We start from the raw sequence: 72089 nt of genomic DNA on the forward strand, positions 1-72089 counted from the left end.
TGTGTAGTTGTTATTGGCAAGGCTATTTGCCACATAGTATGTTACTCAGAGGAAATGGAATTGGAAGTCATTCAGTACCAGAATTATAAACCTTACGTTTTCTGTCTGAAAAAGATAAAATATACTCTAAATTGTTGCCCTGAAAACATGAGATGAAATTCCTCCTCTTCCCCTGCCCCTCCTAACACTCAGAGGATTCTCTTTCTCTCTTTTAAGCACTGACTGTGAAAACTTTACCATGGCAAATCTTACCATGGTAAACTACTCCCTGGGAATTTTCTTGAGTTTTATTTTTAAGATAAACTTTTTGTTGAAGTTGAAAATACACAGGGAAAGAACAACAAATCATAAATATAGACATACACAAACGATTTTAAACACATCTGTGCAGCTCCACCAACATCTAGGCATAGAGCATGTGTTTTAGGGAGCTTCTTTATGCAAACCCAGTAATTATTCTCACAGTTTTCCCTAGTGCTAACCTCTCTCCTGATTTCCAGTGCCATAGTAGTTTTTCCTGTTTGGATATTTTATATAGAATGGAATCATAACAGAGGTATTACTCTGTGTCTGGCTTCTTTCACTCAACATCTTGATTTGTGAAATTAGTTCTTGTTTCACTGATAAAATGTTTTCTATTTTTTGAACAAGTGTACAATTTATTCATTCTATTGTTGATGGATACTTGCATTGGGTCCACATTGTGGCTTTTAAGTATAGCACTATTATGGCTATCTTGTAATGTTACTTGCTGCTAATATTTACCGAGTTCCTTTTACAGTGGAAATGTGGGATCATATATTGTGCATATATTCAGCTCTAGTAGACAGTGACAATTTTAAAAAATAACTTTTTAGTTACCCTCTCACAAGCAGCGTGCAAAAATTTCAGTTACTCCACATCTTTGACAATATTTGGTATGGCCAGTTTTAAAATTTTAGTTATTTTTGCTGGAGTATTGTGATATCTTATTGAGATTTTTATCTGTATTTCTATGAGGACAAATATGTGTAATTAAATTTTTATTTATTTATTGACCACGTGGGTAGCACTACCTCTTTTGTTGAGTGCATTGTTAGGTCACTTTTATTTATTTTTTTTTTTAGTGTGTTGTCTGTCTTTTCTTTGACAATCACAAATTGCAATTCATCATCAATATGTTACAAATACCTTTTGTCACTCTTTGGGTTGCTTTTTACTCTCAAGTGTGTCTTCTGATATATTTGATAAATCGGTTTTAGTGGAGTCTAATTTATCAACCATTTCTGTTATGGTTAGTACTTTTTGTTGCCTTGTAAAAAGATACTTACGTGGGGCACCTGAGTGGCTCAATGGGTTAAAGACTCTGCCTTCAGCTCAGGTCGTGATCCCAGGGTCCTGGGATCGAGCCCCACATCAGGCTCTCTGCTCAGTGGGGAGCCTGCTTCCTCCTCTCTCTGTCTCTGCCTGCCTCTTTGCCTACTTGTCTGTCAAATAAATAAATAAAATCTTAAAAAAAAAAAAGATACGTACTATAAATCTTTAAAGTATATACCTATGTTGTAATCTAGAATCTTTATTGTTTGCCTTTAATTTGGGAGTATCCAACAATAGAATCAATTTGCTTTAAGATAAGAGCAAAGTTATTTCATAATATCCTACTCAGTGGTTTGCTAATACCATCTGGAATTGTGATAAGAAATTGTACTTTTTAAAAATTCCTCTCAATTCTTAATATTTTTACATTCATCTTGTTTATCAAAATTTTAAATGTTCTGTATCATTATGTTTGACCAAGAGAAATCCTCTATTAGGAGATTTTAGTTCTGTCAGTTTTTACTTTGTATATTTTAGACAGTATTCAGGACGCCTTTCTTTTGGGGGTGAGAAAATGTTCTAAAATTAGATTTTATTGAAGGCTGCATAATTCTGTAGCTATGAAAAAAATTGAATTGTGCATTTTAGGTGTGTTTTGTAGTATGTAAATTATATGTCAATAATTTTTTTAAAAACTTAAGAGTAAATATATTCCAAGATTATTGAATTAGATAAATCAGTCTTTTTACTAGTATAGAAAATCCGCTTTTGTTACACATAGCCATGATCTATTAAATCATAACTTGGGTGAAATTAAAACTGCTAGCCCAGACTTTTATTTATTAGCGTAGGGGTATATCTTTTCCTACATTTTGACCTTTAAAAAAAAATCTTTTTCTTAAAAAGTGCTTCTTACAACCTAAAAACAGTTGTTTTCCTTTTTTTTTTTTTAATTTAATTTATTTATTTGAAGAGAGACACAGTGAGACAGGGAACACAAGCAGGGGAGTGGGAGTGGGAGTGGGAGAGGGAGAAGCAGGCTTCCTGCTGAGCAGGGAGCCCCATGCAGGCCCAGGTGCCCCAGAAGTTGGAATTTTCATCTGAGTTTTGAAAATGTTTTATTAAGAGTTAACTGAGGGGTGCCTGGGTGACTCAGTAGGTTAAGCGTCTGCCTTCAGCTCAGATCATGATCCTGGGGTCCTGTGAGGAGTCCCACATAGGGCTCTTTGCTCAACAGGGAGTCTGCTCCTCCCTCTCACTCTGCCCCCCGCCCCCACTCATGATTACTCTCTATATATTTATCTCTCACTCTCAAATAAATAAATAAAATCTTTAAAAAGGAGTTAATTGAATAATTTGTATATATATTTTAAATAGTAGTGTTCGTGATAATTTCACCTCACCTTCACAAAATCTGTTAGATAAATCTAATTTTATTTTCCAGGTTTTAAAGTTCTGCAATCTTGGGGCTCCTGGGTGGCTCAGTGGGTTAAGCCTCTGCCTTTGGCTCAGATCATGATCCCAGGGTCCTAGGATTGAGCCCCACATCAGGCTCTCTGCTCAGTGGGGAGCCTGCTTCCCCTTCTCTCTCTGCCTGCTTCTCTGCCTACTTGTGATCTCTGTCAAATAAATAAATAAAATCTTAAAAAAAAATAAAGTTCTGCAATCTTCATTTTTTTTTTTTTCAATTATTTTCCTACTTTGTCCATACATGTGTTAGAGCTTATTATTTTGTGTCAAGGTTTTAATGACACCTCAGTATCACACTGTTTAGGAAACCAGTTTGGATAATTAAAGTTAATTTCTCAAAAATATATAAGGAAAATACTTATTAAAATCAGGTCTATGAATCTGTCCTCTTCATTGAATATCATCTTCATTACCTATTGTTCTTCTAGCTGATATAAAAATATGTGACTTTAGGTAACAGGGCACCATTTAAAACAAATTAACTTTAGTAACACATTAGAAAAATGTTGAAAGTGATAATTAGTGATAAAAAATATAAAAGTAAATTAATATTTAATGGGCACCTATTGCAAGACATCTTAAAATGGGTAATGTCATGTAATTCTAGGGAAGACCTTTAAAAGTAATTATCATCTCCATTTCTAGAGATAGAGAATGTTTAGAATAGGTACATAAATTACTATAATAACTATAAGTGATCATTTGAACTCATAATTTGTGACTCTGAAGCCAAGGATATTTTTTTTTCAATTGTTATTTTGAACCTCATAAGAGTTTTCATTATAGATGGATGGGAGCTTACTCGCTTTCCTCCCCTTTATTTGTGTCTTCTCAGAGCAACCTTTGTAAATCCTGTTCTTTTGTCTTTAATTTAAATTAAGAATTTCCAACATCCACTTATTGACACTAAAAGGCCAGCAGACTTCAATCTGTCCTCTTCCTGACTGATTCTTCCCAGAAATATTATCCCAAGAGACAACAGATCATTTCTGTATGAAAAATGAAATGGATGTGTCACATGGGAGGGGGCTGTCAAGCAGAAAAAACTCAGGAAGTTTCCTCTTTCTGTTCCTTGCCAGTTGTTTTTACTTCCAACACAGCAGGCTCTGTTGGAAGGTCTTAGGCAAGTATTTTAAAAATATTTAAGAATTAAAAACATTTTTATTAATAATAAAAATGAAAAGTAGTTTTTATGTTTATCTTATCTAAAATTCTGTTATAGCATAATTTTGGACTCGGCCAAATGTTTGTTTACTCAGGCCAGTTAGATATTTAGAAATAACTTTTGATGTAACCTGCTTCAAGTAATAAATTACAAATTATTCTATATCAATACTAGAGGAAAGGAATTCTGTATTCATGGAAATATCTCAGTAACTGATAAAAGTCTCTTCTTGATCAAACTTTAGTCAGACTCCTCTGAATCCTCTTCCCAACGAGGCCTCAACTTTCTGACTTCTGTGTCAGTCTTTGCATTGCCCAGTTTTAGCAAGAACCCTGCTAAGTCCATTTAGCCAGAATTCCCTACCCTCAGTATCCCGCCATCCTCAATCACTGGCCAAATTCCTCATCCTGCATCACCCAACAGATGATAATTGGTGCTTATTTTAGTCCACTCAGCATCCTATGCAAATGGCCACACCCATAATTCTTTTGAAAATGTATCTTTCTCATTCTCTCTCTCTTTGTCATTTAGACATATTTTGAGCTTATTGGCTTTTCATGGGATGACACTTTATGATTCTTTTACCTGGATCATTTTTATTTAACTAAAAAATACACTATGGTCACTTTATTCAAATCAGAATGGGTCAAGTCCTTGATTTGGCTTTTGCTCCTATATTGTGTCCTAATGAGAGTGCTGGGAAAATTATCTTTTCTTAGATATCATTACAGTCTTTGTACTTAAACATGAGTATGAGTATGCATGAAAAGTATGTTAATCACTGAAAGGTATTTCTATTAACATATTATAGTATGCTGATTGTTAATCTAGAAAAAAAATCTTTTCTTTTTGTTTTTGTTTTTTTTTTTTCAGGAATTCTTTATGCTAGTTTGGTAAGAAAACACTTTTATAGTAGTTTGCATTTAATTACAATCTGAAGGATTTTTAGGCCAACATAATTACAGTATTCTTATTGTCCTTCCTTTTAATATGGTGATGAAGCAAATCTGTCTTACCTAATGACTGTTTTAGGAAAGCCAAAGATAGTACCAGGGTAAAAAAAAATCTTATCATTTTGTTAACCAGAATTTGGGAAAGACAATATCAAGCATAAATGTTAGAGAAAATAAAAACACGTATAATTATAAGTGGCTTGATAAAAAATAAACAGCAAGAAAAAATAACTGTTAGGAACTTAATCCTTTTTTTTTTTTTTAAGATTTTATTTATTTATTTGACAGAGAGAGTGAGAGATCACACAAGTAGGCAGAGCAGCAGGCAGAGATACAGGGGGAAGCAGGCTCCCTGCTAAGCAGAGAGCACCACACAGGGCTCCATCCCAGGATCCTGAGATCATGACCTGAGCTGAAGGCAGAGGCTTAACCCACTGAGCCACACAGACGCCCCAAGCTTAATCCTTTTTAAAGCAAGAGAAATATTTAAGTACTTTTAAAATATGCTTAAAAGCATTGAGAGAATAATTTGGTAACAAAACAAAACTCTACTAATCAGAGAATAAAACAGTTTAGTAATTTTATAAAAAAGCACCACAGATTCTAATCTTATTCCTCTAGTACATTTTCATGTAACAATTTGCCAAGAAGGAAATATTTTTATAACAAACATGTGTATTTAGGCAGATTCAGATACACAAGTCTATAAATTGTCATACTTTAAAGCTTTAAAATGTAATTGATTTAATATATTAAATAAAGCCATGCATATTTCACATTAAAATTTCTATCTGAATTAGCTACAATGGAAATTTTAATAAAAAGACAGTAAGCATCAATTTTCTTAATCCTAAATTCATATTTTTTCTGAAATTATTGTACCTAGTATAATTAAATGTTTGTATTAATTGCCACAATTAGTCAAAATAATCAATGCTTATTTTCTCCAGGCACAAATGAAAATTAGAAGTTAGAAAATTAAAAATAACTACTGTATTCTACATGAACATTTATTTTTTATCATGATTAAAATTTGGCAAGGCAAAAATAAACAATTTCACCCAGACAAGGAGAAGTTTCTGCAATAGCAAACACTTTGTGGTATAGCCACACACTCCCAGGCAGTCAGGACAGTTCATGACTAGTCTAAACAAACAAAGAAATAAACAAATGAACTTTACTTCTAAAAGAGGCCTCGTTGAATACTGAGACATGTTTTCATTGCATGGACTTTAATTATCTTGGACCCTGGCTTCAACACTTGTTACAAGAACTAAGAACCATCTTACTGTTTCTGGTAACTGTGCATGTTACAGCTGGCCAGTATTTTATGTCCAGAATCTTAAATGCTACTGTATAGCCAGTGTCACATCAAAGATTCAAAACTCATCTGGGAACAAAGGGAGCAGGGAAGATTAATCTTAGTCCCAGCTATAGACAACTTTTAATCAGCAAAATTTGACTTTGCTGAAAATCAGATTGTAAATGGATTGATGTCCTAGTGCCTCACTTCATCTGCCTTTGACTTAAAAGGTGGACTGGGGTGAGGGATGAGGAAAAGAAGGAAAGTGGAAGGGATTGAGAAAGATAAACACACAGTCAGTTAAGTGTTTCCCTTCTGTTCAGGTAATGATCCAAGGGTCTTAGGACTGAGTTCTGCATTGGGCTCCCTGCTCAGCAGAGAGGATGCCTCTCTGTCTCCCCCTACTTGCCCACCTCTCCCCCAACCCCCGCTGACTCATGCTCTCTCTCTCTTTTTCAAATAAATAAATAAAAATCTTTTAAAAAGAAAAAAAAAAAAAAAAAAAAGAAAGAAAAGAAAGAGAAACACAGTCCCTGACCTACAGGAACTCACCTGACAGTAACAATTGGCCTTTGTTGTTGGGTGCTGGCCTTCGCCGCTAGGCTGTGGTATTCTGTTGATCCTGTGACTTGGTAAGGTGACCGAGATGAACTGAGACCAAAAAATACAAGAAACAAAAGGAAGGTCACAGTGCAAATCACAAAAATATCGATAACCTTAAATCTCAGCATCTATGAGAGACTGTTTCCTCTTTATAAATTAAAACTTCAAATTTTGTTGATTCTTCAAACCTTACAGATTTATTAAGGAGCTCAGTCATAGAATTACTCCTCCTCCTTATAGCATCCACTCAAAAGCAGCACCATGCTTTCTTGAACTCTCCTACAAATCACCTAACAAACTTGAAAACCTTATAATACATTTTTTATGATTCCCTCTTACTGAGACATTCCGTACTTCTTTCTTAGTCTATTCTCCTTTAATGCAGCAAGCAATACACTTAACTTAGTTCAGCTACAGGAGTCATGGGAGTTGAAAATGACCCTGTTTGGAAAGAATCTGGGAAAAGAAAATAAGTAAAGACTTATACTTACTTGGAGATTTTGCTTCTCTCTTTAGTGGCACTAAAATGTGCCCCCAAAATTAACTAAGCTAAACATTAAATCATAAGCAGTATAACCAATGAAAACAAATCTCAGTTTACTGTTTTAGGATTACAAAAACCAAAATTTATTTTGGGTACATGCATTTAGGTGAGTTATTTTACTAAGAAATAAACAGAAATAAACTGTTAAAGATATAATTTGTTTCCAGCAATACAAATACTCCTGCTCCTTCACAAAACCTAACAGATATTCTGTTATGATAGCTCTGGTATGTCAAAGAGGGATATGTCTCCTATTCTGGATTTTCTGAGGAAAGGGAGATGTCCAGTGACAATTTACAATAATTTGTAGTCCTTTTTTTGGTGAACATAGTTAATGATAGATTTCAACCTTCATGGTGCATATTTGTCTTGTTTTTTTTTTTTTTTTTTTAAGATTTTATTTATTTATTTGACAGACAAAGATCACAAGTAGGCAGAGAGGCAGGCAGAGAGAGGAGGAAGCAGGCTCCCTGAGGAGCAGAGAGCCCAATGCGGGGCTCAATCCCAGGACCCTGGGATCATGACCTGAGCCGAAGGTAGAGGCTTTAACCCACTGAGCCACCCAGGCGCCCCTGTCTTATTTTTCTTAACAAGAAGCAAGCCACTGCTGAGTGCTTTACCCATGTAGGAGTTGATGCATTCCAACTATCTGCAGGAAGGAAAATTCTGATGAGGTTTCAAGTTGAAGTTACTACTCGGAGATACTGAGAAAGTGTTCTGACTTAAAGTATTGGCTGCCAAGTTTTTTTGACAGTGACAAGAGCCAAAGTCTGTGCGATGAAAGGGTACCTCGTAGGAAATACAAGATAAGTGAGGAATGTCTTAGAAAACATTTCTTGCCTCCTTTATTTTGGTAATTTTTCTGTTTTATTGACTTAGACTGGGCATTTATTACTTCTCACATCGGTTTATCTATTCCGTAAGGGTATTTCCTCACAGTAGTTGGCATATGTAACAATATCTTAATTTCTTGTGTTGTGTTAGTGTTTGGCATATGTAACAGTATCTTAATTTCTTGTGCTGTGTTAAGTAGGCTGGTTCGGTAGACTTTAAAGAGTATTCCAGTGGGAAGTGAGTGTGGGCAAATTCAAAGAATATGTCACCACTCAGAAACCTCAACAGTCGGTTCACAAATTGTTGAACAGGTTGTCATATGCTCTTTGCTAAATCTTAGAAGTAAAATTTCTAGGTGTAAATGGTAGATTAAAATATCAATAGCAATATTTAACCAATGATCTTAAATATATATGAAGTTGGAAAACTAAGTGAAACCAGTAGACATAGTATGGTCACAATGGAAAAAAAAATCACTGTCCTTTCAGATGATGATTTTTCTTAAGTAGCACACATAAAGTGGTATCTTTTTGTAATGACATTCATCCATCCCTAAAGAGCATGCTGGTAATTAGAGCACAGATTCCACATAGTAAGCATCTTTCTTATGTTAAGCTGATTTTTATTTTTCATGCCCTTTAGTGGCATTAGGATATGTGTGAGTATGTGGTACAGACTTTAAAAATCTGCCTTTTAACGACCAACATGGATATACTTGTTCTCTTGTGTACCTGTAATTGACGATCTTTGCTCTCAAGGTTATCTAAGATTGCCATATTTGAATCTCTCATATGTAAATCTTCACTGCAAGCAGATGGGGTTGTGAGACCATAAAACACTATAACTAGTATTAACCCTTAGCAAAGGATGTTATCTTCATTTCAAAACCGTTTCTCCTGTGCAGCAGGTTAAGTCAAGTGATAATGACATCCAGGCTCCTCACAGTTCCAGTTTAGATTTCAAGAGGTTTTCTTTCTGGTTCTGATGGTCAAACATTGTTACCATTTACTTACATGAATAATAACTCCCCTCCCTGTATTATCAAGAGAAAAACCTCATATTTTTAAATTTTGCTTGTATCTATACCCTTAAAGAGTCTCCAAAAAGACCTTCAGAGAGCTATACTTGCTAATAATTGGTGCCAAAATCCCTTTAGCTCAAGGATTTCTAAAACTTTTCATTTATCTTCTAAGATCTCATGTCTCACACCATTTTACCAGAGCAACTGAAACACCTTCCACACTGTGGCTACTTACGAGGCTCTTGCATTCTCTCATATAACCATAGCTTTTGGATCAACATGATTTTTAGTTCTAAGAAGAGACAGGAAAAAAAAGATGGTTATTTTATCTTCTATACAAAGGTCAAAACTTACTTTAACCAGAAGAGAGTGTAATCACTTTATCAAAGTGCTAAGGAAAAATAACATTCACCATTTTGCATACCAGAAAAATCTTTTATTTAAGAAAGAGAGCAGAAATTTTCAGTTTAACCAAACTGAATTTTAACCAAACTGAATCAATTTAATCAAACTGATTACTTACAATCAGATCCTCTCTAAAGAGATATTCAAAAGGAAGGTGATCTCAGAAAGAAACTAATAAAACTTGTCTCAATAAATAAATACATAAATAAATACATGAAAGAGAGAATAAAATAGGTAAATCTTTTTCAAAAAGACCATAACTATAATATTATATTTGAATATTTAAACCAATACTTGGCACTAATATCACATAAGTCAGGAGATACTCAGTCAGAATTTATTAATACTGACTTCACCCATATTCTTGTGATCCTCTAAAACAGATGTTGGCAAATCTGATCTACTGACTGTTTTTGTATGGCCTGGGAACTAAGAATAGTTTTTGCATTTTTTTAAAGGTTTATTTATTTATTTGAAAGAGAAAGAGAGAGAAAGAATGAGAGGAGGAAGGGTGAAAGAGAGAAGCAGACTCCCTGATGAGCAGGAAGCCCAATACCAGGATGGATTCCAGGACTCCAGGATCATAACCTGAACCAAAGGCAGACAATTAACCAGCTGAGCCACCCAGACATCTCTAGTTTCTGCATTTTTATATGCTTAAACAAATAAAAACAATAATATTTTATAACATTAAATTACATATAATTCAAGTGTCTGTAAATAAGATTATTTTGGAACACAGAACACCCATTCATTTAACTTTTTTCTATAGCTGCTTTTATGTTACAACATCCAAGTTGCTATAATGAAAATAGTATGGCTACAAATTCTGGAATATTTAATATATGATCTTTTACAGAATAGTTTGTCAACCCCTATCTCATAATCCATTCTTAATCACTGGTATTTGTGACTAAATTCTGAATTCTGGCTAATTCAGACCCATCATTAGCATACAGATGTTTTTCAACCTTTGTGGCGTGCAGCAAAAGCAGTGCTTAGAGGTAAATTTATATAGTAAGTGCATATAATAGAAAAAAAAAAAAACCCTCTAAGGTAAATAACCTAAGCTTTCTCCTTAGGGAAACGATAAAACTTTAAGCCTAAAACAGAAAAAAAAAAAAAAAGAAAGAAAGAAAGAAAGAAAAAAGAAATAAAATTTAGAGCAGAAATCAATGAAATTGAAAACCCTATCCTATGGAGAGAATTAACAAAACCAAAAGCTGATTATTCTATGAGATCAATAAAACAGATAAACCTGTAATGAGGCTAATCAAGAAACTAGGATGCATAAATTACGAATTCCAGAAATAAAGAATCATCACTATTGATCCAATGGGAATTGAAAGGGTAATAAAGAATAATAGAAACAACTCTATGCCTGCAAATTGATTCCATGAATGAAAAGGACCACCTCCTTGAAAGACACAAACAACTAAAACTCACACAAGGAAAAATAGATAATCTGAATAAACCTAAATCTATTAAGGAAATTGAAACAAGTAATAACCTTAAAAAGAAAGCAACATGTTACAGAGTTTCACTGGGGAAAATCTACCACACATTTAAGGATTGCTATCAATTCTCCTAAATCCTTTTCTGAAAGCAGAAGCAGAAGTACAACTCCCTAACACATTCAATGAACCTAGTATTACTTTAATACTAAAGCCATATAAAGACATTGCAAGAGAGGTAAACTAGAGGCCAAAATTTCTCATGAATATAGATGCAGAATCCTCAGAAACTATTAGTGAATGGAATCTCCTAATGTATAAAAATAAGTACACCCTGAAACCAAGTGGGATTTATTTTAGGTATGCGTGGCTGGTTCAGTATTCAAAAATCACATCCATCATATTAACAAGCTAAAGAAGATAACCATATGATCATATCAGTGATGTAGAAAAAAAATTGACAAAACCCAACAAACATTTATGTTCATGTTTTTAAAAAGTAACTATTAACAAACTAAGAATACAACTTAACTTTTTCAAGTTGAAAACTTGATAAAGGACATCTACAGTAATTCGCAGCTAATATCATACTCAATTATAAGAAACTCGATGCTTTCCCTTTAGGATCAGGAAAAGACAAGGATGTCTTTTCTCATACTTCTGATTCATTATTGTGCTGGAAGTCCTAATTAGCAAAGTAAGATAATAAATGCAAATAAAAGTGTATACAAATTGAAAAGGAAGAAATAAAACTGCCTTTATTTGTAGGGAACATGATTATCTTTGTAGAAAGTCTTAAGGAATCAACAGCAACAACAATAAAACTCTGGGACCTAAGCTAGTATAGCAGTGTGACAGGATATAAGGTTAAAATACAAAAATAGATAATTTTTGTATATACAAGTGATAAATCATTAGGACCTGAAATTTAAAAAAAATATATTCATACTAGCAACAAAAAATGAAATAAAATACAAATCTAATAAAACATCTAAAGGACCTATATGTGGAAGACTACTAAATGTTGGCGAAAGACACCAGAGTCTGTAGAAACGGAAAGATATCCCATTCATGGATTGCAAGAAGCAATATTGTAAGATGTCAGTTCTTTTCCAGCTTTGTCTATAGATTCAATACAATCCCTTCAAAATCACAGGAAGCTAGTTTGTGGATAACAATTTGACTCAAGTTTATATGGAATAGCAAAAGAACTACAACAGCTAATACAATATTAAAGAAGAAAAATTAATTTAGAGCATTTACACCTTCCATTCTCAAGATTACAATAATTAGGACAGTGTTGTGTTGGTGAAAGAGTAGAGTAATGGACTAAGAGTAAGGACCAGAGTCTATTAATGGATCAGAGGAGATAGTTCAGAAACATAATGAACTGAACCTTGACAAAAGACCAAGGGCAATTCTGTGGATGAAGGAGAGTGTTTTCAACAAATGTTACTGGAAAATTGAACTTCCATATGTAAAATAAATGACCTAGACACAGACCTTTCCCATTGCACAAAAATTTACTCAAAATGGATCAAAGACTTAAATGTGAAGTGAAAAACTATAGAACTCCTGAGGGAAAGTGTATGTAAGCTTGGAGTTGATGATATGTATAAGATATAATACCAAAAGAGAGAGAACTCAGATCAACAAAATCAGAAATGAAAGGAGAACAACCAACACCAAAGCAACCCAAGTGTCCACTGATAGACGAATGGTTAAAGAAGACATTGTACACACACACACACACACACTCAAAAATTACTCAGCTATAAAAAAAGAATGAAATCTTGGTATTTCCAACAATATGGATGGAGGTAGAGAGTATAATGTTAAGTTAAATAAATCTGTCAGAGAAAGACAGGTACCATATGATTTCACCCATATGTGGAATTTAAGAAACAAAACAAATGAACACAGAGAAAGGAGACGAACTGAAAAACAGACTTTTAACTACCGAAAACAAACTGATGGTTATCAGCACGGTGGTGGGTTAGGGGGATGGGTGAAGTAGGTAAGGGGAATCAAGAGTATAGCACTGAGTAATATATGGAATTGTTCAATCACTATGCTGTACATCTGAAACTAAGATAACACTTCATGTTAACCGTACAGGAATTAAAGAAAGAAAAATAGATAAAATACATTAAATGATTTAAAGTTTTAAAATATCTAAGGGTATGGAAAAATGTTCATTTGCTATCAGAAAAACTATACATTTTTACATTTTCTTGTGGAAAGAAATTTGGTTAAATCTATTACAATTTGGGGGGCACGTGGGTGGCTCAGTCAGTTAAGCATCTGCCTTCGGTTTAGATCCTGATCCCAGGGTCTTGGAATCAAGCCCCACATCAGGCTCCCTGCTTCTCCCTCTGCCCCTCATCCCACTCCTGCTCTCTCTTTCTCTGCCTCTCTCTCTCAAATAAGTAATAAATAAAATCTTTTTAAAAAGGTCTTTAAAAGTCTAATACTATTTTTATTTTATTTTTCTTTCATAATAACACAATTTTTAATGTTTATCTTTCTTGATTTCCCCTGTTTTACCTCAGGGAGAATCAGGAAAAAGTGATTAACTATTTCACTCAAACCCAATTACCTCCATGTTTCTGGTGGGAATTTTCATACCACATAATAACCTGTGAATCAACCAGTCACTATTGACCTTCTGTAGCTAAATGTTAGATAATTGAAAATTGATTGGCATTTGCCACTGACTCAGTGCATTCAGTTCAAATATACTAACTATAGTGGTGCTGATTTTCATATATTTTAACAATCCTACTATACATACTACTATAAGCTAATCAATACCACCACCACTACTAATACCAAGTATTTATTGAGATCTTACTTTGTGCTGGGGATGGTTCCACTATATATATACATATATATATATATATATATATATATATATGTATATATATATATGTATATATATATACACATATATATATATATACATACTCACATTTAATCTTCATAACAACACTTTTTGACAAGTATTATCATTTTCTACATTTTAAGATGAAGAAACAGTTGACTTATCAATTACTTTTTAACAGCCTAAATTTATTAAAATTGTAAATCTGTTAAAGCAAAATAAAACAAACAAAAAATATATAATACCAAAAGTATGATCCACAAAAGAAAAAAATGATTAAGTTGGACTTTATTAAAATTAAATATGTTTGCTCTGTCAAATACACTGTCAAGAGGGTAAAATAACAATGAATATACTGGGCAAAATCATTTGCAAGATGCACATCTGATAAAGGATTGTTTCCAGAGTACAAAAATATCCTTTAAAACTCAAAAATAAAATTAAAAACTAATAAAAGTGGGCCAAAGTTCTAAATGGACACTTCACTAAAGAATATATACAAATAGCAAATAAGTATATGATCATATGCCCAACATATGTCATTAGGGAATCATAAATCAAGACAGTGAGATACTACTATATACCTCTTAGGATGACTAATATTCCTAAAATTAACAATACCAATTACTGGAGTAGCTGCAGAGCAACAGGAATTCTCATGTGTTGCTGATGGGACTACAAAATGCTACAACCAGGGCACCTGGGTGGCTCAGTGGGTTAAAGCCTCTGCCTCCGGCTCAGGTCATGATCTCAGGGTCCTGGGATCGAGCCCCACATCGGGCTCTCCGCTCAGTGGGGAGCATGCTTCCCCCTCTCTCTCTGCCTGCCTCTCTGCCTACTTGTGATCTCTCTCTGTCAAATAAATAAATAAAATCTTAAAAAAAAATGCTACAACCACTTTAGAAGGGAGTTTAGCAATTCTTACAAAGCTAAACAGTTGTACCATATGATTCAGCAATTGTTTTCAAGTTATTTCCAACCAATTTGAAAACTTATGTCCACACGAAAACCTGCACATAAATATTTACAGCAGCTTTATTCATTATCATGTAAAAACTGGAAGTAACTAGTATATTCTTCAATAGGTGAATGGATAAACAAATGCTGGTACATTAATACAGTGGAATATTATCCAACAATATAAAAAATAGCTACAAAGCCACAAAAGACATGGAGGGAGCTTATATGTATAATGGCAAGGGAAAAAAGCTAGTCTGAAAAGGCTACAGACTATATGATTCAGTTGTATGAGGTTCTGTAAAATACAAAAATAGGTGGTAAGGTAAACAGCAGTTTCTGTGGGTTTGGGGGATCAAATAAGCTTATATAAATCAAATGCAAAGGATTATTTGGGGCATTGAAATTATTTTGTATTTTACTGTAGTGGCTTATACATGATTCAATGAATTTATATAAATCCATAGAATATTGCAACACAAAAAGTGAATCTTAATGTGTTAAAATTTAAAAAAAAATCATTTAGGAAGTTGGTGACCCTTGGAAGGAATACAGACTGGGATAAGAGACAAATTGTATGAAAAAGGAATGAAACAACCTCATTGAAGTAGATGGTGTGGGGTGAGTTATGATCTAAGTACTTTATTTAGTACCGTAATACTAAAGGGCAACTTATCCACACATCAGCACTGCACTCTAGGTGGTAAGTTGTTTCCCACTGAGGAACAGGTTAACAGATCTGCTTCCATTGTACATGTGTACTGATACTGAACAGGGAAGCAGATGGATGGTGGGAGTCAGCTTTGTCATTGTTGCTATGGGAATTCATAAATGAACAAGGGGAGGAGGCTAAGATGATACATGTGAAATGGATCAGAGATGGAGACTTAGCAAGACCTCATGGTTTGTTTATAACAGAGTTGCACATGGTTACATACAGAAATATTTATAGACCTGTATATTTACACAGATTAGCATACACATGAACGTTTGTTTCCTCCTTCTGTCAATTGAGAGGGCCTAGAAACAGTGACACTCAAGTAGCAATAAGCATACCCAGCACTCAGATCTTGATTTCTAATATTATTCTCAATTACAAGGAACCAGAACTCCTTACAGAAATTCGTCATAGTAGAATAGGACAGGAGACATGCAAGATGAGCATCTTATAGTATCAGAAATTAAGAAACTGATAAAAGAAATATATCGCAATTATTGGATATGTTAAAAGACATACAGGAGACAGCTTAACAAGCTCCCAGTGCCCAAAGCTGGAACAATTGGGCAACAAATTAAGTAATGTAACTGAATTATAATCTGAAGTATTAAATAAATATTCATGAGTCCATATTGGTATAATTGAGTGATTAAATAAAAAAAAATAGAGGAGGACATCTGTCACGAAGAATTAAAAATAATGTTGATAATCTGTCTCTAGGATGTGAAACAACTCTTCCCTCTTTCCTTCCAAAGAGTGAATGATGGAAAAGGAATAACTTTACAACAGAGAAACCTGATAAACCTTCCTCATCCAGGGGATCAAGGTTAGCATCTGGAGTCATGTTGACATTTGTATATTTGATTTGATGTAATGATAATGGCATTTTGCTTCTATCATCTTCCTCCCAAAAACCCATTGCCATAATCTAATCATGAAAAAAAATCAGACAAATTCTGATGGAGAGATATTTTGTTAAAATACCTGTTCAATAACTCCAAACTACCAAGGTCATGAAAGCAAGGACGGCTTAGAGAAGCTGTCACAGACCACAGGAACCTAAGAAGACATGATAAATAAATGTAAAGTGGTATCCTGGATGGGATGATGCAACATAAAAAGGACATTAGGTAAAAACTAAGGAAATATAAATATGTTGTGGACTTGAGTTGATAATAATTATCAATAGTAGTTTATTTATTGTAATAAATGTATTGTACTAATGTAAGATGTTAATAATAGGGAGGTTAGGGTGAGATATATGTTGGGGGACTCCCTATCTTCACGATTTTTCTATAAATCAAAAACTTCAGAAATAAGAAAATTAAAAATAAAAATAATGCATAAAATATGAGTACTTTGCATATATCAGCTAAAATATACAATGCTATTGTATATTTTAATATTATTATTGATCATTTAATGCATTTCTTGTTCATCATTGAAAAATTGAGATCTCAATACTAATATGTATTTGTCTAATATAAGGTAGTTTTTGCTGGTGATTATAGTTTTTTTTATCTCATATTAATAATTCATCTTTATGGAAATATAATATTAAACTGACAATTAAATGTGTATGATGGATGTCTATCTGAAATTACTCTTGAGCTTTAAATTATGGATTTCGCACCTGATGTGTTCCAGTGTGTGTCGATAACAAATGGAAAACACCTTTGTATCATGGCCAGCTAAATGATCTCTATTAACTTGATGGTAAATATTCCTTCATGCTGTGTTTGCACAAAGCACAGCATACATTACAGATCAGGTGTAGAAGAAATATATTTAATTGGATATTAGTAAGACTGACATACACATGAAAAACACATCATTAACTTAGAAGATAATTTGAAGGTTACCTAGTCTTTTTTGTGCAAGGAGTTTGTATGAATTTATAATGCTCTTTTGTATTTATATAATGCTCAGGAGTTTATGCTTAAATTTAATACAACAATGGCATGTACAAAAATTACCTGTTACTTAAGCCAGATGCTAAAGTTTATATCAGTAAACATTGCTGTTAAAGACCTGACCTGCTTTTTATCATTAGGGCAACTTTAGGATAATTATCTGATTTTCCTATATATAATTAATCATTCTAATATATAAATATATAAATTATGAAATGAATCCATATCACAAATGTAGGAACTCACTAGGAAGTGGAGGTAGTGTATATTTCCTTATCCTAAGGCCATTGAAGACTGATAAAGAACTCAAACATAAAAATATTTTGTAGAATTGAAAAATAAAGTTCATAGCTGTGTGGCTATAGATCTTTTTTCTTAAGATGCTCCATTATTCCAGTATTTAGAAAGGCCGCTTTTAAAAATTATAATCACATTAAATTGTAGGTCAAATATATTTTAAATCTGAGATTTGTTCATCTTCTCAGCATTTTCCAATAATTAAAAAATAACAGATGTGTCCTAACATCTGATTCTCATAGATCCTCATAGAGTAGAAAGAAGGATTTAAAAGATATTATGAGCTAGCATAGCCAGTGGTAAGGAGAAGTAGAATCTGCTCAGCTTCCCTTGAGCAAATAATTTTTCTTAGTTTTTACATTGCAAAAATGGGATATATCTTATTTGGGATATAACTATTGGGATATACCTACTCTCTTTCTTCCCATTATTCTGCCTGAGAATGGGAATAAGCAAACCAAAAACTAGTAAGAAAACCCCATTAAGAGATTCAGTGATATCAGAAAATTTCTTGGATATTTATGCAAGTATTATCTAGATTTACCAAATCAAAAGAATCATTTGGAATACTTGTTAAGGTCAGACATCCAGGCATGGCCCCAGACCTCCTGAACAAGAAACTGCAGGAAGAGGGCTTGGAAATCTAGGTTGTTCTTAGCAACAGAAATATTAGAAACCCTGATCTAATTTTCACATCAAACTGATATTGTTTTCTTTCTATAAATCTAATAAAATTAAGGTTATTTCAAACCAGTTAAATGTTAATGAATACTATATACCTGGTATATTGTATCTCAAATCCACTTTCTAGACAAGGTATTTCTAGAATCAGCTGGCTAATAACAGAAGTTAATCTTTAAGGTATGCCTATAAATTATACATTTTTTAGGTTATCACGGGTTTCCTAGATTACAAAATACTTTTGCTAAATAAATTAATAGTATAAACAGGAAGCAATAGATCAATCTGTGTCTCTCTTTCTGACTCTCTGTTTATTAGATTTGAGATAGAAATAAGGTGAACCTTACATTTCTTTCATAAATTCTGCTATATTGAAATATACTTTATATCAATAAAATTCATCCACTTTAGGTATGCAGTTTTGTAACCAACATCATGATCAGTATATAAATTTATTACCCTCAAAAGTTTTATAATGTCCTTCCCAGGCTTACATTAAAATTGTAAATTAGAGCTTACAATACCTACATCTAAAATAACCCTAATTGAATGAAAAACTTCCTTCCTGCTTTAAGTATCAATAATAATGGTGTTTACTGAAACCTTAGAAGTCAATTGTAATTATCTTCATTGTTTGGATCTAGCATAGAACTGAGTCTCACCCATCCAGTCTGCATCGATGTAAAGTTTTTACCTTTAAAAGGTGCTGGGTACTCCAGAGCATTCTTTTTTTCATCTGTAGCCAATGGATGCAGTCTCCACCTGGAGCAGTGTATGTGGGAATGATAGCATTTTGCATTACCTTTCATACTATAGTATCCTAGTAAATGTCTGACTGTCTCTCTGAAAGAAAAAAGCAGGTGGTGGGGGGAACCAGCAACACCCTGATCTGGAGTGTTTGAGAATTCTAAGTAGTTGAATACACGCACTGGCTAATGTCAAGCTAACTATGTAACAACATTGAATATGAACTTTAAAGAGATGCTACCGATCGGCTCTCACAAGCGTATATAAGACAACTTCATTCACACACCACTGCTCAGAACTCAAAGTAGAAATACTTTTTCTCTGATATAGTAAATTAAAAGTGGAAATATAAGCAGAAGGTAGACTAGTCTTTAGAATTGGGATTACATCTATCCATAGAACTTAATCATTGGGAATAGGATTTGAGACTCCTGTAACTATCTGTTACATTGTTTTTTAACTCATAAAGTTAAGGCAATAAACAATAAAGAACCTCAATACTCCATGAGAAAAATTCTGCAACTCTATTGTCCAGGAAAATAATTTATCCCTATGAACAAATACCTCTTCAGTCAGGACAATATATTGCTCATCTGGATATACAGCTTGCTTATTAGACATTATCCACATATCACAACTCATTTCCAGACTCTCACCTCATAGCATCCAGTAATTCTAAATGATTATGTCTTTCATAGTCTTGGCCCAAACTCAATCACTTCCCACCTTGAAGACTTGCATTAAATCACTTGACTCCAGAAACCAAAACTTTATAAATATGCTTTGCTCACCAACCCCTTCTGCAACCCTACCAAGACTTCGATACAGAGGTGTGTACCTCTAAAACAAGCAGTTTGGGGGCACCTGGGTGGCTCAGTCAGTTGAGCATCTGACTCTTGATCTTGGCTCAGGTCTTGATCTCAGGGTTTTGAGTTCAAGCCCCATATTGGGCTCCACACTGGGCATGGAGTCTACTTAAGAAAATAAAATAAATGAAGCAAGCACTTTTCCTTTTCAACTTAGATTTACTTGATCAAAAAAAAAATTAAGTCAACAGTCGAGAATTAATTTTTCTCAGAAACCAAAGTATTGCAGACTTATAGAGCTCTTGTACTCACTAATGGGAAGAACCCTAGATGCCCTAGGAAGAAAGGAGCCTTGAATGCAGAATTGTCCTCTGCTGTTCTGATCCTCCTGTCTTTGTTGTCCTTGCTGACCCCTGCTACTTGCTTGAGCATGGGGAGACTATAGAGATGAGACACATTTGAGTAACCTACCCTGGTTATTTCAGGCTCCATACTTATTGTCCAGCCACTCCCAGGTTAGAACTGTACCAATCTATGTGGGCACAGTAATTCTTTAAAAACTATCCCTCCATTAAACCTTAGACTTAAGCAATGATAAACCATACCATAATGAGCATTACATTTCTGGATATGGGTCTTATAACCAAACTCCTTAAGGAGGGAGACTTCCCTCAGATGCCAAGGGTGGTACAGATTTGAAAGAGCCAGAATCAATGAGCTCACGTGCTTTTGGCCTAAAAAGGCATAGGTCAGGGGCACCTGGGTGGCTCAGTGGGTTAAAGCCTCTGCCTTAGGCTCAGGTCATGATCCCAGGGTTCTGGGATCGAGCCACACATCGGGCTCTCTGCTCAGCAGGGAGCCTGCTTCCTCCTCTCTCTCTGCCTGCCTCTGCCTACTTGTGGTCTCTGTCAAATAAATAAATAAAATCTTAAAAAAAAAAAAAAGGCATAGGTCAAGGGTCCTATCTCCTCCAGTATTTATTGTGAGTTCCCTATATTTGTCCTCTTATTGTGTCTGTGGGCAGGACCACCCCAATTCATCAAATAATTGTAATTTTGAAAGAGGTTATATAATTATCCCTCTTAGAAGACCACTCTGCTTCTATCTGTGTAAATGTGTGGGTGAAAATATTTGAATGAATAGATTAAATGAAAGGGTTACTTCCAACTCTCCATTTACCAATGTCTATGTGTGTGTGTGTATTTGTGTGTACATATTTTAGAATGAGGATTAATCAAGAACCCTCTATAGCTATATAGTTTTCCAAATATACAAGTGACAGTGTATGTGAGAGAGAGGGGGAGTGGGGTGCTAGTGAATCAGAGAATTACCAAACACAGGTTCCTTTGCTTGAATGGAATGGAATATATAATGGGAAAAATGACAATTAACCATCAAACTGTGGTTAAATGCTATAGGATATTGTTTTAAAGAATGGAAAGAAAGCGCTCTCAGGGGAACTGTATTTCTCTTTTCCCTCAGGTAGCATATCACTTTTCTGTAAGATTACTGAAATTGAGCTTTGAACATTGCAGATGTTTTAAATAGCCATAAGGTAAATGGAAGGCTGTTTCAGGAATGGATATGAGCTTGGGGAATATTACTTTTCTCTGTCATAAAATGTTGCATAGCCATGACTCTCTTTGTTGGGACCCTTACCTCTAGGGAATGCATGGGTGCCATTTGGCACGAGATGGTAGTGGTGCTATTTGAAAGCAGAGAACAGCCATAACCTGCAACCCATCTTCATTATGGGCAATGTTGATTTTTACCACATCATATTGTATTTCTGTTTGTTCCTGGTAGAACATTTTCTTGTTCACAATGTGACCCTCAACCTTATCATTTTCAAGCCCCTCCTCTGATCTGTGAGCAATTTAGTTTTGATGGTACCCTTTAGTTTCTGAAATTGTGTCACATTCAGCAATTCTCATTTTTTTTTCATTTTCATTAACACATTAACATTTCTATTGTTTATTTTCCCACTAACATCATCAGCATGATCAAATAAAGCAAACATCCAGAAAATTCAGGACAAGAACTTGTGGCTTTAAATTTAGGGGACAACAAACAGAACATAGGTACCCTTTCACTTTGTGCAATCATAGCTTCTACCTAAATGCATGGGGATACTTGAGGGTGTCATTTGGATAATACATATAAGCAAAATATCCTTCTAAACTTATTTAATTCTCTCCTAAAGGTGTTATAAACAAATATTTTTGATTCTGTGCAGATCCAATTATTTTTCCCTTGGTAGAAATAATGTTCACTCATGAGTTGATGAAGGTGGAATGAATGAAAACTAATAGTCACTCAAATTCCTGGGGACTAGTAACCTCATTTACTCTGCACAGTGTTATATGATTGTGATAAAGAAATGAAATGTAACACAGATAATGTGACTATTTTCATTTTTATATTTGGCACTGTGTTGTTTGAGATAACACAGGTTGAGTTGCAGGGATAGTAAGCCAAAAATCTCAGTGATTTCATGCAATGCAGTTTTATTTTTTACTCATAATTGGTATCGTTTCAGGTCAGTGTGTATGGAAGAGGGGTGGGGAATACAGGGCTTCTGACTTACATCATTCTTATTCTGGGAGCCGAGCTGACCAAGCTTCCATGAAGAATGTTGCTTGGTGCTTGAGAGTGTGAAGGGAGGGGAAATTACAAATCAAAAATTGGAACTTAAAGACTTCCACTCAGAGTGACCAGCACCATCCATTTCATTTATTGAAGCAAATCAGATAGCCAGATAGCCAGGCTTAACTTCATGGCCCACACACATGCCAAAAAAAAAAAAAAAAAAAGGGAAATTGGAATATATTTGTTAATAGACCTCAAGGTCCACAGGCACTATGCCGATTTCTATGTGAAAACAAAAGAGATTTAAAAATACTGAAGTCATTTTCACTTGAAGTTGTATAATACTTTGAGGATGGTTGACACAAAGCAATGCATTAGATTCAGGTGTACCACATAGGGATTCAACAAGTTTGTACATTATGCTATGTTCACCCCAGCTGTGGCTACCAGCTGCCCTGATACATCAGCAATATCATTGGCTATATTCCTTGTGCTGTGTCTTTTATTCCTGTGACTTACTCATTCCAAAGCTGGAAGCCTATCTTTGCCTGTTATGGTCAACCCTTTACCCACCCCTTCTGGCCACCGTCAGATTGTTCTCTATATTTATAGGTCTGAATCTGATTTGTGTCATTTGAGACAAATGTTTTATACTCTCGTCGATCTCCATCTATACAATTTCTACTAAGCATATGGCATGATCAATAGTAATATATTGAATAATTCCTAGAAATCAACAGTTAGGAATATTGATTAAGGACTGAGAAACTAGAGAACCCTAAGTACCTACAACAGCCATCTATCTGGGGCTTCTTGATGTTTAAGAAAGCAGTGACGAAAAAAATAAGAAAAAGTCCAGCAGGGGGAACCCCAAACTCAGTTACCAGTTCTGATCAATAGTCATGTTTCTGTGTAAACCAAGCCTACTTCAGTGACAGCATAACTAGTAACTAGACTAGGCAAAGACAGAGAGAGGTCTCTACTTCTAGATACGTTGCAGTATAGTCTCAGAGCGTTCGATAATGCTATCTTCTGCTCCAAATACTGTCCCTCAAGAGCATTCTTGCTCTATAAAATATCCATTTATTTATTCACATCCAGTAATTTAGGAAAGAAAAATTGACAACTTTCATTTAACTAATATGTGTGATAGACGAGGCACTGCTGCAGAAGGGAGGACTGAAAGATGAAGTATTCACGATCTCTGCCCTGGAACAGTTTTCTGTGATGGGGGCAGGGGGAGAAGAAATGAAAATAAATTACAGTACCATATGGTTAGCGCTCTAACAACAGCCCAAACCATGACTAAGGAGGCAAAACAGAAGGAACTTTGCTTTACGGAGCTCAACTGGTTCTATAGTTGGAGTAGAAATTGTCCAAGTGAAAGAGAAAGAGAGAAAGAGAAGAGAAGAGAGAAAAGAGGAGAGGAGAAAAAAAGAAAAGAAAAGAGAAAAAAGAAAAGAAAGGGAAAAGAAAAGAAAAGAAAAGAAAAGAAAAGAAAAGAAAAGAAAAAGAAAAGAAAAAAGAAAAGGAAAGAGAAAAAGAAAGAGAAAAGAAAAAGAAAAGAAAAGAAAAGAAAAGAGAAAAGAATACAGTGTGGTATAAATATACATTATAACAGTCTTGGTGTTACCAGATAGTAGTGACTTAATTGCAGTTGAAGAATTAACAGAGGTTTTATTGTTTCTGCTGTTGGTATTGTAGTCATTTTAATTAAAGGATCTAGATGATTGGATTTGTTTCAAAAGATAATAATTCTCTGGCCAAACAATTACTTTAACATTCACCTTTTCTGTTTATTTAACTAGCCCAGTGACTAAGTGCCACTTGCCTGATACCCTCACACATTTCTACAGAAGCTCTATCCAGGCTGCTCATCCCTCAGGGTATTGCACATTGCACAGATAATGTTTTTTTTTTCTCCTCTGATCACCATGTTTAACAAATTTTACAATCTCCCTCCCCTTTTCCTAGATCAGTACATACTCTCTCTTGTTTCAGTATCAGTATCTCATTCCTTACCTCATCTCATGTCCTTTTCCTGTCCCTCTTTTTGTTTGACAGCTTTGGGACCCTGTGTGTTTTGTTTTTCTTTGATTGAAGCCACTCTTGTGGATTAATTTATCCAGATTTTAACTTGATAAAATTATTTTGTTGCAGATAAGGAAAATAGTAGTATTCCCAGTTTGGGGGAAAATAGTAAGATGTGTTTTGAAACATCTTGGAGGGTTTGGAGGGTTGCCACTCCAATAATTAACTGCTTATTATTTCTGATTTCGTGAAAACCAAAGACATTGAAAGCATATTTGCCCCACCTATCCATCACACCTCCACCAGCACATTCTGTGTCAAACAGGATTCACATAATGAAAATGAAACGGGAAGCAAGTCAAAAGGTAGCAAAGCATTTCTTAGAAAATACTATCATACGGAGTTATCATATTTTCTATGCCCCTGGATAGTTTCATTTTTTCATATGAATGAAATCAAGCATAGTAAATCTTTGTTAATTGATTACTTAATACTACATAAATCTTAATGAAATGTCAATGATTTTTCCCTATTAAACATGGCACTACTTCTTAATATTGAAGTTTGCCTCATCTAATACTACATAGGGTATTTTCAGTATTCATTTATCCTACTTGGAAGTCAGAGTTTCATCCAGAAATGATCAGGGATATAATAGTATTTGTCTTTGAATCTTCACATACATATTAAATGTCTTTTCCAAATTAATACATGTTTATTAAATTTTAACTCTACATCAGGTATATTGTTACATGTAGTTTGAAAGTCAGGGTTACCACACCTTACTGTCTGTCATATTCACAAGCAGATGAAGTATTAAATCATTCATCCAGAAAATACTATTAGACATAGATTAATATTTTATATGTTAACAGAGATTATCCCCATGACACATTTCTCAGTGTACTCCTCTGTCAATGATTTCCTGAAGACCTGAAAAATACTATGGAATCTTCCAATGTCTTCCCCTGAAGTGCTCTGACCCCTCACATGAGTAGATCAAATATTGTGCAGTGTTTTCAGAAGGGATTAGCTCCTGACTTACAAATGACCATTGTATTGACTTCATGCCTCCTTTATAAAATAGGTCCACAGAGGCCATCTCTGCTATTGCTGTGGAAGCCATCAAGAAAAAACAAAAACAAAAACAAAAAAAAAAACCCCACTGAATGTTGCTGTTCTGAATAAGGGATTATCTACTCACAACCACTTCCTGGGTCATGATCAGTATGAAATCAATAGAGAATGACTTTCAAAATTTTTGTTAGAAATCAACCCTAACTATTATTAATCATGATACTTCTTTTTTTTTTTTTTTCTAACAGCAACCCTATACCGGTCTAGTTAGTATGTTCTCCAGATGGCAGTCTTCCCAAATCTTCCCAAAGGGGACCCAGAAGATTCAATCATAAATCTGTTTCAGAAACCTGGATTGTCTTGTTGGAATGATGTGGTCCTCGTTTATCAGTAAAATGACCACTTGGCTTAGTCACTGTTCAGTCCTACTATAATAGCAACACAGGCCAAAGCAGGGGCATAGTGATTCCATGTAAATTTTAAAATGCCCTTTTCCTCTTGCACCTCGGCATTTTAAACTAAAAGCTTGGATATATGTAAAAGATGACTGGGAAGCAGGGAAAGTTATAGCTATTGGGATGGAATGTACTGATTTTGTCATGGTGGAATGTGAGTAAAAAACCCGGCACTTGCACAGGGAACATCTTAGATGCTTAGTGGTACAGAGAATGAAGGGACATTTATAATCTTTGTCTGTGGAAGTTTCTCCTAAGGACTGTCTCATGAAGAAAATGCACCAATGTACGTTTCCCAAACTATTGCAGTTGCTTTAAATTTAAGTAACTTCTGGGTTGGACATCATTTCTCAAAGACTCTGACCATGATTTTATTGCCATTTCCTTTAATTCTCTAAGAAGTCTATCAGTTATAGCAGGATATGGCCCCAGCTCCAACCCGTCTTTCACAAAACACCTGCTACCACCTCTGTCTGGATCATTTCCTTTGCCATTTTCCTACCCACTCCTTACTTGCTGGATACTGTGGACAAAGAAGACAATTTGTACTGATGTCTATCAGCAGTTTCTCCAAAAACAAAGACTAACGTTAACTATTTGAAATGAATTGGGAAGCCTTAGCCATATCTGCTAGTTTAGAGGACATGCTGAAAGCGCTGAGAGATATAGATCCTATTTGGGGCCTCCCAACAATTTTTAACATGGTTGAGTGCTACCATGCACACTTCCTTGACTGTACTTCTGGTATGAAAATTCAGCCATTGACTTGAAACACAGTGGCTTACACATTAGAGTTGACCATTGGAGGCCTTCACATGTTTAAGAAAATACCACCAAAAAGATGATTTAACTCTTAGACAATGGCAGAGACCTCTTCAGAGGATCACCACCTTCCTTGCTCTGGGGAGCTTCCTGGAGAGATACATTACCCTGAAGGCTGTTATTTCTATAGTAGGAGGGATCCAATTACAGAAGGTGGTACAGATAACCTGACTTTAGCTGAAGAGATCAACTGTACTACCTCAGCCCAAAGAAGATATTCAGATCAGCCTCAGCTCTTTGGCCAGTATTGTTATGGATGATAGACTTGCCATAGATACCTCCTCATAAGCCATGGTAAAGTCTGAGGAATTATATATTAGTCTGAGCTAATAGATCATGTTCTATCTCCATTAGTTCCTCAGATGAAAAAAAAATGGCATGACATAAATTTCAGTAACTTGACTTCTTAAACTTGGTTTTCTAAGGAAAAATCCAATGGTTTTTAGTTTTTCTTTTTCAATTTTTTGAGGTCTACAACTTTGGGAAGATATGGTTGAAGTGAATACTGTAGTTTGGTCTCATCCTACTAGAATCTATTGATAGTAGCCCTGATGAAATACTGTATGAGACAAATTGAACAGATTTCTTCCCAACCTGTCAGATTAATCATAATGACTGATGGAAATTGTACTCATGGGGAAACTTGCCAGAAGCCAAGACAGAGTAGAAAGAAGGGTTAGATATTGCTGGGAAATAATTCTCCATATATATCTCATGTTTATGCAGATCTTGAGAGCAGTGGTCCTGACTGCCCTTTTGTTCTGGGCTACTTTTTCAGGAATATTTATATTATACGTAGCCTCAGAAGACAGAGGTAATGTTTCCAACATAGCAGAAAATAGATTTGCTTACAGTCTTTTACAATATTCATATTGCTTCCATCCAGAGCCAAAAGCAAGTTTGCTTACTGCCCACTGTAAAATGTTTGAGTTCCCTGATCTGAGATCTTCCCCTGGAACATTCCTCATTACATGTCCAAGTCTCACTAGGACCTATTCATGTGACCCTGTGGGAATTGGCGGACAGTGAACTGATATAAGAAAATGCCAACACTCTGGCTACTTGTTAATGCAGGGACTAATAATTCTCTTTGTCTCTGCACCAGGATTCTGGTGTCTTTGGCCAGCATCTATTAACTGCAACAGGCACCTTCTAAGCTTAAACCCAAGAGCTTTGTGTCTTCTGCCCACATCAACGGAATGGTGACAGGCTAGATTTTTTTGTGTGTGTTTTTTAAACTTTTTTTAAAAATATTTTATTTATTTATTTGACAGAGATGATAAGTAGGGAGAGAGGCAGGCAGAAAGGGGGGAAGGAGCAGGCTCCCTGCTGAGCAGAGAGCGCCATGCAGGGCTCCATCCCAGGACCCTGGGATCATGACCTGAGCCGAAGGCAGAGGCTTTAACCCACTGAGCCACCCAGGTACCCCTAGGTTTTTTGGTTTTTTGTTTTTTTGTTTTTTGTATCTAGAAAAAAAAAATCGGATTCTTCAGTTTTTGATATGGACTGAGGCCAAACTGCAAGACCACTTATCCTCCTCCAAAACATGTTCTTATCCTATTCACTGTTTTCCTCTCACTACTCATTCTTTTTTTTTTTTTTAATATTTTATTTATTTATTTGACCGAGAGAGGGAGATCACAAACAGTCAGAGAGAAAGGGGGAGGCAGGCTCCCCGCTGAGCAGAGAGCCCGATGCGGGGCTCAATCCCAGGACCCTGAGATCATGACCTGAGCCAAAGGCAGAGGTTTAATGCACTGAGACACCCAGGCACCCCTCACTACTAATTCTTATTCCAAACCACCATATCATCTCTGAATTACCGTGAAAACCCTTTATTTTTTCCTTTATGCCACCCAATGGATATTCAATAGAGCAATGCAAAATTTTAAAGATATAAATCAATTATGTTCTTCTTGTTACAACACTTCAGTTGTTTTTCAAACTTAGATTATCACCATTCCATTTGCTATGGCCAACAGTATTCTGTGCCATATAGCTTCTGCCAGTCTTCACAAACTTACATGATAGCTCTCTTCTCTTTGTTCACTATAGTTTGGCAACATAACTTGTGATAATGTTCTTGGATACACACAGGTCTGTCCCTTCCCAGAGTCTTATCACATGAATTGTTCCACCAGGGAGCAAAGGTTTCTCAGGTTCATTTGGAGTGCTCATCCCATCTTCTAGATGGAATTTCACAACCTTGGAAAGACATCAACTAACCACACTATTGAAGCATAAGGCATTTTTTTCTTATTTATTTTTAAATATTTCTTATCACAAACAGCAATCCTTAAATATGTTGATCCATATATTAAAACCCTTCCCCCATTAAAACATAAGTACCACAAGGACTGATATCATATTTATATCCAAAGGGATTACCATCTTTATGGGCTGAATTGTGTCCCTCCCCAAATTCCTATGCTGAAGCCCTACATCCCAGTACCTCATATTATGACTGTATTTGGAGATAGGACCTGTAAAGACATGACTAAGTCATTAAAATGGACCCTAATGGAATATGACTGATATCTTTATAGGAGGAAGAAATTTAGTCAGACAGGGAGACACCAGGGATGGACATGCACAGAAAAACAAATGGAAAAACAAAAAGGATTGTGAGGACACAGCAAGGAGATAGCCATCAACAAGCCAAGGAGAGACCCCTCAGAAAAACCAACCCCACAGATACCTTGATCTCAGACTTCTAGCCTTCAAAACCAAGAGAGTAAATATATGTTGTTTAAACTATCCAGTCTGTGTTTTCATTTTTGTTTTTGTTTTTGTTTTTTTATTATGGAAGGCCTAGAAAACTAATATAAGCAGTATGTCATAACATGATTAGTTCTTAATATATATTTAGTGATGAATTAATGAAAAAAGCAGACTCTAATAGCATTAAATCCATTCCACAATGTTCATGTCTGAGCTACCAAGAAATGTTCTTTTACTCTTCATCACAGCTGAATAAGAAAGTACTTCTTTTCATTCAAAAATGTTATGGAACAAACTTTACCAAAAAAAAAAAAAAAGAAGATTGATGATGTACTGTTTGTTGCTGACAATGCTAAAGATGAAGTCTATGAGATAGCACAGTTCTTGAAAAATGATGATATTGTTTGGTCCGTAGGATTTTTGAATGATGGGCCTACAGTCAGTGATATCAGTATAGTTCTTTTTTCTTGAGGTATTTTATAGAATAAATCTAAATGTTATCAGAACATACAATATCTAACTAAGTGAACAGAATGCCAAAGAGTTAGAAACCTCTTTCTCAGAGATAGTTTATTAAGTGTAATATATATAGATTTCTATTATATTTGTTATTAAGAGCAAAGTTTGTGGTGAGTCATAGTATGAATGTATTCTTGTACTTCTTGTTTTTCAAAACTCTTTCCATTTTCTCATATTTGACAATTGTCCAGTACTCTTTTATCACTCTTATCCTTGGTCAGATTTACCCTTAGGAAAGAATGAAATATCAGATATTTATTTCTTCAATACGACTTACTATTTAACTGCTCCTAGGAATGTTTATATGTTAAACCATATCTTTAATTACAGAATGGAAATCCTTGCTAAAATGAACCAAGACATAAGATTTTGGAGTTGGAAAGTCTTTCTTAGGGATCCTGAAGAAATAAGTCCACCTTTTCCACCTTTGCCTCTTTTAATACAAAACTTAAACCCACTCTACTGCCACGAAAATGTTCTTTCAGGTTACACAGCATATCTTTCAAGAAGATTTGATATTTCTGTCATGTAACAGATTACTCTGAGAGACTTTTGGTATATGGGTCACTCTGCCACCATGGCCCACAGCTGAGTAGATCAGGCATGGGCAACTTGTTGGAAGATAGCTGGTATTGCCTGATGTGGTTGCAAATGACAATTTCCCAGTAGGTAAACTATTTAGTGGGTTAGAGTTGGAAAAAACAAGATTTTTTTTTTCTCTCTCAGAGACTTTGTTTATAGGACATAGATGAGAGGGTGGATGGGCAGACAGTGGGTCAAAGAGACACACACACTGTGCAGTAGGCGAGAAGAGATACTAATTTATTTTACATTCAACAGACACTTGAGAATATGCAGGTAACTGTGCTAAGTGGACATCAAGAAGTCAATGAACACAAGTCCTAAGTGGGAGAAGCCGTGAGTCAGTGAAAAGCAGAAGTTATCAAAATGTAAGGGTTAGGGGCACCTGGGTGGCTCAGTGGGTTAAACCTCTGCCTTCGGCTCAGGTCATGATCCCAGGGCTCTGGTATTGAGCCCCACATCGGGCTCTCTGCTCAGCAGGGAGCCTGCTTATCCCTCTCTCTCTACCTGCCTCTTTGCCTATTTGTGACCTCTGTCTGTCAAATAAATAGTCAAATTAAAAAAAAAGTAAGAGTTATATTTTGCTTAGCAATTCAAATATTTAACATTTTATTATACAAAAGTAAGGAAAGGATTGTATTAAAATGTCAAGTATACATCACCAAAGCACAATATTTAGAAACCTGTGAATCATCTTATGCCATCTCTGTGCCGCTGCACATCTCAACACTCCGAGATTATTTTTAATCAAATCCCAGATATCATAGTATTTTATCTGAATATTTCAAAGTCTACCTCTAAGTGATTGGGGTTCCAACTGTAAAACCCACAACATTATTCCAAATAAAATATTTAACAATAACTTCCCAGTAATGTTAACTTTCTAGTTAGTTTTCACATGATTGTTAATTATGATGGTTCTCAAATGATGTGGCCTCAGGAATCTTTAGATTTAGATCATTGAAGTCCCCAAATGTTTTTTGCCTTATGGGGTTATATCTATTGATGTTCATTTATCATAAATTAAAATGAAGAAATTAATTTTGTGATTTATTAATTCACTTAAAAACTATAAAAATCAGATATGTTTTAACACAAATTCCACATCATATCTTAAATGAAAAATAACTGTATTTCTCCCTGAAAAGTGAAATGAATAGCATTATTTTATATTTTTGCAAATCTCTTCAATATCTTGCTTAATGGAAGACTGCTAGGTCTTCATATCTTATTTGGCATGCAGTATGTTATTCTCTGCTGTTGTAATGGAAGTATCTGAAGAAATTAAACCCCCCTTTTTTTCCATATATCTGGAAAATGAAGAAATACTTTGAATAGCATTTTTTTTTTCAAAACAGAGACTAGAATATTGAAGTTCTCTCCTCCTGACTTAGCCATCAACCAGCTGTGTATGCCTCAATGTCCTAGTGTCTAGATGACACTAGCACTGAGGTTGTTTGTTTGTTTGTTTGTTTTTAACAAAACCCACCATTTGGGAAGCCTCAATATATTCAACAATAAAAGAAGAACTGTTAGAGGTAGATCATTAGTCAGAGATCTGGACTTCTGTCTTTTTTTTTTTTCTTCCTCTCCAACCGTCACTCTTGAGCCTTTTGAATGAGTAAGGCGCACAGTTGGAAATCTGTCTCAGAAGTTCTTCCATACCAGGCCCAGACAATGCATTGCTGGGGAGGGGTTGAAAACAGTTAGGATGAAGGACAAGGCTGCCATGTAGCTTTACCCAGGAGGACCTGACACGCATCTGGCAATAGGGACCCCGTCTCTTCAGACTTGACTCTGCCAAGTTCTGAATAGCATTTTTAGATAATTGTGGATGTTCTTTCTGACATTTTAACAAATGGAGTAAGTGACTTTTTTCCTGACTTTATTGAATAATAACTGACAAATATAATTGTGTATATTTAAAATGGACAGTGTGATGATTTGATACACAAATATTATAGAATGACTACCAAGATCCAGATGATTAACAAATTTTTCAGTTATTAGTTAACTGTGTTTGGGCGGGCACATGTGCATGTGGTGAGAATGCTTAAGATCCACTCTTAGCAACTTTCAAGTATTCATGACCATATTATTAACATTAGTCACCATGCTGTACCTTAGCTCCTCAGAACTTATAACTGAAAATTTGTACCTTTTAACCTACACCTCTCCATTCCCCCACCACAAGTCCTGGCAACAATCATTCTATTCTTTGTTTCTATGAAATTGGACTTTTTTTTTTTTTTCTTTTTAATGATTCCTTATAGGGGCACCTGGGTGGCTTAGTCAGTTAAGTGTCTGACTCTTGATTTTGGGTCAGGTCTTGATCTCAGGATCCTGGGATTGAGCCCACATTGGACTCCATATTCAGTGAGGAGTCTGCTTAGATCTCTGTCTGCCCTTACCTCCATTTCCATGATTTCTTTCTCTTTCAAATAAATAAATGTTAAAAAAAAAAAAAAAGGAGAGAGATTCCACATATAAGTGATACTGTGCAGTGTTTGTCTTTTTTCGTATGTTAAGTTCTAACTCCCAGTCACCACAGAAAGTGACTGTATTTGGAGACAAACTTTTACAGAGTTGAAGTAAAATGAAGTAATGCAGGTGGGAGCTAATTCAGTATGACAACTTCTAGAACTATGAAAAAATAAATTTCTGTTGTATAAACCACACAGAATGTGGTACTTTGTTATGGCAGCCCTAGAAAACTAATATACTCTCTTTCTTTTTCTCTCTTTTAGTTCTTCCTTATCCTGTTTACTAAAGGAATTTGGTTATTAGTATTGTAGTGGTTCTTACCTTGTGGATTGTGATGGCTACTTCCCTGTTATACCGTATATCACAAAGTGTTATCATTTAACATGTATATCATAGGTACCATATAACTTGCTTCTCTAGCCTCTATATTTATGTAAACTAGTGGTTCCCTCTATAGGAAATTTCATACTCTTGCTTTTCAACATTTACTTCATAAATGATATCAGTGTTTTCATGAGAATTCACATAATACCTGCACCATTCATCTTTTCATGATCTTATCAGTCATTTAAGATTATTGTCTTTAGACATTAATTTATTTTAAAAAATTGCGAACCATCCAAATTCACACATGCATGAATGGGGGGGGCTCAATTTGATAAGGCATGTTAAGCCATTTGGCGTTTAACGTTTAATACAATCCTTCAAGGTAATTATTGTTAGAATTAACATTTTGTGAAGAAGAAACCTGAACTTAAGGGAGGTTAAGTTGTTTTAAAAATATCATAAGTACAATAAGAATTAGAATGAGCTTGAATCCATGTTCACTTACAGTGTGTATGTTCTTTCCACTCCCCAAAATATGAACAGTGTGTAAGATGATGAAAGCATATAATTAAAACCAAAATATTGCTAACAAAATGATATACTGTTATAAAGGATTATGTGGAAAATGAAAATGGGTTGGTTTTATAGTAAGTGTGAATATGGGTAAAATTTCTTTTTTAACTTCTGGTGATATTATTATATTATTTAGAATAGCAATAGAAGTGGCTTGTTCTTTAAAAATACATTGAAGTTCTCATTGTTTTTTATGGTTATATATCCACTGTATTTATACTGCATATATATACAACCACATCTTTATCCATTCATCTCTCGATGAACACTTGGGTTACTTCCATAGCTTGGCTCTTTTTTTTTTTTTTAAAGGTTTTATTTATTTATTTGTTTGAGTGAGGGTAAGCATGAGGTGGGGGGAGGGGCAGAGGGAGAAGAAGAAACAGACTCCCGGCGAACAAGGAGCTTGAGGAGGGGCGCATGACCTGAGCAGATGGCAAACACTTAACTAACTGAGCCACCCAGGCACCCCTCAGTAGCTTGACTATTGTAAGCAATGCTTCAAAGAACATAGGCATGCATATAACTTTTTGAATTAGGGTTTTCATTTCCTTTGAGTAAATAGCCAGGGGTGGAATTACTGGATCACATGGTAATTCTATTTTTAAGTTTTTGAGTGACCTCTAGACAATTTTTCAGAATGGCTGTACCAATTTACATTCTCACCAACAGTGCAGCTGAGTCCCTTTTTCTCCACATCCATGCCAATGCCTGTTATTTCTTGTTTTTATGATTCTAGCTGTTCTAACAGGTTGTGAGGTGATATCTCATTGTGGTTTTGATTTGTATTTCCCTGATGATTAGTGATGTTGATTATCTTTTCATGTGTCTGTTGGCCATCTGTATATCTTCCTTGTGACAAAATGGATGGGCATGAAGGTATTATGAATAAATAAGTCACTTAGAGAAAGAGAAAATACCATATGATTTCACTTATATGTAGAATCTAAGAAAAACTCAAACGACCAAACAAAAAAATACTCTTAAATACAGAGAACAAACTGTTGGTTGCAAGAGGGGAAGTGGGTGAGGGGTGGATGAAATAAAATACTAAGAGGTACAAACTTTCACTTATAAAATATATAAGTCACAGAGATGAAAAGTGCAGCACAGGTAATATAGTCAATAATATTGCAGTAATATTGTATGGTAACAGATGGTGACTACACTTATGGTGAGCATTAAATAATATATAGAATTGTTGAATCAATATGTGATACATCTGAAAATAATACAACATTGTATGTTATATTTCAGTTAAAAAAATACACTGAAGTACTTTTGAGTGTAGAATGCTATGCGATCTTGGCAGAGTGGACAGCTCATTCAGATATCCATTAGCTCTTTCTGAGGAAAGAGGATGCCGACTGTGAGTACATGCTTTCATCATTTGGTGATTTTATTCATTGTGTAGAGCTATAGTTTAGCTAATGGGTTTTCCCACCTGTAACTGATGATAATAAAAATACATGAGGCCAACTGCTAGTACAGATTATCAGTTACTAGAAAAAAAAATAGTGACTCTATGCTTTAAACACTGTGTACCTACATAGACATATATGTATATAATTTCATTTAAAGCTCCCAGCAACACAGAGATATAAGTACTGTTATATTTAGTTTGCACAGAAAGAAAATGAGGTTGAGAAATGCTCAAAGTCACTCAACTAGTAAGGACTAGAACCAAGATGGCAGAATGACATAAAAAATATCAGATTTCAGAGCATCTGCACTATACCATATGTATTACTGTTCTCATACTATTTTGAAAGATTAAATCCAGGGCTGTCAGTTGCTTGAAAAAAGTGACTTATCTAATTATTTGGATTATTATTCCAATGAAGTTATATGACCAATGCACACACTATATGTTATGTTTTATTTAAAACATTTGGTAAGAAAAAAGCCCTATTACATTTGGAGAAAGGAATTAATTCTATGAAGCATTAGCTTTATAGAGATAATTTCCTTTTTTATACATCAGCCAATAATTACATTTCAGATTGTGATCCATTCATTTTAATCAGCCTAACAAGCTTATACCTTATTGGGAATTTCTCTATGATGGAGTTAACTGTCAGTATGGGATCTATAAAAGCATAATGCAATGTGCCATGAAGATCTTTTGTCCTATAACTGTTTCTTTCTATAAAATCCTTTTAGACTGAATATCATCCACTGGGGAACTGAAAATAGAGAAACAAAGGAAATATGAGACCTTGCAGACAGACTATCTGAACCAAATAATCAAAATTGTTCCAACAGAGAGGAAAATCAGCAAAGGACAGAAGAGTTTATGTACCTTCAAGCCACATATTTAAAGATATTTTGGTGTGTTTTAGTAACATATGAACAACACAAAAATAAGGACAATTTTGAAAAACAAATGACCCATAAGCAACATCTAAATTCATATCTTTTCTTTTGTGAATGTACATATAGAGAGATAATATAAATATATATATCATGTAAATATAAATCCATATTACATAAATATGGATTTAGAAGATTATCTGTCTATGAAATAATATCTGTCTGAATTTGGTTAAAAGCAGAACAGGAAGAAGTTCACCACTTTATCACAGATAGTTGTAAACTTATATAACAGAAGGATGAGGGAAAGAAGTTCAGGAACACGGTAGACTGGAAACGTGAAGTGCAGTGACCTGGGGATTGAAGGAAGCAGGCACCGATGATCTCAGCTGCCTGTTGGAACCAAAATAAATCATTTTCAGGACACCCAGAGCCCCTAGAAGTATGGTTGCTAGATAAAGTACAGTATGCCTAGTTAAACTTGTATTTCAGATATATAACATTTTTATAGGATAACTATGGACCAAATATTGCATAAAATGTTTATGCTAAAAATTATTCCTGTTTTCTCTGTAAGTCAAATTTAACTTAGTGTCCTATGTTTTATTTGCTAAATCTAGCAATCTTACCTGGAAAGTACCATAGGTGATCCCAGCTGCCTACAGCCATGCAGTGTATAATACACAGACCTCTGAGAGCCAAAGGAAGCCATTACCAATGATCTCAGCTGACTGCCCACAGCTGCTAACAGAGAACAATGGCTTCTATTCTTTCCGGGAAAGGAGTTTTAAGTCTCCCTCTAGGGCACAGTATGGATGGGGATGTTATAGAGTTGACAAACGTCAACCTGCTACATGAGTTTGCCTAGTGTAAGTATGATTCAAACACAAATATTTATTATGATATTTTGCTTCCAATATGCATTCATATTTTAAATCTTGCTGCTTAAATATTATAATTTTCACTAATGTGCATATATATGTTATATGCACATGTGTAACATATGCATACATTTTATGTATATGTGTGTGTATATATTTTTTAGACCTCCTCACATTATTGGATATTTAGGTTGCCTTTAAAAGTATTTCAAGTAAAATGAATAGAATTAAACATTAATGAATTTGAAGAAAAAACATTACTAGAGATGATTTCAAAGTGAAATAAAAGGTGAGATAGCCATAGCAAATAGAAGAAGAAAAGTGCAAAAAAGGTAGAGGTATAAAAAAAAAAAGTTGACTAAAAAATTATAAAATAATGATAAAGTGCATCAAGGTCATATGAATGATAAAGTTGTATAAAGAATGCAGTTGTGCTTGGAAAGAACCTTAGAAAAACTGCAGAAATTTGTGGCAAGCACATGTCACATGCCTGAACAAAGGCTTCTTAAAAATATTAATTCAAAGAAGTTGTAGAATGAATCAGTTTAAAGTTTTAAATTCCAGTACTATTGCAAGCCAGTTAATACTTGAAAGACTAGGGTGTTTGCTTCAGTTTACTCATTCATCTCATTCATACATCGACTCTTCCAATCATTTAATTCTCTATGTTATCCTCTTCTGATTTCATGTGCCTATTATAAAGCAGCACTTGCCCATAGAGAAATTCAATGGGTATAACTTCAGAAATCTTTAAGAATATTTAGTTCAAGGTACTTTTTTTTTTAAGTTTTTATTTAAATTCCCATTAGTTAACATACTTAGTATATCTTTGTATGGAAAGTTCTACTCCCTTGGAGTCTGAGTGAGGGCATCAGAGCTGCATTTGAACCAGTCAGTGGAGCACATACCATTTCACCAAAACCTGAGTTCTTTAACAGTTTCTTCACTGTCTGCTTCCTTGTAACTCAAATTGTTGGCCTCAGCTTCACAGTTAAGCTTTTTTTAAAAGTACAATAGCTCTTAGGATATTTAAACACAGATCAAAACAGAATCTCCTCTTCATTTTGAAATCAGTTTTGAAAACTGGCTGCACAGTTTGCATTCCCACCAACGATGTAAGAGGGTTTTATTTATATTTATATCAGAAACATAAAATTACTTGACATGAAAAGAACTTTTAACTTTTCAAATGTTTTACTTAATTAGTATGGATTTTACTCAACTCTGTGAAGTTTCATAGCCAAGATTTGGGGCCAGAACCCAACTTTGTTGTTATATCCTGGTCACTGTGATCAAGTCTCAAATATCCAATTAATGGATATTCAGTGATTACTAATGATTACTTTTATCATAATGTTACTTAAAATTACAAAGGAATGCATACCTTAAATACAAAGATAACTTTAAGTTTCTAACATTTACATTTATAATGTTAATTAAATATAGTGGATCCTGTTGTTTTGCTGAAATGCAGTGTGTATTTCCAGTATGATATTTACTTAACCAACATTTGAAACAATTTAATAGAGCAAATACTATTATATTCCATAGTGCCTCAGTTCTCCTACCAGGGTTCTCTGTTATCGTTATCTTCTTACCTTGTAAATTATTTATTTTCTAATATTCCTATCTTTATTATATCTTACCCCTAAAATTTTAATGATTATATCTTCTTCTGTTTAAATAAGTTGTCTATTGTATATCTTTCTGTATTAAATATTACGAATATTAATATCATTTTATTTATGGACCTTAATCCTTAATAACCCTTCTTTTGTTTTCCTAAGCTTGAGTTGAAAAAAAAAAAATTCTTCTTTCTTCGTCTTGGGCCTTATTTTCTATTTCTATTCATAACCTGGTTCCTATTCCAAAAGTTGACTGACAGTTTATATTTACTGAAATTAGAGTTCTCACTGTCAAAGGAAGTATAAATACATTTGCATATGTCCTAATTTTCTCTATGGGAGCAGATGGATGGGGAGATTGTAGAGTAACTTGCTTTAAACTAACAATCAATGTCATTCACATAAAGCTATGTGTAGAATAAACATTGCATGTCTCATGTGATTTTACTTCTAGTGACGCCTTCATATATGCTATTTATCTATGAAGATTGAGTGTGGCCTTTTACAATCACATTTGGAAAATGGGTAGATTAGAAATCAAGCCTTCTATGTAAAAATAATGTTCAGGACCCATTTGTCAGCCACAATGTATGAAACATCATATCAATCTGTCAATATAACTTTCTTACCGTTTTGCAACTTCACTCATCTGTCTTTATCTGCTGTGAAACTTCATGTTGTATTCGCTCTACAGCACAATAAAACAAATGGATACTTTATAGTTTCCAATTGAAAATAAATGTTTCATGTGGAACATTTTTCTTTTAACTGAACCAGCTGAAATACAAACATACGATTGCTTTTCTTTGCATCTACAATGTTTTAAGAGACCAGAAAAACAAAAAACAAAACAACAGAACAAAACAAAAAACAACACTGAGCTCAGTTTGGTTACTATTCACAAGAAACTGCACTACTATGTTAAGGCACATTCTTCGTAGAGGAGCATTACTCCAGTGAACACTGGAGTAAGAATTACAATCCGTAAGAAACCTATACTGTAAGCCGCATCGTTGGACAAGGAGGGTAACAGTAGATTCATTATGTAGGATCAGATGTCATGAGACTTACCCGAGAATTGAAGTCAATCTTATACTGTTTCCCAGTTTAAGCTCACTTTTCCTTTCTTTATTCAGGTAACTGCATTTTAAATTAACTAATTATTTTTTTTTATTTTTTCAGGTTTTTATTTAAATTCCAGTTAGCTTACATACAGTGTAGTATTCATTTCAGCTGTAGATTTTAGTAATTCATCATTTACATATAACACCCAATGCTCATCACTGCCAGTGCCCTCCTAACCCATCATCCACTTAACCCATCTCCCTACCCACTTCCCCTCTAGTAACCCTCTGTTCTCTATCAGATAACTGAATTTTTAATTGACTATTTTGGATTTTTCGGTTTCACTTAGTGTTCAATAAATTATTTTTGGAAGAATAAATGAAAGAACATATTTTGAGACAATAAAATACCCGTATAAGAGCATTTTCGTTAATATTATTTCATATATATTGTCCCACTTATATATACTTTATTATAGTTAATATTTATAAAGAACATACATTTGATTGTACTGTACTTCTTCCTTATGAACGGATGATAATTACACAGATTTAAATATCAATTCCTTGTAAACTCAATACTTATTTGTCTGCTAAGCATTGTTTTGATTTTCCACTTTCTTTACATTACATGATCTACACTTCTGGTAAATTTATATCCTGAATCTTTTGCTCTTTAGTTTAATAAAACATCCATTGTCCAACAGAGTAAGTTTTTTGGTTTTGGTGTTTTCTTTATATCTGCAACCTTGTTTATGTAAGAGTCCATAGTCTCCCTGCCTTGTTTATAATGTACACATTCATTATTGTCTCTCAAACCTTAATTATCAGGGCCATGGTTTTGATCATAACACTAAATATTGGGTAGTAGGGATAATATTTTACAAATATTAATATTATATTTTTGTTCCAATTGTATAGCTTTTCTTAATTCTTATGTAAGGTACCAAAACTCAATAACTCAAAGCAAGTTTTATTTTTGTTTTGTTTTCCAGAAAAGGGTATATGCTTCAACTATAATAACTAGGCAATCAGGCTATATTCTCTAGGTAGAATAGGATGTAACTATTGTTCAGGCACAGAGAAAGAAAACCTACCTCTTTTCATCTTGGAAGAATATGAGAAATAAAAGTAGGAAAAAAGAAGTTTATGGTCCCCATTAGGAATTTTAGTGGAATAAATTGGTTGAATGAAACTGAGCAGCATCCCCTAACATCACTCAGCACCCCAAGTAACAAATTTAGGGGAATAAAACTAGCAACTTGGTGTTATAGAAAAAAGAGCCCTAGGTAACACTTTTAACCCACTCACAGATTCCTCTGTGTCATGGAGGAGATTCAAGAATCTCTTTGAAATTCAGGAGATAATCAGCTAAGCCTGGTAAATGCGCTAAAAGGCCCTTCAAAAAAGGGGCAAAATAATGCTATCTGTTAGAGTTGCTGGACTATTTTATAGATCAACAAGGAACACAACATGTAGCTTTATCCACAGGACCAGTGTGGGTCAAGGTCAGATCAGTTTATCAAGAGAAGACTTCAAAGCCCTTTTCAAGGGAAGAAAACAAGACACAAATTTACTGGTCAGACATTTCCACACTAGATGACATCAAGGCAACTGATGATTAAACCTCAGAGTGATATTGCTTCCCACTGCCTTGAAATAACATTAGAATAAAATTATTCCCAGTGTTTCAAAAATAAAAAGCTGTTTAATCTAAATGCCAGAGAAAAACTTCTTGTCTATATTAGATAAATTTGTGAAGAGAAATGCCTGTTGTCAAGATTAATTTAACAGATTGTTACATATTTGTCATTCTATTAGTAAGAGTACTAACTTATGACATTGACAGCACCTTTATCTTCCTGAAATAGTATCTAAAAAACAAAGTAACACAGGATTAGCAATGCTTGCTCTTTATTGAAATGACTTTTCTATCATTAATATTTAATAAATTAATTAATATGACTTAGTCATAAAATCAAGAATCATAACAATGAAGCAGTAGAGCATTATATTTTGACTTGCAACAATAAAATTATTAGTAAACATTTATATATGCAGTTAAAAAAGGAAGTAACAGTGCAATATTTTAAACATATCACTAAATAACCCTTGAATGCAAAACAAAGATTAGAGTTTACATTCAGCAGTAGCAAATTCAAGCTAAACACAAATTCTCTTACTGTAAGGGACAAATGATTTTACTCTGGCTAAAATTATGTCATGTTAAGAGCTGGAAAATGAAATTAAAATAGATTCTGGTATGTAAAAATAAAAATGTTTTGTCTTTTAACTTAATGTCAAATTTATATATGGAAATAAATAGATAATCAAGAATTTTAATGTTATTTTTAAAACTTGTTTGTACCTTAGAGCACTTTATCTTTAGTGACTTCCTATTCATGATAAAACATGCTCTCTATACTGTGATAGTACCTCTCAAGTTATTTTCAATTATATAATAATTTAGATGATTCTCATAGAAGTTGTCTAAAATTTTATGTAGGGCATAGAATTAGGTTACAGTCAACATAAATACACAATTAGATTCTAATAAAATTCATGCTAGTATTTCATTATGTTGTTCAAAGCACTGCTAATAAAGATGCACACAAGATTTAATTGTAATGAAAGTTCTTAAATTTTGAGTATCATAATATTGATGTAAAACTTTATATTGGATGAGGCAGAGTGTTACATGAATAGATAGGCTGATATACTGCAATCTCTTATGATATGAGTATGTACATACATTCATACACACACACATATACTACATTTGGGTGAACAGAAGTAAAATGGTGAGACAAATGGGTTATCATAACTGTGAAATAACATAAAACTGAACAAATTGACACTATTAATAATGAGATCTTATTTCTTTATATTGTTTATTAGAGATATTTTAATTTCCAAGTAATAGAATATCCAACTAAACACAACCAAAATAGAGTAGTTTATATGTACATAAAGAGATTTTCAGAAACAATAGTCCAGAATTGGTATAGCAGCTCAAAAATATTGTCAAGACTTGGGTCTTTGATTCTTCTTAGCCATTTCTGTTGTCTTTGTTTTAATCATCAGGCTTGTATCCTCATCATCACAAGAAGGTTGCAGATGCTCGAGGCATCGTGTTCTTAGAAATTCATTGAAAAACATGAAGAAAGACAGGATCTTTACACTCTGTCTTTCTGTTTGTATTATTTCCTAGTAACCTCTCAAAAGACTTCTCCCTATACTTAATCAATGAGAATTTAGTCATATGTCCATCCTTAATCCAAGTACTGTCAATATACCTGGTTAATATTTGGTTAAGTTTCATCTTCCAAGGCCTAGCATGAAGAACCTTATATTGCAGCCTGATGTCTGAGGAAACTCAGCAGGAAGATAGGTAGATGGTAAATGCTGGGTAAAGTACCAGTTAGTGTATGAGCTAGCAAGCAAATGTCTATGTTCACACTGAAATAAAGATTTAGTATAAATATTTTACATTATATAATTATATGAGAAGCTAGGGTAGAAATTCTAGAAGAATATAGTGGTAAATAAACCAATTTCTGAATCCAGGAATGGCATATTTGGCCAAAATATTACAGACATAAAAGGCAAATTTGAACTGAGTACTTATTTCAATGGGAACAAAACACTTCCCTTCAATAATATAAATAATTCTATGTATTAAGATCTGTGAGCCATCTGAAGTTTCAACTGAGGTAAAGACTGATGACATAGCCTGGGATGCTTTCTTGGGTGACATGAGACTCATGGGTCAAAGATGGAGGATGTATTAGTATTCACTGCATTAGTAATATCCAGTCAACTTTGTGCTGGTTTCTTGAACTTCAGTTCTCCCTGGGGGATTCAAAAGGGTCAGATGGCACTAATACACACACTGGATTGTGTTGAAGTATAAGAAACCTGGTCTTAGGAAAACAAGTATTTTATAGTGGACAATAAGCAAGATTGTTATTTGCTCTAATACCCGAGATCCATGGTTACAAGCAAGCCTGCTTTTTGTCTATTAGGATACAGTATCTCTAATTTCTAGCATTATTAACTATAAAATCATTCATGGAAATGTGATCCTGGTAAAAGCCCTGTTCCTTCCTTATTCACAAGACAGAAATATGAAGAACCTATCTAGAGTCATTTCCCAATAATATTCAACCAGTAATTTCTAGAGCATCTTGATTCCTGGTGAGTTTTCACATAAATATGACAATATACCATCATTTCTAAACTACCTCAGAAATCCAGGTGGCTCTCTCCTTAAGTTTCTATATGGACCTTTCTACTTGTCGCATGGAACTAGTCCAATTAAAGCAGGAATTATTAGTAAGTGTATGGGCTTTATGAGATGAGCTATTTTTAAATTGATCCAACTTTTTTCCTTAATTATCTTTCTTTGTGTGTTATGTATATATATGTTATATATATTCCAATATGTATTTTATATATGTATATATAATTGTATATATATACACATATATATGTGTGCATATATATATTCTAATGATAAAACTAGAAAGAGAAAAAGGCATATCCAAATGACAGAGATTTGTGGATGTAGATTCTCTTCTTAGAGGAGAAATAATTAACTAAAATATTGTTTTTAAAGCAGTATAAGAAAAAAAACAGAAAAGCAGCATAAGCAATCGTATAGAAGAAGCTTGGTTAGAAGTTAAATTCAAACTAAATAGATATTCTTAACTTTATTGCGCAATTATATACTTGCCTCACAGTATTTCAATGGTCAAGAATACAAATATTTAATTTTACTAAATGTAACCATGTTATATCATATATTCAGGGATTCTATTAAAAATATTTTACAGCCAGTACTGCAAGGCAGAAACCATTAAAAATGGACACAGTGATCCATCAGAATGGACATCAGCTATGAAAAACAATCTAGCTGTACCCGTGAGTACTAGCTCATATGTATTCAGTATGGCCAGAAAATACTCATTTATGTAGACACAGTCTTCTAGTAATTTGGAGTGATGATTTGCTTCACTGATGAATCTTAAAAATCAATCAGATGGAAATTATTTTTAGCACCCCACAAATATTCATGGCAAAATATCATTGAGATGATGTACTTGATGGCTCTGAAATTTAGGAGCTTGATAAAACAGGAAAATAGCAATTCAAGTGATACTTTAATTTTTACTAATGATCTAATATGACCAGAACATGATACCTTTTTAGATTCATTTCATTCTCTCTTAGATTCTTGCTTACTTCAACACTTGTCTCATTGGAAATTGTGCGCTTGTGAATTTACAGCAAAAAGTTGGATGCATTCTAATCACGGCTTTCACAGTGCTGTAATACCTGCATAATGAAAAAGTCATTTAGGCAGCAAAATACCAAAAAGTAAAATTATAAGTATTTTCAGTTTAGACCTAAAGACAAATGGCCATGAAACTAATTCACAGTATGTAGAGATGGAAAAGGTTTACTTACAAACCTTTACAAAACCTGGAAATCTTTTGAAAATTTATATCTAAATGATATGTGTGGTAGTTTGCACACAACAGATTTTTACTCTCACATGCTTTGAAAAAAATGCATTTTAATAAATAGCACAATACTAATATTAGAATCTTATATATAATCAATCATATATTAAAATATTTCTTTTTTTTAATATTTTATTTATTTATTTGACAGAGATAGATCACAAGTAGGCAGAGAGGCAGGCAGAGAGAGAGAGGGAGAAGCAGGCTCCCTGATGAGCAGAGAGCCCAATGTGGGGCTCGATCCCAGGACCCTGAGATCATCACCTGAGCTGAAGGCAGAGGCTTAACCCTCTGAGCCACCCAGGCACCCCTATTAAAATATTTCTAATCAGGCCCAGAATAAGAAAAGTTAGTTTCTGCTACTCTGGCAGTCCCTTAAGTAGCAAGTCACAAGAAAATGTGTTAATTATCTACCAAGCTCTTATACAGAGCTCTTACACACAGAGTATGGACAAATTCAGACGACCATCAAAAGGATCCAGGGAATATGTATATGAAAATATAAAATGTACTTTGAATATTTTAACATAAATAATGTGGGTTTTTCCATTGTGAAGCAGGCATATTTAATAATAGAGAAGAAATATGATCTTCCTGTTCTATAGATATACATCTGTGAATACATTAAAATCAGAAATGTATGCTTAGATGTTTGATTATAGGTATTTTACTAGATAAAATGGTTTTGAAGCCATTGTTATATGTAGTTTCACTATTAAGTTTAGAATTTTAGGAAATTCCTCTTAATTATTTTATTTTATCTGTTATAATTTTTGTCCATATGCAAATTAAAGTTTTTAATAACTTTATAATTTTTGCTAAATACCCTTTGCTTGAAGGTAATTTTCTGCAAATGCTTTGTAAGCGAATTTCCTGAAATTAATCTTGAGAAGCAGGTCCTAGGAAAGCTGTTAGTAAGATTTAGTGACATGAACTAATAGGCGTGAGTTGGGTTCAAATGTCTGTCCTAGACCAATGAAGTAGCTCTGTGACCTTGGGCAAAAAGGCACTTAATTGGTATTTTTCTAATATCGTCACTTTTTATATAAGAGAATGTATCATATATCCAGACTTCTATCATTTTTATCACTAAATCATGAATGGGTGTCAAATGCTTAACATCTTTAGAGTTGTAGTTTAAATGTATCACTGTTTCAGCAACAGCTCAATTCCCTGTCCTGACCGAAAATACATTCACATTATGTAAAAGTAGTAAATGAATAAGAAAGGAGGTAATTCCATCTTCCATACACCAGAAAAATGTTTTCCTTCGAGGATGGAGAAATCAGCAATGCATCTCTTTGTCCGGGAAATCAGACATGATTTTTCCATCCAGTTGATGCCTCTTAGCCCTTAGAATAGTTATAAGCAGGATCTCCTTGTTCCTAAGGGATGTATTTATTATACTTGTTAATCACCACTGAATTCCACCAAGCAGATATGCCTAAAATATTTTAGACCAACTGGTCTTCTGAGGTTCTACTAAAAATTTCTGCCTTGAATCTTCTCTGTATATATGGAACAAACTCCCAATGAACTTGTCCTGCAGTCATTCCTTTTTAGTTATTCTGACTTTTGTTACCCATGAAAATAGTGACCTATCCTGATCTGTATGTTTCCTATCATAACTAATCTCTCAGTAAACTCATATTCTTGACTTTTCCAGTCCCTATGATGACTGCCAATCCTCAAACACAGCTTCCTTTCCTAGGATTCTAAAATTAGCCAACAGTGGAGGCTTAGAACCTTCAGGTTATTATTATTTATTCAATGTCAGTCTTCTTAATTGGCTTGTTAACTGAATGAAGTAGACTCTCTCTCTTGTTCATACTATTACACCTGAAGGTAATGCAGGTTTTCAGTAAACATTTGCTGAACGAATGAACCAGCAGGAATGGAGAAGTTCCAGTGATAGTCCCTCACGTATGTTCCCTTGAGTGATTCATATACATGGTATTTTGTTGTCGCAGCTGCTGCTGTTTTTCTGTTTCATTACTGATGTCATAGAAGAGACACTAGAAAAAACTCAAGGTTTTGGATAACCCTTTATTTTACAGATGCCACTAGATGTGAATATTGAGTTGATAAGCTAATTCAGTAAGAAGGGATCATCAAATTATTAAATTGTGATTTAAAGTGGTACAACATGCATTACATACATGAGCTCATTTCAGTCTTTATTCCCTTTGATGTACTAAAGAATTACTCAGGGATGCCTGGGTGCCTCGGCTGAGTTTCCAACTCTTGGTTTTGTCATGATCTCAGGGTTATGAGATGGAACCCTGCATCAGGTCCTGCGCTTAGTGGGAAGTCCACTTGAGATTCTCTCTCTCTTTTCTCCCTCCTCCTTTCTCTCTGACCCTATCCCCTGCTGTGCGCTCTCTCTCTCTCTCTTTCTCAAAATAAATAACAATCATGGAACACTACATCAAAAACTAATTATGTACTATACAGTGGCTAACTGAACATAATAATAAAAAATATGCTTTCAAGAGTTAAAAAAATAGAAGTTCTGATATTGGCAAAATTGTGCATTTTTAAGTTTAATACTTAAGATATTAAAAATATTTAAAATTAACTACTGAAATCTGTGCATATTTAGTCATGATTACCAATAATCTATGAAAGTGTTAATATATTTATGTTTTCCCACAGTAACATTTTATATTTATTGTAAATACCCACAAATATATTTATATTTGATGATTGTTTGCATAGAGCAATTATTTTTCTATAGTTGAAGTTGATAAGAAGTTAATGCATAATTTGGATGAGGGTAAAATATGGGAAATTATGGAAGAATATGAATGATTACACAAATCAATGCTGCTATTTTAAGAAACAATGGAGTCCTACCAATTATATAGCCAGATGTTAGTGGAATTGGGAATAAGACACAGGTATCCAAATAATGTATTCTTTCCAGTATTCCACAATCACAGCCTTTTCTAACATGTCCTGTATTGCAAGTTTCTCTGTTCATCTGTGGCAACAGTGTGATGCTATTCCTATTTTAGAGGGTTAATAATAAAAAAGTCCAAATCTGTAACATATGCCAGTATTTTCTGCTGAATCTGTGGAAGAAACAGACTTGTGCTGCCTTAGTAGGGAGGACAGTAAATAGGGATCATCATTGGCACGTCCTGAGTTCAAACATCTGAGGGAATCTTTGTTCTTTGTCCGTGTGCTACTGTGGCCAACATCAGAAGCTTGATCCTCATGGGGCCCAATTAACTGTGCATTGTTTTATAGCTGCTGGTGGTACAGTTCATTTAATTCCTTTTAGGGTGATATCTTAATATAGACATGAAAAAACCAGATTTCTTACTTATGGTAAGGATTTGGTTTCAGAAACACATTGTATTTAGAATGAATTGTTTTTATATTAAAGGAGTACGATGGAAATGTTATCTTGCAGTGACTGAAGAATTGAAGGATTTTGGATGTTGAACTGTTCTAATCTGTGAAGTTAGACATGCAGATTTGAGAGGCTTTCTCTCATCTTTTAAGTTGGTGTCATAAACATCTCTGGAACACATGCTGGCCAAGGCATCATGAATAAAGAAATTAAAATGGTCACTTTCAACTGTGAACTTCAAGTGGGAATTTTTTATTTATGGAGACAAAATTTTATTCATCAGAAGCAACATATTTTGCGTTTCTGTAGAATAAAATCACCATCTATAATAGGATTTATATGTGCATTGGCTTGAAAACTCCACAGAAAAAGGAGCTAAAACTGTAAATTTGTTATTTAAGAGAAAAACTTTGGGGGAAAATAGAAAGCTTATCAAAACTGTTCTTTCAAAATTGTTGTATAGGAGAGAATGACTGTCAGTTTCACCATAATGGACAAATTCTGAACAAATTATAGGCATTTCTTAGAATCCTTTAAATTACTTTTAAAAACCTTACATAAATTTGATTTTTTTATTAGTATCATGCTAGTAAGTATGTGGGTATTACGGTGGCAGTGTGAGAATCTTATACATTTTGGGTTAATGGAATGTCTTTGAATTGGGAGAATGTGTAATATATATATTGTTCACATTATGAAGCAGCAAGAGAGTAAGCATTAAGGAGAGTGATATACATGTGATTTATAGAGGCACAAAAATCTTATTTTATTAAAAGCTATTAATGTCAATCTTCATTAATACAGATATTATATGAAAAAGCAAAAAATATTAGTAATCCTATAAGTAGCTCTGTGGAAAATATGCCTTGATTTTATACCTTAAATTTTGCAATTCAAATCATGTTGATTTCTTTTTCATAGACTATGAGAGGATCATAAAAATTAATAGCAACGTTAAACTATCTGTTCTGTATTTCTCAAACAAACGGTATTTTTTAAATGTGGTGAAAATACACATTTAAATTCAAACAGCTTTTCTGCACTGCTATTAGCTAATACATCATGTAGTGAAGTAAAAGTGTCTAATTGCTGTATTCTCTTATAAAGTTAAAAGAGGTCTGTTCTAGAAATTACATGTAATCAATATGAATGCAACTATAAAAGTCACTACATATGGCACCCTGCAATTTAATTCTTTCTTCATAATTATTACTGGTTTCTGGTTTTATATTTAGAGTGTACATAAGGAATTAACGCTTTGGTATCAAAAAAATATATTTTCTTATTATGTTAACCCAATAGATAATTTCTCAAATCAACATGTTTCAATAAGTAAGTTTCTTTTGGAGAAAGAATATATTAGAACTTAATTCTGATGTAGGGTTTGACTTTAAAAAATAGACGTTTCTTCTTTTATAAAGAGAAACTACCAATTTTGCCAGGAGAAACACCATGGCAGTCAGCCAAAAACATTTAAAAATTCAAATTAATGAAGTGTGCAATTCAGAAAAGTATTTGGGGGAAAACATCTGATTCTCATGAAAGGTAACCAGAACATGCAAACATCATTCACTCATACAGTGTGACTAACCCCAGTTTAAGAGTGGTTAATTCCATTTCACATCAGTGACTTCCCCTGAAGTGACAAGTTGCTTTTTGAATGAGTTTGTGGTAATTTATTTACCACAGTGATACACCTGGTTTTACATATGGTCTAAAGAGCAGTGAGACAAGGGGAGGAAATTGTGGGGAATTGTTCTAGATACATCTTTATGTTGTTTCTCTTCTGGATCATACTAAAACAATAAATTATCAGCTCTAGGTGGCAAAAAAAAAAAAGTGCTATTTACTACTTAGTAGTTGACAGTACCATTTAGTTTCAGTTAGCATTGTTTTCATAAATTAGTACTGTGACAAATATTTCTGTGAGAAAGTAATCATAAAATATAGAACAACCATCTTATGCCAGGCATTGTTGTATTTATATTGCATACAATATGTTCTTAAAAATGTTTTGAACTCGTATCCACCTTACATTCAAATATATTTTGTTCCAGTAGCAAAGTGCAATGCTTTCATAAAGATAAAACTATTAAAAGTCAAGTAGTATTTATTGTGCTCCTATTGTATGTTTAGAAGGAATAATATTTTCTAGGTTTCAATGTAAACATTTCAGTTATAATTGGAGTTTTAAAAGATGTAGTTATATAATTATCAATATCATAGTTAATCATTGACATTTCATAAAATAAATAGTAACATATCTGCATTTTCTTATCATTTCTTATCATTAAAAAGTTTCTTATCATTAAAAAGTTAAGACATAAGCAGTTCTTAGGTTTATTTTTATTTGTTCTTATATTTTATTTCTCTTTGGGGAGGGTCTCTCCTTTAAGAATTATTCTTTTTTTAGTCTTATGACTGCATTCTGGTCATTATTTCAGGATGTCTACTCTACCTTTAAATATCTTCTTAAAAAAATTATATGACCCAGTGGAGCTAACACATTCATTATTTCGTGACCAAGTACTCTTAAAGTCTTTGACTTTTATGTGATAGATGCATCATCTGTAATCTTTTAAAATGTGTAATTCTTTAGAAGTTTTTTTTTCTATTAAATACTACTTTATTAAAATAGTAGGATTTTATAAATTGAGTAAAATTATCTCAAAAATTTTAATGCAATGTAGATAAAGGAAAAGGGGAAACACAAGTATTAAACTAAATTTTCACTTCATAATTGAGCTTTCTGCTCCACCATTGATCTTCTAACCAATCTTATACAAAAATACCATACTTTCTCTTTTTTTTTTTAAGATTTTTAATTTATTTATTTGAGAGAGAAAAAGAGCATGAGCAGGGGGAGGGGCAAATGGAAAAGCAAGCTCCCCACTGAGCCAGGAGCCCTGATGCTGGGCTCCATCCCAGGACCCAGGATCACAACCTGAGCCAAGGCACATGTTTAACTGACTGAGCCACCTAGGTGCCCCAATACTATACTATCTTAATTATTGTAGATTTATAAGGTTTATAACACTAATAATCTGATAAGATCTGTCTCCTTTCTGAATACAAAATTGTCTTGGCTATTTTTGATTCTGGCTTTGAGTATCAATTTGCAGAGTTTTGTTAGAAATTCATTGACTTTGTAGATTAATTTTTGGGAGAATGGTTTCTATAAAATATTAAATAATATATCCATTTCCATTTCTGCATTTATTTAAATAATATTTTTGATTTACCAAAAAAAATATATTTCTAATCGTCTCCCACCAAAATGTTCTGCATCCACCATTTTCCAGTGTAGGGTTCTGGAAATGTGGCCACTGGATTGAACATAACCATAGAGTTCTTTTGAATCTTGTTTCAGTGTACTTTACTCATTAAATTTTGCCCCCATTGATCTTCATGTTAAACCCCATTTACCTGTTGCTATTTATGTTTTATTGCTATTGCTTGAAAAGGACAGTGAAAGTGGGCTTACTGGGGAATTCCTTTCTGACCTTTTCACTGAGGGGGATATAAACAGAGGTAAAGAAGATAGTTATGACAACAGAAGCAGCACAAAATAGAGGAACTCCTTTATTTCCTTCCAAGTCCTAAAAACAGAGAACAAGAGTTCTAACTCTAAAAATAAATTTCTTGGGGCACCTGGGTGGCTCAGTGGGTTAGTGCCTCTGCCTTTGGCTTGGGTCATGATGTCAGGGTCCTGGGATCAAGCCCGCATCGGGCTCTCTGCTAAGCGGGGACCTTGCTTCCCACCTCTCTCTTTGCCTGCCTCTCTGCCTACTTGTGATCTCTCTGTCTGTCAAATAAATAAATAAAATCTTAAAAAAAAATAAAAATAAAGATAAAAATAAAAATAAATTCCTCAGTGGAAATTTATCATGGACAACAAATTAAAAACCCAACCTGTGAAAAAATTATATTTTTTTAAGTCTGCCATGACAGAAACAAAATATTCAGACTTAAGATGCATTCTAAGATTGACACCAATTCTTTTCTGAGTTATCTGTAATTCACTTATATAAACATGATAATAATGGTATTTGCATATTCATTTCACAGTTTTAATTATATTCTCATCTGTTATCTGATTTGAATCGTACATTATTTTCATATAAAAATGACAGAATATGAGGTTAAGTGACTTGTTTGATTGGTTAATGACTAAATAATTGAGCTATCTAACTTTAGGCTATGAAATTTGCATGTGATTGAGCCATATTATATTAGTTTTACAAATTCTTTTGGTAATAAGTAATTTTGGATACAACCCACTTGCATTTTTCAAGTTTGCCTGATATAATTAATGTCATGACAGGTTATTGATTATTCTCAACAGGAAGTGTAACAATCTAATGTACAAAGAATCAAATGACTTATACTGATATTTGTTTTACATTCCACAGAAGTTAATATAACACTTACAGATTTCATTTTAAGAAAGACAGTGATTCAGAAACACAGGGAAAATATGTCCATTCTTGCATCTACACATTCTTCACATCCTCACATCCCACATTTTGTTGGAAATAAATAAGTCTGTCTTAAGACATGCATGGACCTCTCTCTAGCTGTTCCCATGGTGTCGGCTTTAAATAACATGTAATTATGCTGAGTTCAGAATATTCTTTAAAATTATATGATTTTCATCATATAAGAAAGTTGAATCTCCCAATAATAAAACCTAATAATGCAGTGATCCATGATGTAAAAGAATCATGCATTATGATCGATATGAAAAGTTTATTTCTCATAATTGTTGGTTTAAGAGCCCTACATCATTAATATTGATACAATTGCTTTATTACATTTCTGTTTCTATGCTTTAGGAAAATTCTTTCCTTCCTTCCTCCCACCCTCTTTTCTTCCTTCTTTCTTTTCCTCCCTCCTTCCTTCCTTCCTTCCTTCTTATTGTGGTGAATAAAACACATAAAATGACAACTATCATCTTAAATATTTTTAAGTATTCAGTTAATGTTCAGTAACTGTAAGCACAGTGTGGTATGGCAGTTCTCTAGAACTTTTTCATCTTTCATAACTAAAACTTTATGCCCATTGGTCAGCAATTCTCCATTTACCGTTCCTTCCTGCCCCTTGGAACCACATTCTACTCTCTGTTTCTTTCAATTAACTACTGTAGACAGCTCATATGAGTGGAATCATACAGTATTTGTCCTCTGACTTGCTTAGTGTATTAATGTTTCCTTCTGTTCGCACCATGGTCTGGGAGTGGAAATAGAATATTGAAAAGACTCTTAAATATTTAAATGTTCAATTGAAAATATTGATCAATACAAAAATTTATTGGAACATAGAATTAGTGATATGGCTTGAACATTATGGAAATTCTTAAAGCAACCTTCTTTATTTTTATGTTGTATTTATGTTGAAAATTTTACCAATAGTAGCATGGCCCCAAATCCCAAAAGAGGCTTTGAAAATTGCATTGGCGAAGGATATTTACATTATACTTCCTTTTTATTATTTTATTTTATTTATTTTTTATTTTAATTCAGTATAATTAACATACAGTGCTCTATTAGTTTCAGGTGTACAATATTGTGATTCAACAATTCTGTATTACTCACTGCTGATCAAAATAGGTGAAGTTGACTAAGAGTACTGCACTTTTCTTGATGTGCATTCTTCTTCTTAACACTACTATTTTCTTTTTTTAGATAGGGATAAATAAACAGATCTAAGTTCAGTTACTTTATTGCTTTGTAAAAACTGACCCTTTTTACTTCCCTTTGCATTTTGAATTTTTATGATGACTTTTACTTTGGATTTTAAGAGACTAATTGGTATATGTTCTGCACATAGGTTGTTTAGATTATTATAAGGTATAGGCTCATGAAAGAAATCTGTTAAATGTGTTATAGCATTTCAATGTGGACTTTATGAATCCTATACTATTAGACATGGAACTGATTGATATATAATAATACATGGGTGATTCTTTACAAATCTTATTGAGTATTCTTTATATGAAATGAATTTGGCAAAGACAATGTGCAGTTGAAGTTACATTTCTCAGATCTCATTAAATAATCAGTGAAAATGCCTGAATTTGAATACTTATTGTTAAACTGTCTAATAATACCATGATAAATCTACTTTTGTAGACATTTTCTGAAAATGTAATTTTGTGCAAAAAAACCCCACACTACTTACTCTCCTTATTTTTTCAAAGAAAACTTTTCCACTTCAAATAGAAAAAAGCAAGAAACTATAAACTTTAAATTTTATCTTACTAAATAATTTGGTAACAAAATTTAACTCCTGATGTGTTTGAAAGTCCTTTTGAAGAAACAAATTTTTACTGATAAATTAATTCAGTCATTTTATCAATGGACCATTTGTTACATAACTTATCCATAAAAGGATCACAGAATAACAGAAAATAAAGTAAATGGTTTTATTATGTTGTTTATTTTAATGATAAGATTAATCTAATTATATAATCTTAGTTTCATTAAAATAATTCAGATGCACTACAATTCACTGGATATCATTCATTGTCATTGTATATTTTAGCATGTTGTTCACTATTATTATGAAATAAATATGTAGTAGTCCCCCCTTATCCACAGTTTCATTTCCCAAGGTTCAGTTGCTACAGTCAGGTGATCAGAGCCCAGATATGGACCTGCAACTCTGTGGTCAAATAATCTTTGACAAAGCAGGAAAAAATATACAGTGGAAAAAAGACAGTCTCTTCAATAAATGGTGCTGGGAAAATTGGACAGATATGTATAGAAGAATGAAACTTGACCATTCTCTTACACTATACACAAAAATAAACTCAAAATGGATAAAAGACCTCAATGTGAGGCAGGAATCTATCAAAATCCTAGAGGAGAGAAGCAGTAACCTCTTCAACATCGGCCACAGCAACTTCTTTCAAGATATGTCTCCAAAGATAAAGGAAACAAAAGTAAAAATGAACTTTTGGGGTTTCATCAAGATCAAAAGCTTCTGAACAGCAAAGGAAACAGTCAACAAAACAAAGAGGCAACCCACGGAATGGAAGAAGATAATTCACAAATGACACTACAGATAAAGGGCTGATATCCAAGATCTATAAAGAACTCCTCAAATTCAACACACACAAAACAGATAATCATGCCAAAAAATGGGCAGAATACATGAACAGACACTTCTCCAAAGAAGACATACAAATGGCTAACAGACACATGAAAAAATGTTCATCATCATTATCCATCAGGGAGATTCAAATCAAAACCACATTGAGATACCACTTTACACAAGTTAGAATGGGCAGAATTAACAAGACAGTAAACAACATGTGTTGGACAGGATGTGGGGAAAGGGGAGCTCTCTTACTCTGTTGGTGGGAATGCAAGTTGGTGCAGCCACTTTGGAAAACAGTGTGGAGATTCCTCAAGAAATTAGAAATAGAGCTTCCCTATGATCCTGCAATTGCACCACTGCGTATTTACCCCAAAGATACAGATGTAGTGAAAAGAAGGGTCATCTGAACCCCGATGTTCATAGCAGCAATGGCCACAGTCACCAAACTGGGGAAGAACCAGAATGTCCTTCAACAGACAAATGGATAAAGAATATAGGACCTTTTCCTCTAGTCTCCACTGCCATTAGTGAGATGAATAATGATGACTGTGTCCATGGCAATTGCTTTATTTTCTTAGAACATTTTCCAGTGGGGTAGTTTTAAGGACACAGAATTTCTTTAAGGGTATAACTGTATATACTCCATATACACAATGGAGTATGGTGCCTCCATTGGAAAGGATGAATATCCAATTTTTGTATCAACATGGATGGGTCTGGAGAAGATTATACTCTGCAGATTTCTAATTGAGCTACCATAATATAATTGAAGGTATGGTTGGTGGATTAAGTACAACCAATATTTACTATCCATTTCCACAAGATGGAACTGAAAGGTGACCATATGGAACCCTGAAAAATCTTTTTTTGTAGTCTATTTGATAAGTATATTCTTTATTTTTCCCAGAGTGGAACTTGTTATATATTCATACATTTCTTCTACATCCTGCACTTCCTGATCTTCAGTACCCATCTGTGGTGAATATCTGTTTCATTTTTGGCTGTTATAGTGAAGGTCTATGAAGCCACCACATCTAATCTTGCATTCTGCTCAAGCAATAGGCAATCCAAGCATTAGTTATTTTATTAAAGATAGAAGTTCTAGCACCATTGTAATAACCAGTATTTAACTGAAGAAATTACAGTATTTAGGCTTTATCAATATTATGTATTCTAGCTTTTTTTTTTTCTCAATGTGTCACCAAGCTACTATACACTTTCTGCTTCTAAGTGATATGCAGGTTACATTTTGAGATAAATCATATGTGACCATCTCTGAGTTGTTAATGCAGTTATATACTTTAAGATAAGTATACAGTTCAAGTATTATGTATTAATCATACACCAATAAAGCTTTTGAAGTTATTCCTAAATTCTTTCTTTTTTTAAATATTTTATTTATTTATTTGACAGACAAAGATCACAAGTAGGCAGAGAGGCAGGCAGAGAGAGAGAGGAGGAAGTAGGCTCCCTGCTGAGCAGAGAGCCCGATGCAGGGCTCGATCCCAGGATTCTGAGATCATGACCTGAACCAAAGGCAGAGGCTTTAACCCACTGAGCCACCAGGTGCCCCTAAATTCTTCTTTCTATGAAAACTTAACATTTTATAATTTTAAAAACTTGCTAGGCATTAAAATAAATATCATATTTACTTGTAGTTTATTATAAGATGCAATAAAATAAGACATTTAATACTGATGGACATTGGATCAATGTCCAGCAGTCAGCAGTCAGATAATTATTTTTTTAGGAGAAGCATTAACCATTCATGACATCAGAATAACTTGCAATTATGTCTGGAAGGACTCACTTCCCATTTTGTCTATGGTTGTAATATTCTGGCTCCAAACCATCTGACACAGTTGAACTATAGCCATTAGACTGTAAAATTACCGTAAATCATGGGGTATATATAAAACGCCAAGGATATGTTTATTCACATGGAAAATAACAATCTTTGTGTTTAACAGCTATTTTGGTAAGTCAGAGTTGTTTTATGTTTATATTTGTTGAGTAAACATGTATACCAGAGACATCATTGGTAACATAGAAAATAATCTTCTTATGACTATTAGCTATTTTATAAGATAGAAACTCTTTCATGTTTATAAGAATACTCACATCCCATGAATGTTTACCCTCAATCCAATCCAATCCAATCCAATCCAAGGAACCTATGCAATGCATCCATCAGCTGTGTAGGACATTTCTTGTTGCCTTGTTTTTAGATTTTGATTGTTTCACTGGAGTAGTAGATAAACTGAAGCTATCTTTGAAATTAGAGCCTGACTGTTCTCTGCAGGTATATACCTTAGCTCCAAAATGCAAAGATCTGGAAATACTGAGTGGAATAAATGTCTACAACTCTGCTTCTCAGAAAGTTTGCACATAAGAATGAACCCAGTGTTGGAGAACTGCTGTTGCCTTCCATACTTACTGTGTCTTCAAGGGTTCTTCCTTTTCCTCTAGTCTCCACTGCCATTGGTGAGATGAATAATGATGACTGTGTCTGTGGCAATTGCTTTATTTTCTTAGACAATTTTCCAGTGGTGTAGTTTTAAGGACACAGAATTTCTTTAAGGGTATAACTGCCATAGGCTGTTTTTGCAGGACAGGTATGGACAGGTAATAAATTTCTCCAGATACATAGTAGACTTCTGATTTATTTGCTTTCAGGCCTAAATGCAAATAACCGTAGCCAAAAAAAAAAAAAAAAATTAAATAGACAAACTGAGATTAAGGATTTTTAAACTTCCTAATCTCTGTTAATTTCCCATCTGTACTTCTTTGAAAAATGAGACCATCTGAAATAATGATCTTGTATAGAAAAGCAAAACCCTGAATACCATCTTTGCCAGCAGAGTCATCTTTCAATGCTCCAGCACTACAAAAGCCTCAGCATTGCTGTCTATCTGTCTATCTCTCTAAACTGGGACAAATAATGCCCACAAAAATTCATGTCTAGGTGGAACCACAGAATGTAAGCTTTTTGGAAGTAGGGATTTTGCTGATATAGAGTTGAGATCATATTAGATTAGGGAAGGTCCTGAATGTAATGACTGGCATCCTTATAGAAAGGCCATGTGAAGACACAGACAGAAAGGGAAGAAGGATAGGTGAAAAATGGAGGCAGAGAGAAGATTTGATACAACTACTGGAGTTGTAGGAATGTCACAAATTGCCAGCAATACCTGAAGCTAGCAGAGATTATGGGAGACTCCCCCTAGAGCCTCCAAACAACTTGAATTCAGGCTTCTAGCCTCCCTACCATGAAAGGTAAATTTCTGTTGCTTTAAGTCAGCAAGTGTAGTAATTTGTTATAGCAGTCCTAGGAAATGTATTCCCTCTTTCTCAAAATCTGTCTACGCAAACACACAAACACATTGCATCTTCTGGCACAGAGATGTTGCCTTTTTAAACTGCAGGTCTACAAAATAAGAGGTACCTGTCTCTGCTTGTAGATGTGCTTCCCTTCACTTGAGTCCATAAACCCTGTTGTAGGACTTTACTGAGAGTAACATATAGGCATCCCATAGTAATCCTATTCCACTCAATGCTACTACATTGGTCGGTATGTATCTCCTTCCACACACAGCATGTAATAATCTACCAAAAATGCTTTAACAATGCAAAATCAAGGTCCAGACAGAGTTTTTTGGGGCTGTTTTTCAACATTTGGATGTTTGTTTACATTACATTTGTACAATTAACAATAGTTCATCATCCTCTATCTTGTCACTTTTCCATGTGATTACAGACAGAATATATCCAGCAGGAAGTAGGTGGAAGGAAGGTAGAATGAACACTCCTGAAAAAGATTCTTGAAAGTACTATAAAACTGACATATCTCATTCTGTAGATTTTAGTCACATGGTCCAACCTAACAGCAAAGGAGACTGTGCAGTTTTGCCTTTCAGCTGGGTCTGTTGCTGACCTGAAAAAATAAATGAGCTTCTGTTGCTAAGGAGCACAGAAAGCACGGATACTGCATTAAGCAACTTGCAATCTTCGTGTCACCAATCATTTAGGCATTGTACGAAATAAGAAAAAAAACAGTAAATGGATGGAAGCATGTAAATTATCAAATGTAGGTAGCAGAAAAAGGACAAGTTAAGTAGACATCATTGAGCAGTAGAGAATGCCAGGATTGAGTAAACAAAATGAAGGAACTAAGTCTAGGTTCATACTACCGTTAACCTCCATGTTGCCAACGCTCAGTCCTTATCTTGTCAACTGACATCCGTGGATGTCATTGACATCCTCTTCCTTGAAATTTTTTCTTTGAATGGGTCTGGGACACATTCTATCTTTTTACCTCCTTTCACATTTTCGGTCTATTTTGCTAGATCTCTCTCATCTTCCTGCAGCTGAAAAAGTTCAAGGCTTGGTGCTCTCACCTCTTCTGTAGTAAAACTATTTGGTCTCTGCTTTTACCATGACCCAGGCTCCCTGTCTGTTTACCGTAGAGCAGTCAGGGTGGTGTTTTAAGTGAAAAGCCAGACTGGTCTCATCCTTTGTTTAAAATCTCGGATGGCTTCCAATCTCACAAGGAAATACAAGTTCTTACGATGTCCTGTGATCTGCCGTTAGCTCACTTCCTGGTCTCATTTCGTTTCCCTCCCCCTCCACTCTTTTGAGCCATATGGAACCGTTGTTTTTTTTTTTAAGTATGTGACTTATATTCCCATTTCAGGACGTTTCCAGTTGTTTTTTGTTCTGCCTGGAATGTGCTTCCTCCAGAAACTCTAAGATTGTTTTAGAGACTTCGGATTCTCATTAAATGTCCTGGATCAGAGAAGCCGTCCCTGTATATTCTACCTCCAACAGCATCCATATACCACTTACCCCACTTAATTTTTCAACATAATTATCACTTGTGAAATAATAATTTCTGTCTCAGCCCAGAATATGAGCGACACAGCAGGAAATATTCCTGTTCTGTCTTCTGCAGGATCAATGGCAACTACAGCATTATCTGACATCTACAGGTACACAATTGATATTTCCTGAATAACTAAGTGAATAAATATAATTAAAGTCCAGACATAGGGAAAAGGATCTACAAAACTGATTGCAAAGGAGCAACTCTGAATAATAGGATGTATCTATCAGAGCTCATAGCTGAAAATAGCAACATCCACTTTAACTTGCTTAAGCAGGAAAGGAATTTATTTAATGATATCTGGTAGCTTAATGTATCTCCGGAAAAGGGCAGAAAGTTAGGCTCTGAGTCAGGTCATGAATGACACAACACACTGTAATGGTTTTCCCCTGCCACAACTGGGCACAAATGTGACACTGCTTTCACTGGAAATTGGGTACTAGAATCTCTGCTCTGTTGGTCTAGAAAGCCTTACATTGAAAATGGATTCCATGTGGTGCCCACTTCCTCAGATTGCTAGGGAATCTAAATCTTTGCATTTACTGATGGACCCAGGTCACAAGTCTGCATCCATGTGCAAGAAAGACAGGAAAGTGAGATCTCTAGCTTCTACACTGGAAATGCAGGCTTTATACGGTGGGAAACCGACAAGATATAAGATGGACGCTCAAATAGTGTTTAGAAACCCCTTGAAGGAGTAATGAACACAGTGGAAATAAAAAGTTTAGGAATATAAATGGAGCTTGCATCAAAGCAAACATTAGGGGAAGCATTTTATTTTTTCAGACATTCTCTTGAATGCCTCCTAGCAAGAAAGACCTGGATTCTATTCTATGGGAGCCGGCAATCTGGTGGGAAAGAGATAACAACTAAACAGAGAATTTTCAGTGAGAAATAAATACACTGCCAAGATAATTATGTGTGCTATAGAAACGACTAATCAAGTCTGCAAGGGCCAGAAAACTTCTCAGAGAGAATAATATTTATGTAGATCACTAAACAATAAATACTTTTTAATTCAGATCAAGGAAAGGGGAGGGGAATTGAGGGAGAGGAAGGAGTGGTGAGATTTAATACAGGTTTCAGGTACAGGGGATAATCTGAGCCTGACAGTGGGTAAAACCATGGAAATTTTGAGTAACTAACAGAACTTCATTTTATCTGAAACGAATCTTTTGGGCTTCACAACTAAGATGGGTATGATGATGTTTTCCAGAGCAGTGTTAGGAAATAATCAAGGTGGAATAATCCAATGTTTTTGAAACTACCCATATATTAACTAGTAATAAATTGATGATAATTTATTTAAAATGCTTGAATGATGAAGGAAAATGGCATGAGACACAGGTTCAGACTGCTTTTAAAGGATTTATATATATCAATAGAAAAGACCTAGGGTTTCAATTGAAGAAAATTTAGGAAATGAGTGATGAATCCCAATTTCTCCTTAAAGTGAAAAGGAACATTACTCCATATTTCTCTCCTACAGTGTAGATGTTTAATTAGGGAATGGTAATCAGAGTTTCTCTAAGAGCAGTGATTTTTATACTTTGAGGTGTATTGGAAACAACTTGGAAGCTTGTTAAAAATATGAACTTTCTAAATACCAATATTTAAATATCATGACTAAAGTGTATAGCAACATATTGATTCTTAGTAATTGGGGATTTTCTAAGCTACTTTTACTTGAAAGTGATTCAGATAAATTAACTACAAGGAAAAGGATTATGGACAAGTTATTAAAAACAGACAATAAAACAAAACAAAGCTTCACTGTGTCATGGACAGGAGGCTCCTAGGCAAATAGCCATCCCAGCATGAGCTCTCATGAAACCCTTACAGCATGCCAAAAGGTTTTCCCTAAAATGTAATGTATTGCCTTCTTGTTATCTTTCAAGGGTGCATTTGATTATCTTTCTGAGATACATCCCTGGATAGAATGTTTGTGGTGTTGAGACTGTACAGTGATTTATTGGTTGCCTTATGCCAGTAAACCTCTGTTTTCCTCTGTCCACTAATTTTCTTATCCAACCAAAAAAGCCCTCACATATGCCTCATTGATGTATCATGGCACATAACATTCTCTCTCCTAAGGTTATATTTTAGATTTGTACTCACTTTTTTTTCCCCTCCAAATTAATGGCAAACAGCATTAGATGAAGGTAGAATGGAGAGATGATTTGTAGATTTAACCTCCTGCAACAGCCTAAATTGTTCCTGAATAATGGTCACTTCTAACTTGAGATGTTCATTAATTGATTTTAAAATCACCTTACTTATGAGAAACTATATGCCAAGCCAGGTGCATGGCAATGGGAAGCAAAGAAAAAGATACCAAGCATGTATTTAAGAACCATACATGTATAATCTTAAGGGGAAAATTTATAACTTAACAACTAAGAATTTTCAAATGAAGTCAAAATCAGGAGAGAGAATTAGGCTGTCTTGTTGTGACTATTTTTATTTTCTTGCTGTTTAACCTATACTTCTCATTCAATAATACAATAAATTATCATAGTAATTCACTGTACTAGTACTACTAGAATTTGGAGACATTGACATTTTGCTTAAATGACAATATTTGCATTGAAGAATAATTTTTTCTAAAATTAACTGTTCAGTCAACTTAATCAAGTCTAAGAAATGTAATGACTTAAAAACTAGGCAAATTATTTAGAAAATATGCATTACTTTGTATTATATTTGAGTAATGTAATTATTATATAAATATGTATTTTGTTAAATACTATTTTACATAAAATAACCAATTACATGTGTGGGAAGATACTAAGGGATATGTCAAAAGGTTAAGTTGTATTAATGCACTTTAACTATGATTGTAAAAGTCATATGTCTTTTTTTATATGCAGCAGAATACCTTAAGGAATTCTTTTGTCTTTGAGAGCTTTTTTTTTCTTAGTTAATAACATAATGAAATAATAAATAATCATATATGACATTTATTAATATCATTAACCTTTAAAACTGTACCCAAAATACCACAATTTTCTATGACTTATCTAATTATTTATTCTCTCAATGTTGTCTTCTATCAAAATTATAGTAAAATAATGTTAATTTTTAATACAAATGATGTCATATCATCGATGACTCATAAAACATTTATCAATATTGCTATGCACAGCAGATTTTTTTTTATTCAGAAATCTTATCACAGTGTGGTTTTTCAGATTAATAAATAGTCTTTTTATCAATACCTTCTCCTTGGAGAATGTGTTCATATCTGTTCCCATTGTTATCTTGCCTCACTGGTAACTTCTTAGCTTACATCTGCCTGGCTTTAAATATACAGAAGCAGTAAATAATAATACGTATTTCAAAAAATATGTAGTATCTTGAAAACAAATATATGGAGATATATCATTTAGTATTTCGCTAAGTGAAATCCAATGTAGCACTAATGTTTAAATATTGTAATACAATAATATACATGAATATATGTTGCAGGCCTTGAATTCATTGCAGTGGGAAGAATGCACATGTCGCTGTTTTCATTGACAGACATCATCTTGGATATTCTGAATGCATTAAGGCCACAGAGGTGAGTGGGATGTAGTTTAAAATAAATATATAAACAGTTTATTATGTATATCAGTGTTTAAAATAAATATATAAACAATATTAATAAGTGTTGCATAGCTATATCAGGAAAGGAAAAAATAATTCACAATACCTCTGTCTGTCTCTCATATATGTGTGTGTGTGTGTGTATACATATATATGTGTATAGAGATACATATATATATATATTTTTAATGTGCTCCTCAAAAAACTGATTCAAGAGATGTTTCTGATTCAGGAAATGTTGGAACACTGCTGGTTTATTTTGCCAGTCAGTGAACTTGAAAATTTTGTATTCATTTTTAAATGCTTATAAATTTTGTCTCAGGCATTACTTTGCTCCTTATGCCTCCCAATGATTGCTTATATCTCGTAAGAACTTTCTGACAGTCCTCACCTTTCACCTTATTTAAAGAACAGAAGATCATTTCCAGTAAACCTCCATTTGTCATCAAAACTCTGCTTTTATGGTTTAAATAGGATTGTTGACTATTCTTAGCATCCATTTTCGGTGTATGTGGTAAGCAACTATTCAACAGAGAAGGAAGACAACATAAAAGAATGTGTCACTGGCTTCAGGAAACATTGTCCTTTGTATTGATGCTCGTGACATTTAGGGCCTATAGTACAGTGCTCCCCAATACCTGAGTCACCAAAACGAAATGAAGTGCAAAACCAGGGTGTTTTGAAGCCGCTACCTGTCCCCAGTAGTCAACACTGTTTTTAGTAATCGTAACTTAAGTGGGTGCTTTTAGGATTTTTTCCTCTTCTTATTAATTTCTACTTTATCTAGGCCTGAAATCCAAATATTTATCACTTTCCTCTTCTATAATGAGGTTTTGCTACACCACTGAGGCATGGCATTTTTCTCTCCTTCACTAATGCTTCCCATGTTTGCCACTATTCTACGACTTCATCATGTCACAGAAAGTATAAAGAAGAAAATTATTCCAGTATGACAGATGGGAAAAATCAAGCTGAAAATGTTATTCTTTGGCTACAGTTGGTAGGTAGAACAGGAACTCAGAACTCGGATTTATTTTTAATCTGTAAATATTAATACACTAATGAAGTCATTTTTTGTTTGTTTTTTTTGTTTGTGTTTTGTGTTTTTGTATTTTTTTTACAAGTTGCTATTTTAAATGATCTCAAAGTTCACATCTGGCATCCTAGGATAGAAGACTTTCAAATATTTGTTTCATTGCATGAATTTCCAGCTTTCACCTTTGAATGGAATACAGAATATGTCTTGTGGAAGGAAAGAGCTTCTGAACCATAATAAGTCTTTGAATCCAAGGCTTTGTATCGCTATCCACCAGTGTTAACTCCACTTTATATCAAATGCTGTCCTGGTGAGCAAATTCTAAAAAGAAAAGAAAACAAAACAAAACAAAAAAGACTGTGATCTGCCAGTCTTCTTTATGAAACATCCAGCAAAGGTGGCAGTAGAGCCCTTGGAAACAAAATTCCTGAATCCTTGCTAAATGTGCAACAGTGTTTGTTAACATTACTGTTCTAAACTATTTTCCTCTAGTCTGTTCAGTAAAATGGCATGGACAGGCATTCTTAATAATTTGTTATAGTGACAGACACACCAAAAAGGAAGATGACTTTCAGCGAATATCGATCACTGACATCAACATCAGTTTTTAAGTTGAGAACAATACTGTTATACTGTAATCATAATGTACTGGGCTCCTTTTGAGGGTGGGGCTAGTCATCAATATTGTAGTTGAATCTTTTTAGCCCTTTCAACCTTTGGTTGCTGGTGAAGAAATGTAGAAGCCCAAAGAATAAGAGAGATCTGTTCTAGTAGGTGCATGTGATGGTATACTAAAGGGGAAAAAAAAATCCATGAAGGGTAGCTCATGCACTTCTTTTTTTTTTAATTTCTTTTTTTTTAAAGATTTTATTTATTTATTAGACACACAGAGAGTGAAATCACAAGTAGGCAGAGAAGCAGGCAGAGAGAAAGGGGGAAGCAGGCTCTCTGCTGAGAAGAAAGTCTGATGCGGGACTCGATCCCAGGACCCTGAGATCATGACCTGAGCCGAAGGCAGAGGCTTAACCCACTGAGCCATCCAGGCGCCCGCTCATGCACTTCTTGATCAAACTTATCCTTCGTGATTGGATTAATACATTGAAAGTACCTTCAAAGATGCTGATTACAATATTATTATGTTGTCAGTAAATATTAATTAATATAATAAACAATATTATCAAAGATGCTGAATACAGTAATATTACAATATTACTCTGGAGAGCTAGTTGTGGACAGGGAAGACACATCTCTGTCTTTGGCTACAAATTGTGCCGAGCCAGGTATAAATGCCTGTGGAATAGTCATAGTGGTTAGCTTCATGTGTGTTCTTGCTGTTGTCCACCTGACAAAGAGAAGAAAGTGGTATAGCATTGAGAGAACTTCTCAAGAACATGCAAATGAAGTTAATGATGGGGGTGAGACTTGAAATGAAATGACCCATAGTATGCTTTAAATTCTTTAAGAAAACCAGATCACCTACTTTTTTCTTTCTTTAAAGAACTCCATGGCTTGATGTATTTTTTTTTAATATTTTATTCATTTATTTGAGAGAGAGAGAGAGTACAAGAGGGGTGAGAGGCAGAGGGAGAGGGAGAAGCAGGCTCCCTGATGAGCAAGGAGCCCAATGCGGATTCCAGGACCCTGAGATCATGACCCGAGCTGAAGGCAGCCACTTAACCAGCTGAACCACCCAGATGCCCTGATCATTTGCTTTCTTTAAGCAACACTTAAATTTATTAAGTGATTTGAGTAACAAATAGATTTGGGGGAGGGGAATTGATCGCAGAGTTCACAGGTGAGACTAACAGTAAAGGTTCTCCAGAAGCTGAAGGGGTAATTAAAGAGCATGCAGTTAGTTGTCTGCTCAATGAACCTTAATCATCCCTGGGACTCTGAGGAGGGAGGGGGTCTGAGGGATCAAAAACCCTTTAGGGCTTCCCAGAAGTGCCCTGCAGATTCATCTCATTCTTCCTGACTGAGAAAACCAACAAGTCCTGAAAAAATAACCTGGTTGGATATTTACACCTTTCCATCTATGTCTGAGAGAGAGTGGGTACTGAAGCTGAGAGAGAAAATCAAGCAATTCTCACAAACTATGTGCATACACACACACATACACACACACACACACACACACAGAAGTACTGTATATATTATAAAATATGAATTTTTATGTTTAAAAAGTAAAATTTTATATATAACATTTGTATTATAAATTATACACATACACACATATATGTATATATATAATTTCATTTTTTAGTGAAAAAACTTGGTATTTATGAAAGTAACTGTTTTCCCCCTAAGAGTTTATTTTTTCTGTAATTTAGGTTTCACTTATAGGTCTCAGTATACTAAATATCATGTATATTGATGACTTTTGTTTGTGTTTATGTTTTAAATATCACTTTGTTATCAACCTTCTAATAACAATTATTATTTTCTTCATTTTCCAGTTATTTTGAATGTTCAGAAGGGTAGTACTCTAGTCTATGAGAAATATAAATTTGGTATTTGTTGAAGAAAGCAAGAGACATTTTTTTTTATCAGTGTAGACAATTAGGCACATTAAGCATCTTGCTTTTTTATTACATAGTGATCATTTTAACTCATTATTTATATTTAATACTGCATTTTTAACTCATTATTTTTATTTTAACCCATTATTTATATTTAATACTGCACTGTGTTATATATTTGTTCCCTCATTAGAGACTCAAGTCTGTGTTGAGGAAATCTTCTCTTCTCTAGTCTTACACTGTATTACCTTTTTTTTTTTTCCTTAGACTGTATTTCAAATTAACTTAATTAGCATTAAATTAAAGTTTATGTTCCTCTTATCACGGAGAGGAAAGAATAAGATATTATGCATACTCTGGAATAAATTCACTACTACCTGTTGAATATATGCTGATAGTAAGAAGAGCACAGTTGTTAATTACTTTTGTAAAATACAGAAAAGAACTCTCATATAAGATCCATAAAAGTGAGATTCCCAATGAAGGTGTAGGTGTAGGCCACACATATGTCTCTTAAGGTTGTGGATCAGAATGGAATGCATGTTATTACTAAAAACGCAATAAATAAAGCCTTCTTGTTTTATTCAGGTCTTCAACCGATAAGATGGGCCCACCCACATTTGCTTTATTCAGTCTACCAATTCATATCTCAGTCTCATACAGAAACAGCCTCACAGACCCACCCAGAATAATGTTTGACCAAATGTCTGGACACCCCATGGCCCAATCAAGTTGAAAACTAAAATTAACCATCACACTACTGTGTCACCATCAACCACTCATCCTAGAAAATATGGATTCTCTTTCAAATTCCACACTCTCTAATTAACATCAACTCTATCATATCTACCTCAACAATAATTATTGAATGGGCCTGCTTATTTGCATTCCCACTGTTTCTTCTCTATTTATAGTCCCCATAAGCTCCCACTTCAGCTTTGCAGAAACATCTGTGTTTGAAAGGTCTTTCATAAAATCCTTCATTGCTACTAAAGTACTTCAGAAAAAATATTGAAAATCATTTGAAAATATGTATATATGTATATACATATTTTCAAATGATTTTATGATTTCATTTAAATGATTTTATATATAAAATTTAATGATATATATATATATGTATTGTTTATGTAAACATATTATAAGCAGTCTAAGTTCCAATTGATGGTGGACTAGTTGTATACATTCTGATGCATTTATATAGTGAAATAAAATCACTTGTTAAGAGAGTGGCAGACTAACATGGAAACACCAGCTAGGTAAAACAAAACAAGAAAAGAACTCATTACAAAATAGAATTATAGAAACACCATAGTTTGTTATAAAATGAAACACATTGTTTGTGTTACACATAAATATGTAATACATTTATGCAAAGTCTTGGCATGGTCCTTAACTTAATTTTTCAACCTCCTCTCTTATCTCATATGTGCATTACATTCCGGCCATTAACGACATTCTCAATCCTTCATTCCTTGAATATGACCTGTATTTAAACATAATGGATTTTGCCCATACTGGCTGCTCAGTTTCATTATATTTCCACCCCCATTCTGCTTTAGAAACCCTACATATTTTTTCAATGGAAAACTAATATGTGGCCTCTTTGAGGAAGCTTTTCATAATCCCTGTAACAGGGTTTCTTCAAGTTGGAACTATTTATATTTTAAGCCAAGTCATTCCTTATTGTGAGAACTGTCTTGAGCATTGTAGTATGCTTCTGAGCACCCCATTTACTATCCTTCATATGCCATAGCAGTCCACCCCACTCCCAGCTGCGAAAACCAAAAAATGTCTTCAGACACTGCTAAATGTTCATTATGTGGGAAGGGTGTTTGTGTGCAAAATCACCCTAAGAATCGTGCTCTAGCATAGAATTTCTCTCTTACTCTTTACACTCTGATGGCACTTTATTTGTGCTTCTGTCTTGGTGTGTATCACATTCACATCACATTTTAGTTGTGCATCTAATAGTCTCTTATTCTGTGTGAGGAACTATGCTTAATGGATTTTTGTTACACAATATTGTATAAATACCATTTTTCTTGGTAGGTACATTGTTTCCTACATATAATTGAATCCCAACGCCTAGCATCTTCCTAGGCTTAAAGATAAATTTGGATGCATCAATAATAATGATATAATTTGTTGTTTTTGTTGCAGTTGAGTTATCTATTAGCTCATGTGGGTCTGTAATATTAGGGCTCTAGAGGCTGCAAGATGTTCTCTCATGCCTGTATCTTTAATAAACTGCCACTAGATAGATGGTGGTATGATTTTGTGTTAAAAATGGCTCACTTTGTCAGAATGTAGCTGATTAAAACAAAGATAAGCACGTCTTCTAACTTGATTAATAATTCTGTATAACAAATGCACTCCTTTTTAAAACAACTAAGATGTGTATTTAAAGATTAATTCTCAGGTTCAAAGTGGAATTCAAATTAGATTCTTTCTGTGTCTACCTCTTTATCTAAAAGTGCATAATGAATACTTGGAGCAAGATTAAGCACATGAAAACAGAAAACATGTTTTATTTACTTCATACTTAATCTGCTTAATTTAAATTAAAGGTTGCTTAATCTAACTTTTTCATTTTTATTTTTTGGTTCTGATGTTGAAAATATATCAGTCTTAAACCGAATCTCCTTTCTTGGCTGAAACTTATCATTGCATATGGAAGGTTTCATTCCTCTGACCATAAAGCAACAAATTGCACACTAAAATAAACTCTTGCAACTTAATCCTAACTCCCTCATTCTGCTAAATATTGAAAGTCAGAGTTTTGTCACTATTTTTTAAAGGAAAAACAAATAATAAATTAGAGTGTGTTGGGGACTTTAGAGCCAAGCCTACTGACAGCAGGGAAAGTAAGCATTTACTGTTGACAGAGTAACTTTGCCAAAGCGGGTAGGAGTTGGATCTCACTATATTTATTAGGACAATAATATGTTGATCACATTGAATCATTGATAAAAAAATTCATTTATGTTCACAATTTTCTGCATAAGAAAGCAGAAAAATGTATTATATGCTGCAGAAATAATTCTGTCCTAAATAATTTTGATGTTTTTAGAAAGTACTTGAAAACATATTTTCAGATCATTTAAGATATTTGAAAAACTCCATATATATGGATTCATCTCCTAATATTATTGGCTAATATATAATGGCTAATTGCAAGATAATAAAAGTAATACAGAAGTGTTAGATAGACTCTCTTTGGATGAGACCTCAACCTTCCTTTGTGGAAACAGTGCCACGGGGATGGATGGAACAATACTGAGGGTGAGTGAGAAAACCCCAGGAATGACATCGCCCTCTGTAGTACTGCAGGTGGCCCATTTCTTAAAAAACAAGTGCCCACGCTACACAGTGATACTTCATGTCCGAAATTTTGCTTCTGTGTGTCCTCACTGCACTTTTTTCTGTCTATTCTGCTATTTATTTACTTATTTATTTACCTACATTAGTCTACCACACAACTGCTGGTTTGCCAAATATATTTAACTTTCTTTTTTTTTTTAATTTTATTTTTTATAAACATATATTATTCCCCAGGGGTACAGGTCTGTGAATCGCCAGGTTTACACACTTCACAGCACTCACCATAGCACATACCCTCCCCAATGTCCATAACCCCCCCCAACTCCCCTCCCCCCAGCAACCCTCAGTTTGTTTTGTGAGTTTAAGAGTCACTTATGGTTTATCTCCCTCCCAATCCCATCTTGCTTCATTTACTCTTCTCCTACCCCCTTAACCCCTCATGTTGCATCTCCTCTCCCTCATATCAGGGAGATCATATGATTGTTGTCTTTCTCCGATTGACTTATTTTGCTAAGCATGATACCCTCTAGTTCCATCCATGTCATCGCAAATGGCAAGATTTCATTTCTTTTGATGGCTGCATAGTATTCCATTGTGTATATATAACACATCTTCTTTATCCATTAGTCTGTTGATGGACAT

The sequence above is a fragment of the Lontra canadensis genome, unplaced genomic scaffold, assembly GCF_010015895.1.
Source record: "Lontra canadensis isolate GAN:19392208 unplaced genomic scaffold, GSC_riverotter_1.0 scaffold119, whole genome shotgun sequence".
NCBI lineage: Eukaryota > Metazoa > Chordata > Mammalia > Carnivora > Mustelidae > Lontra > Lontra canadensis.